The sequence below is a fragment of the Populus nigra genome, chromosome 12 (assembly GCF_951802175.1).
Source record: "Populus nigra chromosome 12, ddPopNigr1.1, whole genome shotgun sequence".
Classification (NCBI taxonomy): domain Eukaryota; kingdom Viridiplantae; phylum Streptophyta; class Magnoliopsida; order Malpighiales; family Salicaceae; genus Populus; species Populus nigra.
The window spans coordinates 6294875-6366963 of NC_084863.1; the positions used below are offsets into that span (position 1 = coordinate 6294875).

Consider the following 72089-nt stretch of genomic DNA (forward strand, 5'->3'; position numbering starts at 1 on the left):
GATAAAAGAGAGAATTTTTTTTTAAGAAAGGCAAGAGCAAAGTTATGGTATTATAATGGTGTCTTGTAGTTCCATCACTGTCAATGGTTTTGTTCTCTCTTTGACACTATAAAACATATAAATTCTACATATTCAATAAGATGATTTGTTATGTTTTTGTCTCAAATGACATCCATATCTCTACCTGAAAGAGGTCTTTCCAGTTTGACCTTGTTGTTTATTTGGAACACATTAAAAAAAAAATCATACATTCTTTAGTGCATAAAACTATTAGAATGCTTATGATCGTATGATATCTTCTAATAGACATTAAAAGTAGTTGATGATACGAGGATTACAAGTTAGAGGGAGCAAGGCTAATATCAACTTTCTTTTTCATGTTGATATCTTCCTTCTACATTATATTGGGCAAAATCTAATTAAAACAATACAATAGATTTGCACGTATAATATCTATTGTTATCTTGGTATTAATCATATATATGGGTAATTAATGTTACATTTGATAAGCAATTTTATAGTCTATTACATAATTTTAAAATCTTTTTAAAAGTCTTGACATTGTGTTTATTATATAATTTGAAAACAATTTATTCTTAGATTTGAATTGGACTAATGAATGTTGAATTATTATTATTATTATTATTGTTGTTGTTACTACTACTACTACTACATGATTCCTTAATGGAATGTCGAAATACTCCAGAATTGAAATTTATCCTTCCAACAAAATAAAATAATAACAAAATGTCAACTAAAACCAAATTGACAACCTTATCACTACTAATAATTTAATTATTTTATCCATCTTTTCATGAATAATTAACCTTTTGATTTATAAATACATCAACATTTTTAAAAATTACTTTTTACATCTTTAAAATTTCTTTTATTATAATTACTCCTATAATAATTAATGTTTTGTACCAAACATCATATAAGTGCAAAAATCAAACAGGAAAAATTTTCAACAAAATAGTTTATTATAAACTCATTTGCTGTAAAATTGTACCTTAATAGATTTCAATATTAAATGAGAGAACTCAATTGAATCAGGGAAAAACCTTTAGAGAAAGAGATTTTAGAGAGAAATTAGTGAGAGAAATAAGTTGTTGGAACTATAACATCATCATCCACTGTTAGATTTAACTTGTTTTTTTAGTATGTTGTGTGCCTAGTAATGATCCATAAACTAATCATTTGGATTTTTTTGATCTATTATCGTTTGATAGATATCCCATTGCATTTTTTCTGGAAAACTAAGTTCAAAACAGCTATAGCATCCAATTTGTTTCCCTTTCGTTCATCGTTAGATCTACTTTAAATTTTTTAAGGGGTTTCGCCTATATATCCTCTTTGTTCTGAATGGTGAAGATCAAATTTAAATATCCTAAAATATTAAGTACCTTTTAAACCGTTTTCTATAAGTTTGAGACATGGCCACCATTTATCTAAAAATCGGTCAATTGGTTTAGCAAACCCAAAAACTTGTTGACTGGTTACTGTCGCAAACAACTAACACCATCATAGCTACCATAAATACTTTTGACACTACCAACCTAAATAACACCAAACACCTCAGACATCCTTCAACCTCCTCAAAACATCGAAACTACCTATAAATCGAAACCACCTAAAAAAAGGATCAAACCCTCCTACCACCCACATTGCTACTACGACACTAAAGAACATTAACACCACCAACTTCACTCCTAACACCTCATAGGTTGATAGAGTGAATGTCAAACTCAACAACTCGAGCTAAGATAGCCTCTTTTCTAGACAAATGATCGACACTATCTTGGAAATGGAATAAATGTTTGGTGGGATTCTTCCTTGGTTATAGGATGCCTTACCATGCAACCAACTTTATTGCCTTCCAGGAATGGAAGAATTATGGCCATGAGAATGTCATGACGACACAACAAGATTTCTTGATTTTCCACTTCAAAATGTAGGATGATGCTCACTTAATTATTGAAAATGAGTTGTAGATGTTTAGGGAAAGACCATTATCCTCCAACCATAACACCCTCATTTTGTTTTCGACAAGAATAAAATCTCAAAAGTGACTACATAAGTTTGCCTCCAAGGGTCACCTTTTCCTTTTTGGAATGAAAAGAGTCCAAGAATGGTTGCTATCATGGTTGGAAAACTTGTGGCTTGTGATGAACAAACATATAACAACACCAAGCTTGATTATGCCCAAATCTGTATTGAACTAGATGTCTGGTTGCCTATAGTTCACAGTTTCCAGCTGGAATACAAGTTATCTTCGGATCCCATCATAGTTATGGTTAAGTATGAATGGAAGCCACAAGCCTATAACACTTTCAAAGTATTTAAACACTCTTACAAGGCTTCGGTTGAGGTACCAAACCTTTTTCGTTAAGGATATATTAAAGATCCAAAATGGAGGTGATACTTTGCATACATTTAGTTCCCAAGTTACTATTACTGAGGAGGTTACATCCCCTTTAAATGTAACTGCTATAATAAACTCATCTCCCTAGACAGTCAGCTTTATAGAAATTGATCGACCAGTTCAAACATCTCAAGAACTAGGCAATCAGTTGGATAAGACAAAAGCCTTAGGAGCTACTGTCTAGGAAACTAGTCAACCGATAAAATTTCTATAGAAATCATTTGATCGATTCAATACTGTTAAACTTTCTACCTAAACAACTAGAAAAGATGTTTTGGATGATGATGTTGGGTCAGATCAAGACTCAGATATGGACTATTCTGATCTTGAAAAGAACTAATTTGGTTTTCTTAAAATTGCTAAGTGTGTAGAGAGCAAAACTCTGAACTTGCTAAGAAATAGTGAGACTATAGATATCCTAGATATTGCTATAACTTTGGGCATGAATACAATGGCTAAAGATAAGCTTCAACTAGTACAGCCAAACCCACCTTCTACTACTGGTAAGAAGAAGAAGGTGAAAGGGTCTAAGAACCGTTGATTTTATTTCTTATTATCTCTCCATATCTTATATAATATATATATATATATATATATATATATATATATATATATATATTAAGTTATAAGAATATTTTAGGTATTAGTGGCTGGCAAAACATAAAATAGTAAAGGATTGGATTAATGAGTACAAACTTAATATTATGGGTCTCCTTGAGACTAAGATTACTTCTAACAGAATGAGAGGGGTGGAAACAACTATTAGTCCTTCATTATAACAATTTTTATTTACTATCTTATATACAATTAATTGTTGTATTCTTGTTGGTTGGGACCCGATGGTATATAATATTTATTTAATGTTATTAAATCTATGGGTTGACATAGATGGTTTCTAGGTATAGTTGCAGACACTTGGCATATTCTAGTGGATGGTAACCCTATGTACATGCTTTCCAAGAGACTAGGTTTCTAAAGCCTAAGCTGAAGTATTTACATCACCAACATACTAGCTATATCTCTAGCTAAGTGGTTGAGGTAAAGTCTAATTAGGTTGTAACATAGATACTTTTTTTATGGCTCTTCACACTCTAAAGAGTATTATAGGGCTGAGAGAGAGTTAGCTAGGGAGTTCTTACAGTTGCATAAGGATAATAAAGCTTTGATAAATAGAGATCTTGAATTCGGTGGATAAACTTGGGAGATAAAAACACCAAGTTCTTTCACCGATCACTACTACATAAACAGGTCAGCAATAAAATCCATTGGATGACTGATGAGACAGGGTCTCAAGATCAAAATCATTAAGGTCTGGGTTAATCGGCAACCCATTACATCCACAGGCTACTTTTTACACACATGGCCACTGCTTCAGAGGATGTTTCTCGATACTTATCTAGTAGGATTTCTCCTGACATTGTGCTTACTTTAGAGTTATACATTACATATGATGAGATCAAGAAAGCCTTATTCTTTATCCCGAATGATAAGGCTCCTGATCCAGATGGTTATACTTTTTTGTTCTTTAAGAGAAGTTAGGACATTATTAGTAGGGACTTCATTACTCATGTGAGGTACTTCCTTGATTCCTTTACTCTTTTTAGATGTGTTAATGCTACTAAGATTGCTTTGATTTCTAAGATTAAGACTCTCACCACTATAAATGACTTTAAATATATCTTATGTTGTAACGTGATTTACAAATGCATATCTAGAGTCATTATGAGTATATTAAAGGGGGTTTTCTAGATGTTATTTGTCCTAATCAGATTGCCTTTATTCCGAGTAGGCAAATATCAGATGCCATCTTGTTGAATCAGAAGCTTATGTATAATTATCACTTAGCTATTCTTATGCCTAGATGTGCTTTAAAAATAATCATTAGGAAAGCTTTTGATATGGGTAGTTAGGAGTTTATCCTAACAAGGCTAATAGCTATTGGAGCATCTAACATCATGGTTAGATGGATTGAGATATGCATGTCTACAACTAATTTCTCAGTTGCCATGAATGAGGAATGTCACGACTTCTTCCCATCTTTTAGGGGCTTTCAACAATATGACCCTTTATCCTTTTTCTTTTTTTTTTGCCATGAAAGGTTTAGAAGGTATACTTAGAGAAGCTTCATAGAACCCGAGATCAATACCACTAGCGGTGTCACTAGAATGCCATTACCGGTCATGATTATTAGGAAGGTTTAAGATGATATTGGTGGGTTTATAAACTTGTTACAAATCTAGATAAAAGCTATATTTTCTTTTCAAGAGTCGATGATGACTGTCAGGCCTCTTTACAGACTCTTTTGGGTTTCAAGATGGTTTCTTTGCTAGTCAAGTATCTAGGAGTGATGTTAATCTCTACTAGACTAACTCACAGTAATTGTATGCCTTTGGTGGATTGGAATCTCTCGAGGATTAAGTTGTGGACTTAAGCTTCTTTTACTTATGTTTGACGCCTTCAATTGATCAAATTAATTCTCTTTTCCATCCAATTATATTGGTGTTTCATGTTTATTCTTCCTTGCTCTGTTATCAGGAAGATTGAGAATATTATAGTTGTCTTTCTCTAAAAATGTTATTCTATCTCCTATTCAAGGGCTAAGGTAGCCTGGGTTTTAGTTTGTTATCCTCTTAAGGAGTGAGATTTAAGGATAAAGAGGATTGGGACTTGAAATAGAGCAGTTATTCTCAAACACGTCTAAAAATCACTTTCAAAGAGATCATCATTTTGGTCAGGATGGATTCATAGTGTCTTATTCTAGGGTAAATATTTCTGGCATGTCAAACCTCCTTCAATTTTCTCTTAGTCCTAGATGAAGATCCTACTCAATAGAGATTAGTTTAGAGAGAGATTTGTTCCATGCATTGGAGATGGAGCTACTATTTCCTTGTGGTTAACTATTGGTTATTGGATGGTCAATGATTCTATGACCTTTTGCTCTTCAGGATACTATCCTCGATTTAGCTTCTCTAGGATGCCAAAGTTGTAGACATCATTAAAGAAGACACTTGGTCCTTTCTCTTGGGTAATCAAGAGCTTCAATCTATCTAAGACTCTGTTAATTTCCATCCCAGGATTGCACTGTCAGATCACTATATCTGGAAGGGTCATCCATTAAGGAGATTTTCTATTGATTCACCATGGGAGGTACTTAGAGACATGAGACCCACAAATTCTATACATCACCTCCTCTTGTTTCTAGGTCATATCCCGAGACAATCTTTTATCATATGACTTGCTTCTATAGGTCGCCTACATATCATCGACAGACTCCATGCTTACTAGATCATCAGCTCCTTAGTATGTATCCTTTGTGGCTCACATGTTGAGACACACGACTGTAATATCTCACATTAGCGGATGAGGACTTGGAGGAGGGCCTTATATAAGCATGCTCATCTTGACTAGTATGATGCGTTTTAGGGCTATACGTAGCTGTCAAGAACAAATACACGATCATCTGTTTTTCAGTGTTCTTTCTCTACTTTGGTTTAAGGGGCTACCAGGAGTCAAACTCTTATAAGTTGACCTTTTATGACATGGAGAACTTTACTTCAGTGGAACTTACATGCACTATAAGCAAAAAGAGTTCTTGTATTTAATTGCTCGATTAGTCCTTTCAGTCATGGTTTACTTTATTTGGTATGAAAGGAATAATCAAGTTTTTTTACCAGGTCTATCGTCCTTATCATATTATTAGTAAGGTAACCTTTGATCTTGTTTGATCCAGGTTGGTTGAGCTAGAACCAAAATATCATATTCTAGCTACTCTCATATCCATATGGCGTCTTCTAGAGTCATGGGGTAGCTCTAAATTGATGTACTTGGAGTTCCACTTAGAATGTCTCATGTTTTTCTAAGAACCGGTCAATCGGTTTTAGAGATGTTGTCCTAACAGTCTTATTCAGTTTGATCTAGGTTCCAGGATGATATCCATCTTGGATATATCCCTTGTATTCTTAGTCATTTTTTCCCTTTAATACAATTCAACTAAAAAAAAAAGCTTTCAATATTGAACATATTAATACGGAAGAAAAGTTTAACATTATATGTAAAATAACAGGCAAATTATTGTTCACATTCAGGAGAGTACCGGCACATGAAAACAAGATCAACTAAACACGAAATCTGCGAACCTTTTACTTTAAATGATGACCAACACGATTAGATTTTGTTGACTTCAGCATACGATGCAAGATAATAATGAGACAAGCTTCGACTTCTTATATTAAAACAAAAACTTATTTCTCACGCATAGCATCTGCTTTTATCCGTTAGCATATTTTCCGTTCAAAATCAGATCAAAGCTTCTTCATCTCTTTCGTGTCAACTTCGTGCTGTTTTATTTTTTTCTTTGCAAGGACCAAGCGATGGGCCATTGCGTCACACTTTAGGTCATTTTCATCTACTTGTGTATCTCAAAAATTTGAGGTTAGGTTTATGAGCAACTAGTTGCTCATCACGGTAAGCTATCATGACTCCCAGCTCTACATACATATTCTTACGTCATATTTAGTGACTTTATTATAAGCAATTATAGAATATAATCACGATGGAGGTCTTTTTTTAAATAAAAAAAACAAGCTTGCTTGCATTTATGACAAGAGCAAATTAAAGGAGATTTTGCCTCATTGTATAGCTCTATATCGATCATAAAACGTTTTTCTTTTTCCTTTCAATAATCTGAAATAAATATTTGGGAGTAAATTTAATATATTTTATTTTGTTAGCTAATAAACAATGACAGCATAAAACAACTCCTGTCCAACGTGCATAGTACAAAAGAACGAATTGCCACGCTGTTACGAAGATTATTTCAAGTTTAAATATATACTTGAGTGATCTCTTATCACCAGCTTTCCAAGTGATTTCTTCTCCGATCAAAACACTAACTATACTGAAAAAAATCAAATAGACTTCCATAAATCATAGCCATCTCAGAACACCATTACCAAACCCAAATCCATCTTCCAAAAAAGCAAAAAAATGGTAGCTGATCAGAGCTCTAGTACCAGCACTGCCACACCTTCCCCCATCAAAACGGTGGTCGTTCTGGTCCAAGAAAACCGTTCATTTGACCACATGTTAGGGTGGCTAAAGACTATAAACCCAGAAATCAATGGAGCCACGGGTTCTGAATCCAACCCCATCTCCAGCTCCGACTCAAACTCAACTCTCGTATTCTTTGGTGACCAAGCTGCCTACGTTGACCCTGACCCTGGCCACTCGATCCAAGACATTTACGAACAAGTTTTCGGGGTTCCATGGACCGAAGCCTCACTCTCTGATGACAACAAACCGCCTCCAAAAATGAATGGTTTTGCACAGAATGCAGAGAGATTGCAGAAGGGCATGGCTCAGACTGTCATGAATGGTTTCAAACCGGACGCAGTTCCAGTCTACAAGGAGTTGGCTGAGAATTTTGCTATTTGTGACCGTTGGTTTGCTTCCGTTCCTGCATCAACACAACCCAACAGGCTTTATGTGCATTCTGCGACGTCTCATGGAGCTACCAGCAACAACAGACAGTTGCTGATTGAAGGTTACCCTCAAAAGACCATATTTGAGTCCCTGGATGAGTCTGGTTTTACCTTTGGGATTTATTATCAGTATCCCCCAGCTACTCTCTTTTACAGGTAACCCTCTAAATTATATAATCAAAGTTTCTTCATACGATAAGATTTTCTCTAATATGTTATCTCTTTCCTCTTCTTTTTCGTTGTTTGAGATATAAAATTATGTAGGTGGCTATATTTTAATTATTAGTGTTGTTGTTTATTTCACGATTTTGTTTTTTTTCAATGGTTTAGCCAGACATTCATAATGTTAACCTTTTCTCACTGGTTTTGGCTCGTCTGGTATTCATAAAGTTAGCCAATAATTATACTCGGCCGACAGCAGCACTAGTTTCGGCATATGCGAGTTAATTTCTTCAAACACTATCATAAACATGATGGCTTGTTGTGACACGTCAGATCAACAAGAGAAGTACCATTGGATGAAAACTTTTGTTTGTTTTTTTAATCTAAAAAATTAAATTTTTTTAATTTTTTTAAAATAATATTTTTGATATTTTTATATTTATTTGATTTGATGTGCTGATTATATATATATATATATATATATATATATATTATTTTAATTTATTTTTAAATAAAAATATTTTAAAAATAACTGTTGTGATATTTTTAAATATATTTTTTATATGGATCATCGCTTCAAACATTGATTGATGACTAAAAAAACATTTTCAACATTATTCTCGTATTAACAGCAAATTAGTCCCTAATTTAAAATCAGATATCAACTCAATCTTTAATTTAGTGTGTGTTTGGAATTATGGTAGTGGTGGAGGTTTAAAGTGTTTTTCGCTTACAAATGCATTAAAATAAAGTTTTTTTTTATTTTTAAAAAATTATTTTTTATATCGGCACATCAAAATGATCCAAAAATATTAAAATATATTCATTTTAAGTAAAAACAAATCAAAATTTAAAAGAATATAGTTTGCAAATCTACTAGAAATGTGTCGAATTCAAAATTTATTGAACTGTTCAAACTTAATTATAGAGTGTATGCATTGGAATTTAGATTCTAAAAAATAATGTGATGGATGGATGAAATTAAGGCCGATTTGTTTCATGAAAAATAATTTCTTGAAAACTATAAAAGTTGATAAATGAAAAATATTTTTTGGTCAAAGAAAATTTTAGTTTGGTTTTGAGGAAAACTTGGTCTTCAATCTTTTGTTTGCTACATTTTTTTTTATTTTTATAATTTGTTTTTTTAATTTCATCCTTTAGAATGTGATTTTTATATTAACTTTGGTCCTCATTCTTTTTATTTTTATTTTTTCTTATTCTTTTTTTAATTGAAATTTTTTATTTATCAAATCTAGCCTACATTCTTTTGATTGTTATTTATTATATTTAAAATAATTTATAAAATTAAATTTATTTTTTAATTTCATCATCATTTTACATATAAGATATCAGATTTGTCCTCATTCTTTTAATGAACTTAAAAAAATAAAATATTAATAAGTTATTTTTTATGAGATAGTCAAACATTGAAATGTGTTTTCCAATTTATTTTTCATGACATTACCAAACATCGAGAAATAATTTATTTTTCAAAAATTTATTTTATACAGGAACCATTCTTCTTAAAAAAAAAAAAACCAACATTCTAGCAAATAAACAAGGTTTAAAGCAAACTTCAATGCAGGATTTTCAACTTTAGGAACTGAATGTTAATAATATTTAAAATCTAGGAGGCTAATTAGTATTACACTTTTCTTTTTCTCGTTTGAGTTGGAATTAAGAAATTCTATTTATTAAATTAGTTATTTTCTATAACAATTAGTTGGAAACCAAACCCACAATGGAATCAACGTTTTAATATTGCCGCATTGAGAAGATGGCATACCAAACCCAATTTTCAAATAAAAATTAAAAATAAACCATTTTGCTTGGACTTTTAGCTATTTCTAATTATTTAATTTCTTGAATAGCTGTCCCATTAAAGGCACTAAGCCTCAATCGTCATTATTGATTCCCCCCAATAATTAGGTATGAATTCCTGATTATAATTAAATATAAAATGATAAACAATCGGGATTCTGTGCAGTACCATGTGAAAAAAAAAAAAGCAAATTTTTTAAAGCAGCTTTTGATGTGTTAAATAATATATTTTTATTTTAAAAAATTATATTTGATATTTACGTATTAAAATAATTTAAAAATATAAAAAAATAAAATAAAATAAAATGATTATTATTTTAATTTATTTTCTAGCAAAAACCACTTTAAAAATAATTTATACCGCAATTTTAAACACTCTTGTAGTATTGTTTTTGTTGTAAAGATGATTAGAAACACAAGATATTTAATCAAAAAAGTTTAAAAAAAAACCCACCCCACCTTGGAGCCAAACAGATACTAAAATAGCGTGTAACTGGTTGTTTTGTTTTAGTTAAGATTTTATACATCTACCATAATTAAATTTTTTTTTGACAAGTGAAAAATCTCATTGTTAACAGGAACCTTCGAAAGTTGAAATACCTGACAAAGTTTCACCAGTTTGATCTGCACTTTAAGAAGCACTGTGAAGAAGGGAAGCTACCAAACTATGTTGTCATCGAACAGAGATTTTTTGATCTTTTATCGATTCCTGCAAATGACGATCACCCATCTCATGATGTCTCAGAAGGTCAGAAATTCGTGAAAAAAGTATACGAGGCACTAAGAGCTAGTCCTCAATGGAATGAAATCTTATTTATAATCATATATGATGAACATGGTGGTTTCTATGATCACGTTCCAACTCCTGTAAATGGTGTCCCTAGCCCTGACGACATTGTTGGTCCTGCGCCATATAACTTCAAGTTTGATCGTCTTGGTGTTAGAGTTCCTGCATTTCTTATATCTCCCTGGATTGAGCCTGGAAGAGGTATGGTAATGACTTTTTTTTCAATTTATGCCTTTTCCAAGTTCAAATTGATTAAGTTTGTCTCCTACGTTTAATTTATTTACCAAGTAAATTACTTGATCTCTCTGTTAAACATGTTCTGATGTATATGTTGATTGGTGACTTGAAACTGCAGTGTTACATGCGCCTTCGGGACCATACCCTACATCGGAGTTTGAGCATTCTTCCATTGCAGCAACTGTTAAGAAGATCTTTAATCTGAAAGAGTTCCTAACCAAGCGCGATGCTTGGGCAGGCACTTTTGAGGGCATTTTGACTAGAACTAGTCCGAGAGTGGATTGTCCAGGTAAATCGAACATTATTTACATGATGTCTTTCTTTATTAAAACTTAAAAGGCTTAAGTTACATATGCATTTTGCAGTTACGTTGGTTGAACCTGTGAAATTGCGTGAGGGTGCTGCAAAAGAAGACGCAAAACTTAGTGAATTCCAAGAAGAACTGGTGGAAATGGCAGCTGTATTGAATGGAGATCTTAAGAAGGATATTTATCCTCAGCAACTTGTGGATGGCTTGAATGTATCGGATGGCGCAAAGTATGTCGAGAAAGCATTCAAGAGGTTTTGTGATGAATGTGACAAGGCAAAGAAAAATGGAGTGGATGACTCTGAGATCATATGCTTAGAAAAACCAGCAACAACACACAGAGCATCCAAATCCTTCGTTCAAAAGCTATTTTCTTGCTTGGTTTGTGATAATAATTGAACTTTTGTATACACATGCATGGCTTGCAAATGGATGTATTCAATAATCCCAGGTTGTTTGAAGTTTTCTTATTTACGTTCAATGTATGAAGCTGTGATTTTATTCAATGAGATTCTATTTGATGCTCTGAACTTGTTTACTTTGTAATTATTGTTCATTCAACTTTGATGTACCAAAGCAAGTGCTGGTCTGGTTCTTTGTAACTCTAAAAAAAAAAAAACAAAATCATGCATGAAAACTAGTATTTAGAAGCCTAAAGCAAAAACATTGAGACCAAAGACATTACCATGTTTTTTTTTTCTTTTAATGTCAATTTCTTACTGATTTGTGGATGAACATGTAGTCGCGAGCAAGCAAATCGATCGTAAAGGCTGCACTTTTGGTTTTTTTGATAAGCAAAATAAAGCAAGGGTTGTGAGTTTAACAAATCCAGCATACAAAAACAAAATTAATCAAGGCAATCTGAACTGCAGGAATCACAAGACAGCAGATTAAAACAAACAGATATATAGGCCTTTCCATTTCCATCTCCTGACAATTGCCATTTCCAGCACATATTGCATCACAGTAGCCATAAACAGTTCCCTAGAAGAAGCAAACTGTTGAGAGAAGCCATACCAGTTTCAAATCCAAGCCTGAAACTCAGTATTTCTTCTTCTTCTTCTTGACTTGGCAGTTACAATCATGAGTGCTACTCACACACCCCAATTTTCTCTTCATTTCTCTCCACATGCTAACTTTGCCCTTTTTTGATTTCTGATGGGTGCAACCATGTTCTATTTCTTTCCTCATTATGCAGCACTCTCTCTCGAGCTCCATCACTTTGATGCTCATTTTCTCCATTTCAACCCTCACCTCTTCCTCGTCAAAACCCATCTTCACTTCATTCTCCTCATCCTCCACCACCTCTCTTCTCAATTTATCATCAAAAACCTGCACCTCCTTTGTGATTGTGTCTCGCAACTGCAACTGCGCCACAAACAACACCTGCACCACAAACCTAACTGGCAACCTTTCGTTCTTCGCTGCATGTTCACAGGCTTCAGGTGACATTTTTTGGCAATCTAACACCCTACATACCTCCTCTCTTTCCAGCTCTGTCAAATATCTATGCTTGTCCAGGTAAATGTTGATGGCCCTGTATATTCCATCGGAATTTCTCTGAGTTCCTAATGATGCTGCCAATGACATCTCAGCTAAAGAAACAAACGTGTCTATCCTCAAATCTATGTCACTCGCAACCTCCATCAAAAATTCTTCAATGAGTTCTGCCACCGAGATTATACCAGAAACATCAGTGCTGCTGTAGTTGGCATAGAAATGTTTCAAAATCCTCCTCACACACTCAATATCATATTGGATTTCCTTGGAATAACCTTGAGACGGTATTAAGAGGTCTTTCACTTCTGCCTGGTCTAATTGCTTCCCGATCCTAATCTCAAATCCACTTCTACAATCATTGCTGCATTCCAGACAAATCGCAAGCCTGAGCATTTCAAACAACAACGTGCAAGGAAGAATTCCTTTTTCAGGAGGCAGAAGCCTTTCCACTGCTTCAATCACTCCCCTCTTGTAAATTGTCTCATTCTCTCCTGCATTGGCCCACTTCTTTACATATTGACAAAGAGATGCTGCCACATATTCTGGTGGGACTCCATGCTGATTCATTGCTTGTATGAGGGGATTATATAACTGGAGGGACAGTGTAGTCAAATCCTCTGATTTCCAATCAGGAGAAAAAAGTTTTCGTCTCGCATTTGGTTTAAAGACCTCCTCATCCTCACTATCCTCATTGCATGTTGAATTCTTCATTGGTTCTCCAAGAAGCCGGGGATCGGCCAATGCTTTGTAAATGAGTGATTCTAAACATGCATCAACCAAACCTGAATGCAGTACTTGTTGAATGATACTGCTCGAGGACCGAAGAGCCTTGATAGTTTCATTCCAGCTAGGAAGGACTTTATCTTCAAAAAAAGCAAGAGTCTTGTCCAGCAGATTATTGTCGCTGTGACTTTCAGTCATCTCCAAGTAGTAAGCAAGAGAAATCAGTGGTATTACATTCTCTGTGGACAAAATCAGTTCATACCCATGGCAGAATCTAGCAACAAGTTCAAAAGTTTCTGGATCAGCAGGAATATCTCGGAGAAGAAAAGCCAGCTTTTCTGGGGGGTTTTCTTTAAGCAGGGCAGCTATTTTGGCTGATCTTGCTGACAGAAGATCCTAAACAAGAGTAAATTATACCCGCAGATATATTAAAAAAGTTCCCAAAAAAAAATGATAATGGAAGAAGGATTTACATGGTTATCTAATCTACACTTCTGCTGAAGAAATTTTTATCATTAGAACCAAGCAGTTTTTTTTAATGTTATATCAGCTTACTTTGTCTACACTGAAAGGCATGCCATGTACATGGAGCTGAACTTCTGATGGGGATGGAGACTTGGACAACCTGAAATGCATAGAGGCAATGAAAACAGAATTTAGAAAATAATCACAAGATATAGAGGGGAAAATGCGAAAGAGAGAGAGAACTCAACGAAGGAAGGAGAAGATTACCAAGATGATACATCTCTACTGGCCATCTGGTGACACTCGTAATTAGAGTTGCTTTGCGTGACAAAGGCAAGAGTAGTTGTTGTTGGAAGTTCTGATCTTACAAATACCAGTATAGCTAGAGACCTTTCTGTAGGGTTTTTTTTTACTGGTTTTTGCTGTATCTAGTTTCATCAGAAAATTTCAAAAACCAAAAATCTCAACTTTCAGCTCTCAAAAAGATTATCGCCCTAAACAAGTGCAGTTCTGTTATTTGAATTTATCCGATTTGATTTGTTGAGAAAATCATGTAGAAAGTAGCTTGCCGTTATTTTTCTTACTTCTTTTTTATTGTTTTCTTAAATATGGCATAAATACAGGCTCTGATTTTTATTTTTTCTTTTTTGTAGTCACCCATTTGTTTTCTATTCATTTTCTTATCTAAAATGAAACCAATTTATTATTATTATTATTACTACTAGCATTAACGTTTATTTTATTTTCACCATGTACAAGTATATTTTTATTTTTAAAAAAAAAATCCATTTTATTCCATAATCCGATTGCATAGAACTCATGTGCAAGAACTGGGAGTTTTTAAGTATAAATCCATATTCCTTTAACTATTATTTCAGATATATCAGAAGGAACTGTTCCCTCCATTTTATTTGTTAAACTGCAAACGATGGAATTAATCGTCCAAGAAAATATTTAGGCCGAAGGAGAAAATCAGAAGTTGGCTACAACTCTGCAACTGCAAGACTAGCAGATGCAAATAATAAAAGGGCTAGCACTAATATATTGAAAAGAGAAAGGAAGAAAAAAAGAGAGAGAAAAGGAAAGCTCTGTTTTCCTTTCCATCTCACATGCTGCCATTCATGGTTTTCATGTGCACCGCAGAAGGCTTGCAGCATTTATGAACACACCTGCTCGTTCCGGAACTGAGATTGCAATTAAACAGGTACAATTCGTTACATTCCCGATAAATTTTCTATTTTTCTAATACCTTGGAACCTTCATAAGAGAACAACCGTACTGCATTTGCATAGCTCAGTTCTGCAAGTTCTTGTTTGGTGATGTCCAGGAAGGCTGCAACGTAACTTAAGACCTGAACAAGTAATGGAAACTTGCTAAATACATTTTACATTTAACAAATAATGGTCCCAAGCACACATTTTTTAACCTGGTCTCAGGCACATAAATGTAAGTTATGTTTGAATAAGAGAAGTTAAAAGTGTTGGAGACGAGAAAAAAAAAACCAATATATTGATTAAAGGAGGCCATTACTCTAACTCCTTAGTTTTTAGAGACAGTCTAAAGAGAATAGATGAAATTGAAAGGATATGAAATGCACCAAGGCCAAGGAAAAGGTGGTTTTGAGAGCCAAAATCTCAGAATTATGTGTGATCTGGCCCTTTCCGAGATTAGCACTTGCAAGAGACAGACCCTATTTACTTTATGCATTATCAGATAACGACTTCAAGGGAAAACAAGCAAATGACATACATTGTGTATATTTGCAGGATGATTAGGTGTTTCTCTTGGCAATGCCGATGCATCTTTTGAAGGATGGGAATCACCATCATGGAGACTGTCAGCATTTGAAGAAGAATTTTCTCCTTCAGGATGAAAAATACCTCCATCAACCAGAAACAGGGAACCAAACTTTCCATTTGGCAGGGCATCAGGTGCATCTGTTTCCAACAAAATCCTATCAGAAGATACCTGCAAAAGGTTGGAGTTAAAGACTTTGAATTTTTCTAATATGTAAAACACAAAATGCAATTGATTAACTAACCACTTTCAGCATTTTTGTTGCCTTCTCTTTTTTCATGGACATGAGAAAACCAGAAAACGAAAAGTAAGCACCAAGCTTGGCAAAATCAGGAACCATCTCAGCAGAACCAAGGAAAGAATGGAGAATGACACCAGCCGGGAAAGGTCCTGTACTCCTGAAGATCCAGCATGTAATTAAAAATTGCAATGCTACAATGGCATTAAGAAACAAATACTAATAGCTTCACATCATTACAAATTAGACACGGCATAAGCCATGAGCAAGAAGAAATAAAAGTTGAGACAATGCACGACAGGTTCAGAGAATCTTTATCCAAGTCAACAAACAAGTATGGCAATTGAGATGCATAACAGCTCCTTGAAGCAAAGGTGATGACATCAAAGAACTTTTCATTTGGATTAAACATGGAAAAAAAGCAATCCAACTTGTCCAAGCCAACCTACAATTTAATCATAGCACCTTACAGGCATCATGACCTCAATTTTTAAAACTGACATTCGTAAGATAGGTGTTCCTATTTGTATTCTGAATACTTTTATGATTCGAGATAATCACTCCACACTGCATAGATTACATCAAAAAGAAAGCTCCAGCCATATACCATCAATAATCTGGATAATACCTTTCAGTGGAACAGAAATAAAATATAGTACCGTACTTCATTATCTCAAGAAGATCACCAAAAGCATGAACACAATGGACAGATACTGGTCTATTCAACTCTTTTGCAAGTTCAAGCTGTCTCCGGAATACTTGAACCTGGAATAGAAACTTCGAATATTAAAAATGTAACATGAAACAACATTAATTGGTGCACAGATTTAGCAATGACATCATATATGAATATAGCAAGACAGAAATGAATATGTACACTAGTAATGGGGACAGATGTTCTTCCTCTATAATTTTCTTAGACTGGTACGAGATGCATAAACTATTCAAGGGACAAGTTGTCGAAGAAAAAAATTGGGGTTGCAAAGTAAGGTGACACAAAGCATATTTGAACAGGTATATATAGGTTTATTCAAATAGTAAAAGTAATACTTTTATCATACAATTTCAAGAAGCTCTCAAAAGCAATAGGTAGTCAAGAAAATTGCAACCTATGCAAACCCTAGGTAATAAGGAACAAGGTATATTTCACATTTAGTGAGCAAAAACGAGGGAAGAGTAGCCTCAATCCAAGGCCACCAGGAAAATAATAGATTGTAATGAAAACCAAAAAGTCAGGTGCTAGTGGTGTAAATGTCTTCAAGACAATACACACACATGTTTCTCCTAGTTACCAGGTACATAATTTCCAAATGGGAATTGAACTAATATGAGGCCTGAGGTGCCCATGCTCCGACATATCTCTTTCAATGCATAAAATTAAGGACGAACTTCTTTCAGGTCCAATGGCAGAGGTCAGGTAATGAACTACCATAAGAATCACTGAATGACACTAAGCCGTGAAGAAGAGAATAAATTACTTGAGTGTGTAATAATAATAAAAAGAAAAAAAAAACCCTCCGTGAGGAAAACCTGATCATTGAAATCAATCTTCTTTCCATGTGAACCCTTGTCCAAACCAATCTGAAAAAGTTCATTAGCATGCTGTGTTAATTAAAGGTTCTCTTGAGCATTATGCTTTTAGAAGATTCTACCAACAGCAAGGAAATGGGAATTTAACCTCTCCAACAGCAGCAGAGGGTGTGATCTGAAAGAGCTCTTTAAGTGTGTTGAACCAATTAGGAGTCCTCTCCTCAATAAACCTATAGATAGATTAAAGACCAAAAAAAAATAAAAAAAACATTACCATCGACACAAGCATCAAAGAAGAAAACAAAAACACTGCTCTTGAGGAAAAAACAACAAAAGAAAAGAAAAACAGATCCATGAATTACTGACCCCCGAAAACAAAAACACAAAACTCATGAATTTTGATAAAAAGAAAAAAAAGAAAGAAAGAGAGGACCTTTATATTTACCAGGGGTGGAGACCAAAGCATGGGATCACAGACGGATAGCTCTCACCCATCTCTTTAACCAAGTTCCAGTCTTTCTAAAAAGAAAATCAGAACTCACAATAATTTAAGACAAGAACAGTTAAATAATCATTATTAGATACCAAATTGTATATGTATTATATACCTCAGAAACCCCATTGACAGCAAAACGGACTACGCCAGTATCAAGGGCAGTGGCAATGAGTTGAGGTGTCTTGTTAAGGATTCTTGGGTCTTGCAGGTGACAGTGTGCATCAAATAGTTTCATGGTCATGGCTTGGCTTCTATCTTCACCTATCTATGAGAAGATTGATAGGGGATTTGAAATCACAAGTGGAGTTTGGAGAATGAATATAAGAAAAGGGTTGAACTAAAATAAATCATTATATTTTATCTCTTCATCCTTAAAACTTTTTTTTTATTTTTATTGTTTATTAATCTTTCAAGTCCTTTATTTATCTATATTTTTTTATTAAATTTATGCTTCAAGTTTTTAGTTCTACACAAGATCTCATCAATGTTACTTGTCATCTGCTCTCTAAACATAGCTCTTGATACAATATCATCCAACACTTTGGCTACCTCCGAATCGAAATGATAAACAATTAAACATCATTTCGTTTACTCTACTTCCTTTGCTCACAACGTTTAGACTTTTGAATATTTAGATTTATGATTCACCAAAAAAAACTGGATTTGTCATTGCATTAAATTACTGTTTATGCAGTAATTATTTTTTAAAGTTTTTTAATATATTAAAATAATATTTTTTATTTATTTTTAACTTTAACACGCAATGTCATTGTCCTCACAGAATGTCGTTGCCCTCGTCTAGATAACAATCTTTCTTTCTTCTTCTTCTTTTTAATGTGACGTGCTTCTAGTGCGTGCATGTAAGATAGCGTTCCAGTATTAAAAATATTTTTTTAATTGAAAAAATAAATCTAAAAATTTAAAAAAAAATCATTTTAAAAATACAAAAATATATTTTGTTTTTATACATACAACTAAATTTTAAAAAATTTATCATTCATATTTTATATAAAAATAAATAAATAAAATTATATTTTTATCATACTTTAAAAAAAAATCAGTTAATAGATATCATAACTAATTTATGATTATTCATTAGGATTTGATCAAAATTTTAAAAATACCATAAAAATTATTAATTTAATTAATATTTGGGGTATGAATTTTACAACATAATGCATACTTCCAATTTTAAATTAAATGAATTAATAAAGATAAATGTTAGGATTTAGTTGTAGACTTTAATATTTGAGAGTATAAAATTACACTATAAAATATACCCCCATGTATTAAACATTAAAAAATACAGAAATATATGTATTGTTAAACATTAAGCTTTAGAAGGTTAGAATTTAACCCGATAAGGTACAAACTACCTCACGAAAAGAGATCTGCCCTGAACTTTATATGAAATCAACAAATAGAAACATGCATTAAATTAATAATCAATCAACAATGCAGCTTATTATAGGTAGGGTTTACTGGGAGTGATGTGTTTTCCCCTTGCATAACTAGTTTTCTTACCCGAACTCTCATAGACCAATAGGGTTTTTAGTGACTATAATACTAGGTAGCGACTCATGAACCCTCTAATTTTAACTTTATGATTAAACTTAAGCACCCTCATTTCCAGTAGCCAGCTCCGTCATTCGATGTCATGCACTCCATGATACCATGTATGATTATTCATAATGAATTCAATTTTACCATTGTCCACCTTTTTCCAATAGAAAGCTTCAGGACAAGATATTGCCTTGGAGTAGATTCGAGGTTTATTTTCTAATAAGTAAGTTAGAAAATCAGGATCAATGCCTTTTTTTTCCTTCTAAACTCAACTTCATCATCCTCTGATTTAGGATGATTACTTGAGTGTTATTGTTCTTTTAAATGAATGATTTTCTTGTGCTTCTTTCCATGAAAAAATATCTTCAAATAATATAGCATCCATTGATTTCATAATAATATTAGGATGAATATCCTTAATATTTGACTTATGTACAAGAAACTAATATGCACTACTATTATATACATATCTGATAAATACAAAATTCACGTTTCTAGGTCATTGACCTATATAGGACCAAGTATTACTATTTTTGTATGATATCTCAACACTTTGAGGTATTTGTAAGAAGATCTTCTACCTTTTTATAATTTATATGATGTCTTTTCTATTTTTTTATGGGGTACTTTATCAAGTACATAATTAGCAGTTAGGATTGTCTCCCCCACAAGTTCTAAGGAGCTCTTAAACTTATCAAATGACATTTATCATTTCTTTTAATGTTCAACTTTTACATTTTGTAATGTCATTTTATGAAGGTGAATAAAGAGCAGTAGTTTGGTGAATAATACCATTTTGGAAACATGATTCACCAAACTATACTTCGTATTCTTCACCTTTATCACTTCTTATTACCTTTATCTTCTTATCAAATTGATTTTCAACGTTATTATTATAATGTTTAAATATTTTTTTAAAAAAACCTTATATTTGCTTTTAAGCAAATAGATATAACGATACCTTATATATTAATCTATAAAAAAAAGTAATATAATACTTTTTTTCACCTCTAATTTGCACAAACTCTAAATCATCGATATCCAAGTGAATTAGAACTGGAGGTTCAATGATTTTTTTTAATTTAATGGAAAGATGTTTGTGAATTTTGATTTTACACAAACCTTATATCTATATATTTTTTTATTGTTTTAGCCCATACTAATTGATCTGGGCGAATCTTTTAAACCTAAGTTAATATACCAAATTTGCAACCCGTGAAACTAAAAACTCGAGTTCAATTAAGAATTTTAATTGTCAACCAATTTAATGTGTAAATGATGAAATTGAAAAAAAAATCCCAAATTAAAAAAAAAAGCAAAAAAAAATAGAATGACCATCAAATATGAAAGGAGAAGAAATGATGAGGTGAAATTGAAAAAGAAAACAAATTCAAAAACTATCTGAAATAAAAAAAAATCAAAAGAATAATGACAATATTTGATAGATAAAAAAAATAAAGAATGATGCAATTAAAAACAAAATAAAATTTGAGAAATAAATTGAAATAAAACAAATAGAAATAAAAAAATAGAGACAAAATCAAATGAAAAAGAAATTGAATGGCTGATATGAAATGGTGGAGGGCCAGATGCATCAGAGGCCCATCAACTATATGCGCACAAGTAGGAATAGGATTCCAAGATGAATCAAATGAAACTATAGAATAGCATTTTTTACCACCAAAGATAGTCGTATGCGTCGCCTAAAAGTAACAGAACTGCTGATGCATGCAACACACGTATCAACAACTTTTTACGTTTCTTTTTGGAAATACTACTCTACCCTCAAGACCCAACATTATTACAAAAAAAAAACCATTTGGACATTACAAATTAGCCCCTCAAGTCAAGCTTTTGAAAATTTGAATCCAAGCGAAATGAAGTAATTATATTGTAGCAAAAAATATGAAATGCCCAAAAGGAACCTTGACCATAGTTATTAAACTCGGACCAGCTTGGCAAGTCGACTCGAGACCTAGTTGACCCGGTGGCTGGACCGGTTCGGGTAAGGTGAAAGACCAGCATGAGCAAAAACCAGGCAAAACCCAGTTGACCCGTGACCTGGTCGACTTGGCAAAACCCGGTAGAGACTTTTTTTTTCAAATGTGTTTTTTCTCCTAGCAAGAGACCCCCTTTTTTTATATTTTTTTAGTTGGTTATTAACCCTTTTCAAAGTTCATTATATAAATACTAAAAGAATGTTTTATTTTTTCAATATGGGATTTGAAACCCTTTAATTAGTATATATACTCTATGTTCACAAGAAAAAAAAGTTATGTTTTTTCAATATGAGATAAAAAAACTTTTTTGGTTTAAATACTTCAACTTAAAATGATAACATATTATCTTTTCAATGTGGATAAAATAACCTTTTTAAAATAATCTTTAAACTACATTAATTAATAATATCTTTTCAATGTGAGATTTGAAGCCCTTTAGTATATATACTCTATGTTCACAAGAAAAAAAGTAATGTTTTTTCAATGTGGGATAAAAAAACCTTTTTGGTTTAAATACTTCAACTTAAAAGCATAACATAATATCTTTTCAATGTGGGATAAAAAAACTTTTAAAATATTCTTTTAAATTTCATTATTTACAACATGTATAACCTATATTCATATGGATTTTTTTCTTAATTTTTCATATGAAATATTAAAACTTTAAATATATTTTTAAAAATTTTTCCAGGTTGATTTGGGTTGACCCGAGTTGACCCATGAAATCTAAGACCCGGCCCCTTGGCCGGGTCAACCCCCAAGCCGGGTTTGATAACTATGCTATTAATTATTAGCATACCTGCATTTAAATCAATTTTAGTTTTGTTAATAGTTAGTAAACAACTTGAATTCCTTCCAGTGCCTATGATAATACCTTTATTTGGTCTTCCAAAAAAATAGTGCTTCAAAAGTGAAGACCATATCCCATAAGATTTTCCTCAATATATCAAAATAAGAGTTGTGAGATTTAAAGGTATAGATTAAGTATACTTACAAGGTTTTCTTTTGTGTTTTAGTGTTAACAACTTATCACTTGTGTGAAAGACATGTAAAAACAAAACTTTGTACGCATATTTTTTTTATTTACAAATTTTTCTATCTTTTAAAAATTAGAGCATGTCACATATACCAATGACTTTCCTAAAAAATTCAAATCTTAGACCATCTACAAGTTTTATAAGAAAGTTAGCCAATTGATGTTTGGGGTTTACATGTTCTAATAACACAATCTTTAATTCAACTAAGTCTTTAATGAAGTAATGTCTTATATTTGCATGCTTAGTTCTTGAATATTGCATAAGATTCTTAGAGATACTAATTGCACTAGAATTATCATAATAAATATCCATAGTATCTTGAGAGAAACCATAATCATTTATCATCTTTTTCATCTAAAAAAGTTGTGTGCAACAACTGCTTGCAACAATATACTCGACTGTCATTTACATAAAAATACTCTCTAATAGTGCTTTTTTTGTTGTCAATATTATCTGCTAAGTCAACATTTAAATAGCCAACTAGACTCAAGTTTAAATCTTTTAAATATCATACACCATATTCAATTATAGCACTAAGGTATTTTAATATTCTTTTAACTATTGTAAGTTATGATTCTTTAGGACTAGACTAAAATCTAGCATAAACACCTACACTAAAAGCAATGTGAGGTCTACCAGTAGAAATGTAAAATAGACTCCTTATCATACTTCTATAAAATGTAGAATCAACATACTTACCTATATAATCTAAGTCGACTTTGATAGATGTGCTCATAAGTGTATGAGTATCACTTTTTTCCTTATATGCCAAACTTCTTAACCATATCTCTAGCATACTTAGATTAAAAAATAAAAATTGCATTTTCACTCTACCTAATTTATATGTCAATAAAGAAGTTTAATTCACCAATCATACTCATTTCAAATTTTAATTTCATTTTTTTAGCAAACTTATAAGAAAGTGAATAACGAGTAGCTCCAAACAAAACTTCATCAATGAGTAGAGATGTCTATGAGTTTCTTAAAAAAAAAACAATTATGTTAGCATGTTCTTTTTTGAAACTTTTTTCTAACAGATATTTTGTTAACCATTTGTACCATGCTTACAGTGCTTATTTTAGACCATAGAGAGTATTTTTTAAATTGTACACATGATCACGAAACAAATGATTAGTGAAACTTTTGGATTGTCTTACATATCTCTTTTTATAAATTTTCATTTAGGATTGCACTCTTCACATCCATCTGATATAATTTCAAATCCAAGTAACATGCAATTGCAAGCAGTATGCGAATAGATTCCAAATGAGCTACTGATGCAAATGTTTCATCAAAATCAATCCATTTAACTTGAGTGTATCCTTGAGCCACTAATCTTGCTTTGTTTCCGATAATTACTCCATGCTCATCTGATTTGTTCTTGAAGATCCATTTGGTTCCAATTATATTGTGACTATCAGGATGGGGAACCAGTTCCCATACATCATTACTTATGAACTGATTTAATTACTCATACATGATATTAATCTGACTTTCATCTTATGTGGAATCTTTAACCTTTTTAGGCTCAATATATGAAAAATAACACACACACACATACACACAAATTGATTGACAACTTTTTTTCTTAACCTCATACCCTTATCCAATTTTCCAATAATGTTATTCTTAGAATGATTATATTTTTATTCTTGATGAAGGTTCTTTCTCTCATGACTGTTTAGAAATATATGAAAAACTCTCCTCTTAGTTTTTTCATTATGTTTTGATGAGGTGTCTTCAGTTATCTCAATGATTTAATTGAGATTTTTCTTGACATATTCCTTGAGATCATCATCAATAACCATATTGATTGATTTCATGACAGTTTGAGTTTGTATGTTGTAAACTATGTAGGCTTTGCTGTGAGATGAGTATTTAAGAAATAATTCTTTATCACTTTTGTTATCAAACTGATACAAGTTTTCTCAATATCTTAAGATATAACAAGAACTTTCAAACATTCTAAAACATTTGATTATGGAATTTTTGTTGTTTTATAATTCATAAGGAGTGAGTTTTGTTCTAGGTCTAAACATAACATGGTTCAAAATGTGTATATTAGTGTTGATAACTTCCACCTAGAAGTATAATGCAACTTTCTTATTATTCAACATAGTTCAAGACATTTCTTGTATAACTCTATTGTTTCTCCTAACTATACCATTCTATTGAGGAGTAATAAGAGCAGATAATTTATGGTATATATATTTTGTTCATCATAAAAAAAGATGAAAAGTTGTTATTTTCAAATTCTTTGTCATGGTCACTGCGAATTCTAGAGATGATAATATTTTTTTCTTTTTGTATTTTTATAAACAGTTTCCTCGTAAGATCAAATGATTCAGACTTTTCTCTTTACAGAATAGCTTAAGTATATATTGAGTTGGACCCACTAGATCCATATACAATAATTCAAGAGGTCTTGAGGTTTGAATGTCAGCAGTCTTCTTGTGTTAAACTTTAGTTTGTTTTCTTTCTCGACATGCTTTGCATGCCATTTTCTTGATTGTTCGCAGATTTGATAAACCACTTATTGCTTTCCTTTTAAAGATCTTTGACAAGTCTTTAAAGTTGATTTAACCAAAGCGTTGATGCCAAAGATCAGTATCATTTAGTATTAACTTATGACAACCTAAGGTGATCAAGGTTGAAACTCTATAACAATTATCTAAGGTTCTAATACGTTTCATGATCTATTTGTCAGTAAGATTGTAGATGTTGCATTCATCTTTAGAAAACAATACATTATGATTCTCATAATAAAATTGACTTATACTTAGGAGGTTAGCTTTAAGACCATTTATAAACAAAACATTATGAAAAGTAAGTAAACAAAGAATATCAATACTTCATTTACATTCTATAGTAGTTGTGCTTCCATCTTTATAGGTCATTGATCCTTTGCTCAAAGATTCAAATTTTTTCAACTAACTTTTATTTTGTAACATATGTCTAGAATAATCACTATCTAAGTACCATAAATTGTTATTCATTATTTTCATTATTATACGTGCTACTAGATATATTGCCTTTTTCTCAACTACCCACTGATTTTTCATTTTTACTTTCTTAGAATTTTCAAACTTTTGAAATTTCTCAAAACCTACTAACTTACCAAGTTTCCTTTCTATAGTACATAATTGATTTAATATTAAGTCAATTTTATATTCTAGATATCGACTCTTATTAACAAATCTATTTTTCTAGATTAAAATGATTCATTTTTGCATATCCTATAATTCAACATTATTGACAAGTAGAAATAAACTTACCTTTTTGGAATTTGTTTGACTAGTCTTTATACATGACAATCTTTTCTAGTTTACCTTTTATAAAGGTATTTTCTTTGGAAAAGGAGGTTACTAATGTATTGTTGATCAAATTTGCATGCATCATGTATCCTAAACTTGTACAATTAGTGCTGAACTTTAGATTTTTCAACAGTCCTTCAAGTTTTTATGTCACTGACTGTTTCTTTATCTTCTTACACATTGTCAGCTCTTTTTCAAGTTCTTTAAGCTTGGTGAGAAATCTAGATGTCTTTACTTCTGATAACTTTAGAGCCTCAGTCAGATTATTCTTTTTGTTCTCCACAGTTGGTAGCTTGTTAAACAACTTCTTATTAAATTTCTTGACTTTTACGACTTCTTCACATAACTCATCATAAGTTTAATCCATGACCGACAATAACATAAGTAATATCTAAATCACTAGAATAACTAATAGTTTGGTTTATGTCAAAACTACTAGATCTGCTAACAGTTTGATATTTGTCAAAATCACTTAATGTATTGATAGTTTGGTACATGTCAGTACATCCATCAACAAGACAAAAAATAACAACAAAAGTAAATTTATTATTAGAAGATGAATTAAAATCTTAAGAATTAGATTTATAGCTTAATGTAACATTAAGGGCTTTTCCTTTATTTCTTTTGAAATTATGACATTCATTTCTTTAGTGACTATATCTTAAGCATTTAAAACACTTAACTCTTTTCTTAGATTTAGTTTTACCTCTACTTCCATTTTTAACCTATTTTTTTAGCAAAAATTTTTTCTTTTTTTTTTTATCTTTACCATTGTTCTTTTTCTTAAACATGAATTTTCTAAATTTTCTAGCTACAAGAGCAATATCTTCACTATTAAGATAATTATTAGAAGAATAATCATGTTTTTTCTTAATTTAAGTGCAATGAAGTTACCTTTCTTTTGAAAAGGCATTGTAGATTTATAAGTTTTGTAAGGAACCTATAAATTATTCAACATATAAATGTACAAATCCTAGCTTTCTTTTATGATTGTTACCTTTGGTCGAAATCTTTCAGGTATGGATCCTAGAATCTTTTTTACAATTCACATATCCTTTAATTTTTCTTTTAGGTTGAACTTGGAATTTACAATATCATTAAGTTTTGCATAAAACTCATTAAAAAGATTTATCTTTCAGCATTCTTATCTTTTCAAGTCTTAAGGTTAGTATTTGGAATTTTTCTTTGTCTTGGTTCCCTCGTAAATAACTTCAAGAATATTCTAAGCTTCCTTAGTTATCTCACACATGAAGATTATTTTAAATTTATCAGGAGACACTACCATGAATATAACACTTAGGCCTTTATTATTCCAATTATAATAAGTGCATTTGTCATTGGTCTAGTCGCTGAAAAGAGTTTCAGGCTTGGTTTATCCATGCTCAACTGAGTGTCAAACTTTCTTGTCTAGTGATTTGAGGAAATCTTTTATCCTCACCTTTTAGTAGGCATACTTTTCATTGCTAAATTGCGATGGTGATGTTAGTGTTAACATGTTCAATATGGAAAATAGATCCCACTCTAGAATGAGTGAACTTGCTCCAATACCACTTGACAGTCCCATTTCTATTCCTTGTATGTTAAGACGCAATTTGCTAATACTTTACAAACACTAATCACTAACCAAATAAATATAACTACAAAAAACTTAAATAATCAAGTTATTTGGTTACAAAAAGAAAACCTTTTGAAGAACTTTTCAAAAGATAAAAAATCCTTCAAGGCAACCAAAACCGAGTAGACAACTTTCATTAGTTTAAAATATTTCAAGAATAGTATTTTCAACTACAAGTCTTTTGTATCTATACTACCTTACTTGTTAAGACAAACTCTCAATTTTATCTTCTACCATAATAGCTTGTCAGAACACCTAGCAATCTTCAAACTATTGTCATCCTAACTAAAATATTATGTTGCTAACAGTTAACATAGAAACTCTCCCCATGAGTTTGCAGGCTCTTTAACTCTTCAACGAACAATTCTTCTTGAGAATTTTCTTTACACTCCATTTATATGTCAAAAATATATGCTGTGAAACTCTATGTAACTCCTTAGTTGGTTGGACACTCTTTCTCCATTGCAAGTATTGCTCTTTTTAATGCTTCTGATCGTCATTTCTTATGTACATATCCTTGTGATAAGAATAAGAATATTTGATAAACATTATTTTCAAGCTTCCTAGTCTGTTATGTTCTTAACAGACTGCTAACATGTTTCACAAAAACACTTCTCTAATCTGGATAAAATAACAATCTAAATAAATTCATCTCCATCAACGTAAATAATCCTTCACTAATCAAATCTAATTATTTTGACATTTACAATTTTTAGCATTGATTAAATCCAACTAAAATTCCTTATCTTACTTATAACTAACAATGTTGCCAAGTCTTAAACACTCAACTACATATCTTATTTATAATTAATCTTTAGACTTTTGAGATTTTTTATGAAATTTTGTCGAAATAACTTTAATTTTAAGTTATTGCTACTCTAGAATTAAAAAAAACATCACATATGGTTAATAGAATAATTTTAAATTTGACTTTTAATTCTCTATTAACTTAGCTAGCATCAATATACACTTGCAAAATAATGTTAGACGTCTAACATCATTATAAGAAAATATTGAAAATATAAAATAAAATAAAATAAAAAGAAAATAATATATTTGAAAATTATATATGAAATTATCATCATTGACCATTTCCTTATAAGTTAATTTTTGTTTTCATTTTAGTAGTATTATTGTTTTTCTTAATATTAAAAATACCATATTTATACTATTATTGGCATAAGATATTATTTATATTATTAGCATAAGTTAGCACTTAAAATTCATCTTTTTTTTTTTTAAAAAAAACAATTTCTCTAAACTCTTACACTTGATTTTTTAAAATTGTTATGCAATTTAACTGTAAGAACAAAACTGTAAAATAAAATTAATTTAGTCACTTAATAATATTATGAAGTGACAATAGCTATTGAAAAAGAAAAAGGGAATATCAACATCCAAATAATATTCTAATTTTATGGGCACAACCAAAATGAATGAACGATGCCCTTACAAAAAAAAGGAAAAGAAAAGATTTTTTTATAAAGATACCAAATAAATTCTTAGATATAGGTATAATGACCTATTTGTTTTTTTAGTAAGTATCCTCCATTTTTTTTGGAGATTTAATTCAAACATTAAGTGATATATTTTTTATGTTGTAAAAAAAAAGGAATTTTCAATTTCAATATAAATAATTTACTCGAGATGGATTTTATTTTTAATAGTATTTGAAAACATGATTAAAACATATATTTTAAAATTAATTATTTTTATATTTTCAGATTATTTTAATGTAAAAATAATTTTTAAAATAAAAAATATTATTTTAATATATTTTTAAATAATTTTTTTAAATTACAATCACTATCATTCTTCAGAACACCTGTCTTCATGACGAGAATCCTTGGGATATCTTACACTTGAAACAAATTTTATAAAGCTTGGTTCCTTTCGAAGATGATCTCCTTCACATGAAAGCTGGAAATTAATAAATAAATAAATAAATAAATAAATATTGACGTTGCTCTTCCCCACCTTCACATGTTCCTGGTGGAGGATGGACCATTTGTCTCGTGCCCTCTCCTCCCAATGTCTGGACTCTAATTGGAAAGTGGCATTCTCGAAATTCCTTTAATGCCACGAAAAAATGCTAATGGCCACAAAATAAATAAATGGGAGGAAAAGAAAAAGAAAAGGATAGAACTGTAAGAGAACACGTTAACCTCAAATCCACCCCACAGTCCCACACACCCACGCCTACCGGACGACTGAAATCAAGAGGTCAGCCAATCACAGCACTACTTGTTAGATCTCCTCTGCCCCACTCCTTTCCTCATAGCAACCTCTCTTTTCTCTCATTCAAAAAAAAAAAAAAACTTTTTTTTTCTTTTTATAATTTTAAAAAATAAAAACATTGTTTTTCAAAGTTGTTTAAGATGTTTTTTTTCTAAACATATATTAAAATTATATTTTAAAAATTATTTTTAAATACATCAAAATAATAATAAAAATTTAATTTTTTTAAATTTAAAAAACACGATTTTAAACAAGTTCCAAACAAACTTATAACCATAAATAATAAAATATATAAAAAATTTAATTTTTTTAAATTTAAAAATATAATTTTAAATATGTTCAAAACGAGTTTATAATCACGTATTTTTGCTTACAATAAATTAAGTTGGTTTGAAAAAAAAAAAATTTAATTTTTTAGTTTTATAAATTTAAACTAGAAACTAATATTTATTAAATCTTTTTTTTTTTTAAGGATGTGAGAAGTGCATTTTTAAATTAATTGATCTGAAAACAGTTGTATTGTTAAAGAAACAAAAATCCACATTTCCTCTCTAGAAAATATCGCCAATATCAATAAATAAAAACACCTCAAAGAATTATTAAGAAAGAAATATCATAGTCTTGTGTGTGATGTTCAAAGCTAGACATGCAATGTTGTTATAGAAACTAGAGAGAGGGAAGGAAAAAAACAGAGAGGGAGTCGGGGGAGGTGGGCTGGTTTCCAGACTGAAAAAGAAATGGAAACAAGCAGCTTTTTATTGAAGCAGCTTCCATGTGGGAATTGCTTGAGCCTACCTCGGCTTCCTCGTTATGTAGCCATTTCTTCTCCACAATTCCTTGCTCATAAATCCCATTTCCATTCTGTTTCAACTTTCCAACAATCACTTACCATTTGGAACAGCAGCAGTAATGGTTCTACGAAGCCCAAAACCCCAACAAAAAAGAGAAGATCGCTCAATAGACGCAAAAGCAGCAGCAGCACATTTATTGATATCACCAAACCATATACAACAGGCTCTTGTGGTATCAGCACTAGCAATATCCATGCTCCTGCGCCTGCTTCTGCTAAGCAAGTTGTGGTGGAAAAGCAAGAAAAGAAAATGAGTGTGCGCACGCTTAAGGAGAATGGAGACCCACTGGGGCGTAAAGATCTTGGAAAGAGTGTCGTGAAATGGATTTCTCAGGCAATGAGAGCAATGGCTAGAGAGTTTGCTTCAGCCGAGGCGCAAGGGGAGTTTACGGAATTGAGACAGAGAATGGGGCCTGGCTTGACATTTGTTATACAAGCACAGCCTTACCTTAATGCTGTTCCTATGCCTCTCGGTCTCGAAGCTATTTGCTTGAAGGCCTGCACTCATTATCCCACGCTATTTGATCATTTCCAGAGAGAGTTGAGGGAGGTTCTTCAAGACTTGAAGCGTAAAGGGTTGGTTCAAGATTGGCAAAAGACTGAGTCTTGGAATTTGCTCAAGGAGCTTGCCAATTCAGGTTTTCTTTCTTTACCTTTGTCTATTTGTTGGCTTAGAATCTCGGAGGAATTGACTGTTAATCTAGGTCATAGAGTTTTTTAGGTTTGTTTGTGCTATTAAATTCCATATGTAAAGTGATTGGTTACAGGGTTGATAAAATCTTGCTTATTGCACCACCATGATCTTTCCATTTCAATTGTAAACTTGAAGAATAACTAGTTGTTTAATGCTGTATACAAACTGAAAGCAATTCAAATTGTGCATAGTTGCTTATTGCACCTGTGGTTTTCTAATGAACATGTATGAGAGTTTGGACTGAGATAGTGCATTTGCAGCTCAGCATAGAGCAATTGCGAGGAAGGCTACTCAATCAAAGCCTCTCCAAGGGGTTTTAGGGATGAACTTGGAGAAGGTTAAGGCTATACAGGGCAGAATTAATGAGTACACAAATCAAATGTCAGAATTGCTTCGTATAGAGAGGGATGCTGAATTGGAGTTTACGCAAGAAGAACTGAATGCCGTTCCTACACTTGATGAAAGTTCTGATTCATCTAAACCCATTGAATTCTTGGTTAGCCATGGCCAGGGTCAGCAAGAGCTCTGTGACACCATCTGCAACCTGTATGCTGTTAGCACATCTACAGGTTACTTAGTAATTATCTTTATCAAGAGTGATTGTCATTCTTTGATCTCTGCAACTCATACTTGCTGACTAAAACAATATATTCCAATTAAATAATATTGGAATTGTGCTGTTTATACAGGATTAGGAGGAATGCACTTGGTACTGTTTCGAGTTGAAGGAAATCATCGATTGCCTCCGACAAACCTTTCGCCAGGAGAAATGGTTTGTGTGAGAATATGTGATAGGAGGGGTGCCGGTGCAACTTCTTGCTTACAGGGATTTGTGAACAACCTTGGGGAAGATGGCTGCAGCATTAGTGTGGCTTTAGAATCTCGTCATGGTGATCCTACCTTCTCTAAGCTCTCCGGCAAGAGTGTGCGCATTGATCGTATTCATGGATTGGCTGATGCTGTCACATATGAGGTATTTGTTACATGCATCATATATAGTTATCCTTTGCATGCATGCTTTCTGAGGTAAACATCACTCTCATAGACCAACACAACCTGTTGCATTCTGAAGTTGAAGTGTATACGCCTACTCCTGATTATGAGCTATCTTGCTCTGCAACTTTAAATTAGGCTGTTCAGAACTTTCTAGGGAAGTGTTGATAACGTCAAGGTTTTAAGGGAAATTACTCCAATCCAATTCTACATTGAGTATCTTAAGGGAAATTACTCCAATCCAATTCCACATTGAGTATCTTAACACACAATGCTAAAGTCATTTTTTTTACCATTAGGATTCTTAAGCTCCCTGTTATGCTAAACTTCTGTTTTGGTGTCACTTTTTCTATGTAATTTGTGTCTCACTCACATAGGGAACTCATAGATGTTCTGAAGCTTTGGTTCTGAGCCTCTCTGGATTGTAAGAGCTGGATCATTTAGCAATGTTCAGCAAATGGATTGGTTTCTTTGATATTTTATTCTTTTTGGTCTGTTTCTGATCCCTCTTGTACCTTTGACTGTTCTTCAAATTGCCAACTCCATTACCAGCTGAAAGTACTGTTTTTTTAAAGACCATTGTGCTATATTTGCTGAAACATTGAAGAATTTAAAGAAGCTCTTCCATAGAAAACTTGAAAAACTATATCCATTTAGCATCTCAAACTGTGGTGCTGTGAATAGCAATAGCAGGACTACTATGATTTTCCTTTCACTTAATTCTACCTGTGGCAAGCACCACACCAAATATGAGTTGAACACCATTTAAGTAATATCATGATAGAGAGAAAACTTCTCACGTTTTGCTACTGGTATAAGCAAAATGGGTGAAGTTATAAGCAAAACGTGAGAAGTTAGTAAAATTTAATGGGGGAGTCAATTTAAAAATACGTTTTAAAGCAAACGGAGCACAGCAAACAATTCATGTATTCATGCTTCTTCTTTTTTTCATTATCTTCTTTTTGTTTTCAATTTAGTCAGTTACTTTATAATGTGTTGAACGTCCCATAAATCATAGGAGAATGACTTCATGGTGCATCAATGGAATAGAAATGTTGCCTCAGGGCTTCAATTTACCAAGGGAAAAACTCAACCACAAATTTCTTCGTCAATTTAGTTCTCTGCAGAGATCATATATCACAACCATGAGCACTCCATTACATGAGGTGTAGATTGTCATTACGATTAGGTGCCTTCTCTTGGTGCCATTTGTTATAGGCATCAATCTGCCACCTGCTTTAATACTTTCCAGCAAAAATTTTGTTTTAGTTCTGCATGCTGACTACCATTTGAACATAGTTGGGTGATTCATCTCTACTGCATGTTAAAATATGGTGGAAAATCTCTGTTCCATCTTCCATGCTTCTCAGATTCTCTTTTCAGTTGTATCAGCAGTTTACATTCATCTATATTTAATAGATTGTACTGTTCTTATTTTGAAGCGCAATTGTGAGGCCCTGATGCTGCTTCAGAAGAAGGGTCTGCACAAGAAAAATCCTTCAATTGCTGTTGTGGCTACATTATTTGGTGATAAGGAAGATGTTGCTTGGTTGGAGGAGAATGATTTGGCAAGTTGGGATGAAGCAGACTTTGATGAACATTTGGGGAAACCTTTTGATGATTCCCAGCGAAGAGCAATTACCCTGGGGTTGAACAAGAAACGACCATTTTTGATAATCCAGGGGCCTCCTGGTACTGGGAAGTCAGGCTTGCTTAAGGAACTTATTGCACTTGCTGTTGGGAAAGGTGAAAGGGTGCTGGTGACAGCACCTACGAATGCAGCTGTTGACAATATGGTTGAGAAGCTATCAAATATTGGGTTGAACATTGTGCGGGTTGGTAATCCAGCACGTATTTCTTCAGCAGTTGCATCAAAGTCTCTGGGTGATATAGTGAATTCTAAGCTTGCAGCATTCCGAACAGAGTTTGAAAGAAAGAAGTCTGATTTAAGAAAAGACCTGAGTCATTGTCTAAAGGATGATTCTTTAGCTGCTGGTATACGCCAGCTTTTGAAACAGCTTGGAAAGACACTGAAGAAAAAGGAGAAAGAGACTGTGAGGGAGGTGCTCTCGAGTGCACAGGTAGTGCTTGCCACTAACACTGGAGCAGCGGATCCATTGATTCGAAGGCTGGATGCTTTTGACCTTGTTGTTATGGATGAAGCAGGGCAGGCAATTGAACCTTCTTGCTGGATTCCTATATTGCAGGGCAAACGTTGTATTCTTGCTGGGGATCAATGCCAACTTGCACCAGTGATCCTATCCAGAAAAGCCTTGGAGGGCGGCCTTGGAGTCTCTCTCTTGGAAAGAGCTTCCACTTTGCATGAAGGGGTCCTTGCAACCAAGTTAACAACACAATATCGTATGAATGATGCAATTGCCAGTTGGGCCTCAAAGGAGATGTACAGTGGATCACTGAAGTCGTCTTCAACTGTCGCTTCACATCTTCTTGTAGATTCTCCATTTGTTAAGGTAAAAAATCTTTTATACTTCTTCCACACTTTCTTCTCTATTTTCCCTTGGGTTCTTGAAGGTTGTAGGCCATCCTCCCACTTACAGTTGCTTTTGTAGTTAGTTACACTATGAAGATCTCCATGGCATATGGTTAAGTTTCCACACCATCTTTCTTGATTAATTGTAGAGGAGATAGTAACAAGTCAAACTGGAAAATAAAGAAAAATACTTAAAGCTGAATAGATTTGTAGAACCAATCATTCTCTCCCTCTCTATATTCCCTTTTTTTTTTGCACTTCGTTAGAAGCACTACTTTTTTTCATGATGTGTGACATGAATTATTTTCTAGAAGCATTTACACTAACAAATGTCTACTATATGGACAACATAGCAAGTTCATCGACTTCTTGAAGGCTTATTAATCTTGAATATCACCATATGGAAAATCAATGTTTTTGTGATCACAATGTGATTTTTTGGAAGTTTTTGGAGCTGATAAGTTGCAATTGTCCTTGCAATATTTGTACTTTAGAGAGGTGAGGCATTTCCTTGACTGTTGTATGTGTTGTTGCAGCCCACTTGGATCACACAATGCCCATTGCTGTTGCTTGATACAAGAATGCCATATGGAAGTTTGTCAGGGGGCTGTGAGGAGCATTTAGACCCAGCTGGAACAGGCTCATTTTATAATGAAGGCGAAGCAGATATTGTTGTGCAGCATGTGTCCTCTTTAATTTTTTCAGGTAAAATGCTCATTACTCGTACATATAAATTAACTGCTAATGTGTTTCCGCATTCCCATTGTTATCAGAAATTTGTTCAATGATGAGCTAAAGTCACAGATAGAACTTAAATTCGTTTTTGTAATTTCCCAAACATTGCACGTACTATACAAAATGTATTTTAGAGCACTGTTTAGTCTTCTGCATCACATGGTAATGTTGTAGAAACACTACTTTGATTTGTAAATTCACTGCTCCTCCCTCTTTTAACATCTGTATTGTTTAATAGTTTTTATAGTCTCATATGTGCTAAATGAAGGAATGGCTCTAGACTATCATTCCTAGTTTCACAGAACCTACCTTTGTGGCACCATGAATTCCTTAGCTAAATTAATTCGCTTGTGCAGGTGTTAGACCAACAGCTATTGCGGTGCAATCACCATATGTTGCTCAGGTACAACTCTTGAGGGAGAGGCTAGATGAACTTCCAGAGGCGGATGGTGTAGAGATTGCAACTATTGATAGCTTTCAAGGCCGAGAGGCTGATGCAGTAATTATATCAATGGTATAGTTCCTTTTATACTAACGACTAATACACCTCTAATCCTTCCTCTGCTTAAAATTAAAATTAGGAACGCTGCAGAATATTTTTACAGATTTTTCTTTCTTTATGATTTTAGTTTTTTACCGGCCTTATCATGATGGTCGGATTGGCATGCACATGGATTTAACAGTCATGTATTATTTTTTACTTTGTAATGTATAGAAACCAACCCAGTAGTTCATCACCCGAACCACTATAGGACGCCACATGTGAGAGACTAGTAATATCTGGAGTGACATGATGAGTGGCTCCAGTATTTGGGTGCTAGTGAGGAGAATCAGAACAAAAAAAAAAGAGTACCAAAATCTATCAAGACTATCGAGAATGATTATTACCTCTATTGTTGGTCCAAAAAGTAAACAATCCCAACTGCCATATAGTTGACACCATGGACGGTGATGCGAAGTAGATTGATTCTGATGTTGTCAAGATTCAAAATTATGAGTGGAATTATGGGTTGGACCACAACCATGCTATCTATGACCTTGTCCAAGACAGTCAAACCCTCCATGGTCATTGGAGAAGTTATTACTAGAGTAATGACTATAGCTTGGTTGGGGAACAATGGAGCAAGCAAGGTGAGTGAATGGTTGGAGGGTCTTGGTATCACTGTCTTGTTGAATAGAGAGGTTCTAAAAATTGTTGTTTGCTGACAAATTCATGACTTAGAAATTAAGAGTGCGGTTTAGTCAAAGATACCGATTCTTTCCAAATCATAAGAGTTGTTACAAGGTCTTTAAACTTTGTAGAAGGTCCTTTTAGTAAGTAAAGATTGAAATCTAATGGGTCAAAAGGCTTACCAACATCTATGAGTTCATCATTATGTCTTTCCACGTTGTAAGAAGGTGATGATGCCTTTAATCAGGTTTCTAACATAGCTCAATCAGGGTTGAGTGCATAGACATAATGCGTGTTGTGAAGGGAGAGGCTAGTGTCGATGCTAGAGCTGTCCAAACAGCATTGGATATAGTATAATCAATGATTAGAGACAATAACTCAGCGAATAGGGAGGCAATTAGTGTGCTAATGAGTAGTTGGTCATGTTGCACCCACATGGTACAAGTGTTGTCGGTGATAATGGTTTCAGCAGGACAGGATTGGCTACCTTTTAGGAATTAAAATAAGCCCTGACCTATAAAAAGAGCTAAACATGTGCTTTCCAAAAAAAATATAGTTTTTGTTTGCAAGTTTTAGAGAGAGATAGTAGTGCACATGTTAAAGGTTGCAGCTGTTGTGTGTTGTTGGTCTAGAGCCGACAATATTAGAGTTGCAAGAGGTGGCACCATCAAGGTAGAGTATGTCAGGGGTTGTGATGTAGAAGAGGTTTGTAAAGGAGATTGATTAATTGAAGTAGCCATAAGTGCAGTTATGCAGTAGGCTCTGATACCATAATACAACAGAGGAGAGAATTAGTTTTAGAGAAAGGGAAGAAATTTGTCATGAACTATAATCTAGTGTTGTTGCTTCGTATTCTATTTCAATGTGTATATAGGGATGACTTTCTATGGTAGATCCGGATATAATAAGAACTGTCCTTGCATTTAGGGATGACTTTCTATGTTAAAAAGCATGATTTATTAGATTATTCCATGTAGGGATGACATATCTTATCATTGACATAAGGTGGTGCAATTTTCTCTTGAATGTCACTATGAGCATACGATCAAAACTGAATATATCCAGGGGCCTTTTACTGCTCAGTTCTCTCCTCTCTATATGGCTACTTGCACAGATCATGACTTGGTATCATATGAGATATATTGTATTGCATTGTAGAATAGAAACTCATTGGAGGGTGAGATGACCCTTCAAGTCCCAGCTACTTTAAGCTGGCCTGGCAACTGTGTAGGCCATTTTTTTCTGAACCGAGTAGGTCTGAATAACCCTGCATTTCACATTCAAATACTTGTCAGAAGAAAAATAGATCATTTCCACCTGTTGACCTCTAATAATCAATGGCAGTAAGTAATTGTCTCTCTATACCATCGTTGCAAATCATTTTCTCATATTTCAAATAGCAAACTATATTTAACCTTTCCCTGTTTATTAGGTCCGCTCAAACACCTTAGGAGCTGTTGGATTCCTGGGGGATAGCAAGCGAACGAATGTTGCCATTACAAGGGCGCGCAAACACGTAGCAGTTGTCTGTGATAGCTCAACAATATGTCATAACACCTTCCTAGCCAGGCTATTGCGTCACATCCGCTATTTTGGCAGGGTCAAGCATGCCGAGCCCGGTAGTTTTGGGGGATCTGGATTTGACATGAACCCAATGTTGCCATCGATTAGCTAACGTTGGGAAAGGAGGTTGACTATAACTTATCTACGTTTTCCCAAATGGTGAAAGGGATGGGAGGACAGTGATAATGGAGATGCCTGCTTTCTTTCCAGCATCTGCTTTTGCATCCATTGAAACTGTACAGCAAGCTTTTGATTTTCTCAATACAAGATATTGATTATACTTGCATCATCAATCATTTGTTTGATCTGTATATAGATTAACAATATATAAAATGTCCATAATTTGTATACAATGTGAACTGCGTAAAATATCAAAGCAAAATTCACGCAAAGTGGGATTGGACGCTTTGAATGGTGTTTCATTGTGTTTAGTAATATTTTTTATTATCTTTCATTTGTTTAACGTTTATTGGCATTTGAATATGCAAATCTTCAGGGTTCAGGTGCTGAATTCTGCTTATTGGGGTGGTTTCGTTTCTATGATTTACATCCAGTTTAATTGAACGGTAAAATATCTTCATATTTATTTATAGTTATTCTTGATATTTTACTCTTATATAAAAACTTTGTACAAGCATTTTCAACTCTCCTTCGTCTTCTTTTCTTTTTGTTTAGTTCTTGATGCAAATAAATGGGTGATCCATGCTTTGTCCCGAGGGTTGGGTTAAATTTATCGTAATGTAAAAAAAAAAAAATGCATAGATGATGATAATATTTTTATAATCTTGGTTAATTTAATAATATGATTAAAAAAAACCAATGACTAATTAAAAAAATATTTACAAATATTATAAAAAGATACCTTTTAAATATTTTTAATAAGTTTCAATGATCTTATTTGATAATAAAAAAAATTAAATGATAATAAGATAACCTTAAAAAGAGACAAAAAATTTAAACCTAAATTACCAGCATATCAAATATTGAAAGATGAACTGAAAAAAAAAATTAATTAAAAAAAAACACAACAACCTAACTCGAGTCAGTATGCTATACCCGTAGCTGATTGTGAGATTAAGATAACTTCGTTCATAAAAATTAATTAAAACAATGAAGTTTAACTCTCAAGCAAATTAATTAATGAGAGGAGAAATTAGAAAAAAATACAATTAAAAGAACATAAAAAAAAACCCCAAGTCAAGTCAGGTTCACTCGACTAACCCCACAACCCAAGATATGAGATCGGAATAATACCATAAAAAAATATCACAAAGCTCAAGGCTTAATAACATAATATCAAATGATGAAATTAAAAAATAAATTTAAAAATACCTAAAAAAAGATCAAAGTTAAATCAGTTTAACCTTCGAAACCCGGGTTATGAGACCGAGATTACCCCCTAAAAGTAAAACATGAAAAAATCATGAAGAAAAATTCCTAATCATCCAAAATTAAAAAATAAAACAAAGAGGAATCTAAAGAATGTGGATCGAATTGGATACAAAAATTAAATGAAACAAAATGTTGATGGACAAAGTTAAAAAATAAAATAAATCAAGAAAAATATTAAAAAAGCCAAACAAAAGAATGTTGACCAAATTTGATATAACAATTAAAAGAAACAGAAAATTAAGGGAAGAAATTAAAAAAAAAAGGATAAAAAGTAAAAAATAGCAATCAACATAATTAGACCAAATCAGATACTAAAATTAAATAAAATAAAATACAAGGGATGAAATTGAAAAAAAATTAACTTTAAAAAGCATTAAATGCAAAACAAATAACAATAAAAAAATAAGAATAAAAATTGATATAAATATAAACTAACAAGAGACATTTAATTTGTGAAAGGGCTAGTATGAAATCCAAGATGAGAAGAGAGGGAAGGTTGAAGAAAGGAAAACAAATCCACAAGAGCTTAATCGTTATTCCATTGCGAACATGTGCTTGACCATTAGGTAGAGGACGACGTGATGTTTTCAATGTCGTCGTGGAAGATGACATTGACCACTAGAATATTTCACACGCGTTGCATAAAAAGCACGAGTGTTTCCCACTCGCTAGCACAAGTGTTGCACATACTAGCTACTTTTAGTTTTTTTAAAAAAAAAACATTATATTTATATTTCTTAAAGAACTAAATTGTCTCTTATTCACATTAATTATAAAAAAAATGCTATAATGAAAACACATAAAAAAAACCACTTAACATAAATTTAAAATTTTTTTGCTTTTAAAGGCAATGTAGGCAATGTAGGCAATGTAGTTCTAAAATACCCCTAGACCTCAGTTTTTATTTTTTTTAATTGTATTTAAGTCATTTCATTGTGTATATAAAATGTTGAAAAACTTATTTGTCCATGATAAATATAAGAATGACAAAAAAAAATCCTATGAAAAAGACTAAATTGCCGTAGTGTTTGAATGATGCCTCTTAGTTTTTTTTTTTTTAAAAATAGTTAATGTATTCGCGTTACACTATGAGTAGGATTTAAAGCTAATTTTAAATTTAAAAGAAGAAGATACTAGTATTATGGATGTGATTATTTATATTATAAAATTTATTAAATGATGAATGAAAATATAATATTTGAGTTTAATATGATGAATCAAAAAATATATTACTGATAAATAAAAAACAAATTATGAATGATAATTAAACACCATAGTGAAAAGTTAATTTTTCTAGTAAGAAGTAGAAGATAAATATAAATGCAAGTATTTAACCTTTGATTATCCAATTTATTTTATCCATTTTTTTATTTATCTTGAAGATTTATTAATGTTTCTAAGTACATATGATTTTTTTATATATATATATGCATAATGTAAATACAACTATAATTGGAAAGAGATAAGCCTGCATCAAGACATAATTTACTGATACTAATGTATTGTAGACAGTATTGTTTTTACAATATCAGCAAGCGATTTTTTTTTTAGTTTAACGTGGATGTCCGGATCAGCTTGTGCTTACCTTGACTAATCCCACGGGTCTTGAAGTTAATGACCATGTAAGTCTCTAGTGGCCATCATATGAGCAACCACAGGACTCGAACCTGAGACCACAGAAAAAACAAATCTTTTAGTCTCAAACTCTTATCACTGGACCACCACCTAGACGGTTACAAGTAATTATTAATTTCATTAGTCATTGTTGTTTTACTTTTTTGTTGTTATTATTGTTGATTTTTTTATATTATTAAATTAATCAAAATTATTAAATCTAATCAAATAAATAACCTGAATTTTAAATTTTTCTTGATCCTTTAAAAATACTATATCATTTGAAAATCCTTTTTGTATATTTGAAAAAAACATTTAATCTAACATGTGGCATAGAACAAGTTATTTATTTAGCCTAGAAAATTTTGAAAAGACAAACCAAGTGGATTAAAAAAATAAATGGGTCGTATGATAAATGGATCATAACCCAAAAGTAAATCTAACATGTTAAATTTATAGGCCTGACAAATTAGTTTGAATTCAATTTCAATGGGGATCGCATGAAAGTTGAATTAAGTGATCATAAATTAGAGTGTGCTTAAACAACTTGCATACTCACTCTGTTAGAAATTGTGATTCAAATCTCTTTATATAGAATTTTTCTAGATATTATATATGTTTTTGTGGTTTAATTATGTTGGTGGTTTAAATTGGAAACTTGAAGTGTATTATGGGGTGTGAGGCTATATTGAAATAAAAGCAATAATTTTTATTTTTCATCCTCCTTAATTACTAGGACTTTCATGTTTATATTAATTTATTTTGTTAACAAGATTAAACACTTTAATATTTTAATATGATTGTAGCAACATTTATCCTAAATATAATTATTCTGAAAAAAAAAAATTAAATTCAAGGCACTTCATTGCCATAATGATCATCAAACCGTTATGATATGAAGCATGACTTTAATTCTTAGTTCATTTGAATGTACACAAATTTTATAATAAATGTATGACACAAGAAAATTTATTTATAACAAAGACTATTTTTCTTCACCTGGCATAAAGACAAAAGGAATAAAAACATGCTTTTTAGTAATCTTTGTATAAGAAGTTAATATGAGAAGAATAATCAAATGGGATTTTTTTTTTCTTGAAAAATAGCTTAGAAAATTGATTTTCCTTGTCTCTGAAAAACATGATAGAACGTTTTCTTTTATAAAATTAAAAATAATTTTCAAACTCATCTTTGTACTAAAATTTTATGAAAATTGACATGTGATTGATAACGGGTGAAATGCGAATCTCATAAATAATACATTAATTATGAGTACCTTATGAAAAAAAATAATAACCACCCATATTTATATTTATATGAGAATTTTGTGTGAAAAGTTGTTTGTATAGTGTGTGTGTCTATATATATATATATATATATATATATATATATATATATATATTATTAAAAAAAACCCCATTTAGAGATCACTAGATTCTGAACCTACGCTTTGGGTTAGATCTTTCTTTAACATTTTTAAAAAGTGTAAAGACTCTAGGAAATAAAAAATTTGATGTGTATTAGATGAAGCAATTTTAAAATATTAAGTCATCAATGTTATACTTAAGAGAAAAAGAAATTTTTTGTTGCTAGAAAGTCATCATTGTTCTGCTGTGCACATAAGCTCATTACAAGAAAAAATTCACTGAGATGATTGTAACATCATTGCGAAAAGTTTTCTGACCACAACGAAAAAGATTGTACGAGTCATCTAAACAACAACCACAAAATAAAATTAAATAAAATATTATAAAGTAAATATATCATGCTTATATTTAACCAATTAACTTACTTTAATTAAAAATAATTTTTTTAAAAAAAAAATTTAACAAAAAACGGTAAATAAAAAGACACGAGATAACCTGAGTTATTTTTAAAATTAGTGAAAAATTCTACAAAAAGCTAAAAAAAAAAACATAGCCCAATTTGAAATTAAATCAAATGCTAAAAGATGAAACTTAAAAATCAAGAGCTTAAAGAAAAAATAAACCTAGACGAGTCTTCTAAACCTGAGTTAAATTTCCGAATTAGCAAAATTTTAAATCCTAAAGCAAACCAAATAAAATATCATGAGGTGAGCATGTCATGCTTATATTTAAGAAATTAATTTAATTTAACTATAAACAATTTTTCTTTAAATAAAAAGCTAAATTTAACAACAACAAAAAAGACAAATAAAAGGACCCAAGATAACCCAGGTTATTTTTAAAATTAATGAAAAATCTTATAGAAAACACTGAAGGATGAGACTAAAAAAACATGAGTTTAAAAAAAGTAAAAAAAATACAAATAAACCCAGATAAGTTTTTTAAACTTGAGTTAATCTTCCAAATTCATAACCCATTAAATCCAAAAGCAAACCGAACAAAATATAATGATGTAATTATATCATACTTATATTTAAGAAATTAATTTAATTCACTCAAGGAACAAAATTAAAAAAGAGAGAGTTAAATTTAATAAAGAACAACAAATAAAAAGACCTAAAATAACCCAATTTAATTTTAAAATTAATGAAAAATCCTTAAGAAAGAAAATAAAAAAATTAATGGGGCTCAATCTCTAATTAAATCAAATATTGAATGATAAAAATAAAAAAATATGAGCTTAAAAAAATTAAAATGATCCTAGGTGAATCTTCAAAATCGGGGTTAATTTTCCAAATTTATAACCTATTAAATTTTAAATTCAGACTCAATTAAAAATCTCAATTCAATGTTGAATGATGAAATTAAAAAAAAATCAATTCAAAAACTTGTTCAAAGCAAAAAAAAAGTAGCAATAGAAAATGAAGAAGTAAAAGGCCAAATAAAATCAATTTTATTTTAAAAAAATAAAATAAATAACAATAAAAAATATAGATACCAAATATAACAGATTAAAAAAAAATTAAAGAAGGATTAAATTGAAAATAAATCTCAATTCTCTAAAATAATTCAAATAAAAATAATATGAATTTAAAGAAGTAGGATCAAATATTTTTATAAAAAAGTAAAAGGCCACTGTGAAACTTTGGAAGATGAGATGTGAAAATCGAGGATGAGAAAGAGAAAAAAAAGCCAACTAGAGAAAATTTCACCATAATTGTCGTATAGAAGGGAGGTCTCGCTGTGACGAATCAAAAAACATTAAGGAAGATCATTTTTTAGTCATTGCAAGCAATTGCATATGCCGCCCAAACAAGCTTGGTGACTTGCACGTTTGCGTGTTGAACTCACGTGCTAGCCACTTTTTATAATTTTTTTATATTTATTAAAATACTAAATTTTTTTTAAAACCACATAATAGTCAAAAAAAAAAAAAAAACTCAAACAAAAGTATGAATAAGTCTCTGGAGGCAAGGTAAAGTGGTTTTGATTTTAAGAATAATAAAGTCATTTTACAATGTTGTTAAAAGTGAAATCTCAAAAAAAAATCATAGATCTAAGAAAAACTCATAGACCCAAGTTAAATATTTTTTTTCTTTTAAAAGCAATTAAGTAATTATAGTGTGAAAAAAAATTAAAAAAACCTAACTACTACCAATCAATATTATAAAGCCCGATAGATATTGTGAAAAGACAATAATAACCGCTAGCACAAAGCCATTGAATTTTCTTTAGGAAAGTAAAAATATTATTTTATTGTTCTAATTCACATTAAATCACTCCTTATGTATGATACTTTTCCTATATAATTATAGGTTTTTCTTTCAATGTATCAATTACATAACTTGAATCCTGTGTACATAATTTTCTAAATCTGATCTATATTCGTTATATTCAGACTATTAAATATATCTTTAATTATTAACATAAATTATTAACAAAATAAAATGAAGAGAGATGGACTCACATGGCAGTCAAATGATTGTCTCCCAAGAACCTCTAAATCGCAGATTTGGGGGAAAAAATAGGAAGAGAAAAACTTGTAACTATCTTAGTTTATTTAATTTAGAATATTTTAATTTTAATCGGGGCTGAATATCTTAGTCAAGATTATGTGCTATAATATAGCTAGTATTCTTAACCCCAGCAAGCTTTGACATATCAAATGGGTTTGTGTTAATAATTAAGGTCATTTGGATTGAATTGTCAAAATGTAATACTTATAGGATTGAATTTGTAAAATTATTTATGAATGGTTCAATTTGTTGATTTAATACAAACACAAGGTCCCATTCCGAAGAAATCTTACTCCATCCAACTCCATTTTTTCTTCGAGTCAACTCAGAGTTGACCATACATGCACACCCAGTTTAAAATATATGGAAAAAGAGAGACAAAAGAGATTGGTCCAATAAAAGTGAAGAACCTTGGAAATGAGATCCATTGTAAGCGTTGAAAAGCGTTGCTCTTCCACAAGTGCTAGCAATGCTGCGCCCATTGTGGCAAAATCTGTTTCTGCCTCAAGAATACCAAAATTTGTCTCTTATTGCTCCCCTTAAATCCTCATTAACCCAACTCTCTCTTTATTTCTCAGCATACGTTACACTCTAACTCTCTTTCTCGACACTTTCCACATCTCCTTTCCATTTTTTTGCACAGCTTGCCTTGGATGAACTTCGCTACCCAGATGAACAAATCTCTTCATCATTGCCTTGGTTTTCCTCACACATACCATCAGATATAACCACTGCATTGCAGTGTTAGAAGAACACAAAAAATTTCATCTTTTATTAGCTGCACCATCCATGGCCTGGAACCACAGTATTCTGCTCTTGTTTCTTTTACTTGTCATATCTCCTTTAAGCGATGGAGCTATAGATAGAGTCCATAACCTGAGGATCCACAAGGTAAACATCCATTCACCTGTGGCGTTTGGATTCCTCCCCAAGGGCTTGCCTGTTCCACCTTCGGCTCCATCAAAGAGACACAATGATCACAGGGAGGGTGAAGGTCCGGTCAGTTCAGCCAAAGATGGTGGTGATCGTGAAGTTCATCCATGATATACTAAATAACGTGGTAATTACCACACAGACATGGCCACCAAGTGGAGATTGTTAGTTCTTTACTTCAATTTTATCAGTGCCCTGGTTGATTAACATATCTGCGTTTTACACTTGGCATGAAAATGCATGGGTTTGTGTAGGAAAATAATGATGGGTTTTGTGGTTTTAATATGAATTTAGTTAGTTTTAATTGAATTATTGCAGTTGGTGTTATTATTATATTCAAGACATATCTGAATGACCTGGTTGGTACTTTTGCATACGAGGTCCCATGAATAATGCTTTGCTATCTCTGTCACTCAAAACAAAACGATCACAACAACTACAAGCTCAAAAATGTAATGTGTTGCATCAGCTAGTAGGAGTCTTCTTTGGGCCAATACTTAGGAATCTTCGGGCCGAGTTTGCAGAGATCAATAATAGGTGTTTTCCCTTTCACTTGATGTTGACGAGATATGTATTAAAGAGTCGAGTCCCTTTGAACTCATTCATGAAACTCTGTAAAAAGATTTATATACATAACGGACATATATTATATATTTATCTTTATATATAAGCATTTTAATTTCTCATTTTTATCCGATGTGAGATTTTTTTTCATTTACGTTTGGCTTCCCTAAATGTAGTAAAATTATAATTTTAAAATTTTTCAAGAGTTCCGAAGACCTCATTAGAGTCATTTTGTTGTATAACAAAAATATCCATGAATGGTTCGCTTCATTGCTTACTTGTAAAAAAAACATGTTTGTGTTTGATGTTAAGATGGAAGGCTATAACTTACTTCCATTTTCTCCACCAATCTCTAAGTCCAATAATAGAAAAGACATTAGACTTGTCGAATATAAAAGAAAACTTGTTGTAACTTGCATTGATGCGAAAAATGATTTCACAGAATTATGGGCCATAGAGAATTATAATAGAAAAAATAAAAAAAAAGCATTCCATAAACATAAAGGTTTTAATAAGAAAGAACCTAATGTAAGTCCTTTTGTTTTCTACAATGTTGATATTATGCTAATGAGAGAATATTTTTCTAAATTGATGTTTTTCAACTTCAAAACCAGAAGTATTAATATGATATAATTAGAAAAGAGTTTACTTCATGCATGTTTCCCATTTTGATCCACCCTAACTCTCAAGGAATAAGCACAATTGGACATAACATTGGAAATTATCATGCCTTAAAAAACAAGCTCTTTTATTGGATTGTATTAGTTCCAACACCAACGATAGGGTGTAAATGAGTCGACTTGGAAAGCCCCAAGTGTTTGAGCTGGGATACATGATGTGAAGATGTTGTAACATTGCTTTGCCATTTGAATGTTATGAATAAGTTCTTTGAAACCCATATTTTCTGCACTTTGTTTTTCACATGTTTTAGAAACTTCATTATATTTTCAATAAAATATCCTTTTCATATGTCATATTATTGCATTGAAATCCTGAGATGTTTTTTTTGAAAATATATTGGCATCTTATTTGAATCTATGTCGGATAAATAAAATGACAAAATTACTAAAATTTAGTTAGACTCCGAAATAAATCATGCAAATTCTTGGAGACAATCCCACCCTTTTGAAACTAAAAAAGAGTCATTTTCCACCCTTAATGAATATAAAGAGACCAAGCTCCCTATATATGAACCTTATAAAGAGAAATCTTGCTTAAAACAAAGTTATCTCCAAAACAAAATCAATGATTCAGTGACATAAATAGTGATAAATAGTGTGCATTTAGGTTATTATGACCCCACCAATCCCGTCGTATCTTTTTTAAGGCTAACCAATAGGTTTTCCTAAAATCAGGCTAATATTTATAGGCATAGACAAGTTTGGATTTGAGATTAAGAAAGACTATCTTTGGCAATCTTATCACAATTCAAAAAATTACCCATTGTTATCGACGTTTGAGCCATGATTTTTTTCTTGAATGATAACCTTTAACGAGAATCAACTCCACATTGGGTGCAATTTTTAGAATTCTCTAAAAGGAATATAAATATCTAAAAATATGTAAATGAAAGATTGCGATCTAAAAACATGTTGACAATTTCTTTTGCATTTGATGATGCATAGAAAACTTTGAAGTTATAGATTCATATCAAGTAGTTCTTTATTAAATCTGAACAAATCACATTAGATGAGGTCAATGCTTATCATTCCAAATAGTTTGCATTTAAAATGAAAAAAAATACTTTTTTCCCCCTTTATAATGATAAACAAAATATTATCCCTTGCTAGTTCTTATTTGAGCTTGAAAAGTTTGAAAATCACCCCTTGTTAGAGGGGAAACAAATCACTAGAGATGAATAAATCTTTAAAAACCTCTAAAGCAGTTGCAGTTCAGAAAAGCATGCAAGGAGGCATTCTGAAAAATAAAAAGTTACGGCAAAGCCAAAACCAAACAAAATGCATCATCAAGATAAATTCTCAAAAAAGAACATTCATGCAGCAAGATTGACAAGTTCAAAAGTATCCTGAAGTGATCCTGGGTCATCTAAACCCTTTTAAACACCCTTCAAGCTTAAAAATCCTTTCTTTTCATATCCTAGAACCATAGCCAATGTTATGTTCCTTTAGAAGTCCTCTCTAATAATAATAATAATAATAATAATAATAATAATAAAATAGATTGCTATGAAGGATAAACAATGATCTCAAATAATGTAGAGAATTCTTTGAAAGTAGATCATGATTTTTTAAGATTCTATTCATTATGATCATGCTACTAAAATGAGTGGCAGACCCTCAAATGCCTTTTTCAAAAAATTTAGCACATATAAAAATGTTCTAAAGCAAGTTACCGACCTTAAATGCCCTCTTATTAAGGTCAGTACATCTTCAGAGACACCATAAAATGTTTTCTAAAATAACCACCCTTTACTTCTTCATAAGGTATATTTTGAATATCAATTATTTATGTACCTGATTGAAAGATAAATATTGAATAACAAATCATGAAAAATGGAGAATTAAGATCATGATGACATCAGCCATTAAACAGTTAAAATCCAGACCGTAAGCTTGAAAGATCTCTGTAACAAATAAGTGATATTACGACACATAAACACCATTTGAGCCTTATGATTATCAATTATTCTATAGTTATGAGTCATGACCTACATTACTTGCCTAAAACATTCCTATTTGATAAAAAAAATTATTTGATTACGTTGAAAAGTGTCAGCCACTATTATTTTTATATGGAAGAAAGATTGTGGCTTGAATGTGTACCACAAGTCATTTTCATATTATTGAATCATTCAATCTTTACTAATAAATAGACAAGCTTAATGCAATATAAGCAAGATATTTTCCTTGTTGAAAGCAAAAAAAAAAAATACCTTTTGAATCGTTTCTTTCCAAATTCATCATGCACTAAAAAAAACTCACTTGATCTAGATTATTTTTTTTTCTTAAGCCAAACTAACATTTGGCCCATATACCAAAGTGCATCCTATTTTTGAAAGATATGCTTTGGTTTCTCAACCAAAAAAATTTAATCTTCATAAAATTACTTTCAAATTTACATCTTGATGATTTCTTTTCAATAATTAGATTTGAAAGAATACCATTCTTAAAATTTATGATTTGTGCCCAAGACAAGAAAAATGATTTATAAAAAATAGTCATCAACTAAATTTGCAAAATTCTTAGCGAAGATGATATTAATGCATAAGAACCTCATAGAGCCCACTAGGAAAACAAGTGGTTAAATTTAGCTTCAGGGCATTTTGGTTAATAATTACATCGATATGACTACCTAAAAATCTGAACGATGATAATGGATATGAGTCACTTCAGTTAGGGGGTAAGTTTTTTATGGCCAAATCAGTTGTGGGCAATTCTAAGAAGAATATGCATAGCAAAATCAATTAGTGGTGATGTGGCTCGAAACATTCAATGACAATGGATGATTTGGTGAACTCCCATAGTAGTTGAGAGTAACATCACACTTGAGGAACATGGTTCAACCAGGGGGCATCTTCGTTGTTGGAAGGTAGCTTTCTCTTTCAAATGATGATCATGATACCTGGCAAAAATGGTGTTACATGAGTACCTTTTTTATCATCGCTGGAAGAGTTCACAAAACCATATCAGCTAGGGGTGATTTTAAATAGTCTTTGGCAGTATATGACTTGATAAACTCTTTCATAAAGTGAGAATATAAAGCATCAATTCTCTATTAAAGCAAATAATGAGTGCACAATGATGTATAAATACCACATTTGGGGGGCACCATTTGATAAGAGGGCAATATCTGTAGCATAATATCTAAGTTACATTTTTAAATTGGCAGATAGACATATTAATTATACATATAAAATTTAAGTGGGTTAAAGAGTCAAGTGACCAAGAAGAATCATCTCAAAAATTATAAACCTTATCCATCAAGCAAAAGAAAGATTTCAAATAAAAAAAATAGAGCTTATATTTTAAACCAAGGATTTATGTATGTTATCTAACTCCAAATCTCTATATGAATATTTTTGCAAAAATCTTAAAGATACCTTGAGATAAATGACAATCCAACTTCAAGAGCATAGATACCTAGAGATAATGATTCAGTCCTTTCAAGACTAAGAGGAAGCATTAATTTCAACCTTATAATTAAGAAGAAAAGGTTAACCCTGCCATCAAGAAGTTTCTAACTCAACCATACATTTAAGACATTTCATGTCAGATCTTACTACTAAGTAAGTGATTTGGTCATCTCTTTAACCAAGAGGCAGGTCATCTCTTTAACTAATTATATTTGTATTTTTCACCATCTTAAATATGTCACCCATTACAATGAAACCATCTTAGATATATTACTCATTACAATTATATCATCTTGGGTAGGTTATTCGTTATAATAAAACAAAAAAGAGTAATTTAAATAACAAAGGATGATTTTTTTTAAAAAAAAAGTTTAATGGACTAGAATGAATAAAAAAAACAAGCAAGTTATGCTCATAAAGCTAAAATAACAAAAGCATGCTTAAATTTTATAAGATAAATAGCAAAAATATTCATTTTTAAAAAAGTTAAATAAGGAAAAGAGACCTTTAAATAAATAAGAGGAAGTTTTTTTTCAAGTCCAAGGAAAAAAATACATTAAATACCAAAAAAAAAAAACACTAAAAGGCCAAACGTCTAAGCCTTTATAACCAAAATGAAAAAAGAAAATTACTTCGTGAATTCATAGTGAAATGTGAGAGTGACTACAATACATTTAGCACAATAAAACCACCTGATAGCTTACTGTTTTGTTAATTTTAGATATATTAATACAAATATACTTTCAACTGCATATTATATTAAACTTTTTTTTTTTCAACGGCCATGAGCCCACCTTCATTGCCAAACACAAATTTAATCCTAGAGATGGTATATGTCGTCTCAAAAACCATAATAATTTTGTAATTGTGAGTGATGAGGCAGTATAAACAGCAAATCCCCTGATGCCATGTGTTCTTGATTTGTGAAGCTTGCCAAATCCTGGTGAATTTTAACATTCTAGCTCACGGATGTAGCTGAGGCGGTGTCTTTTCCTACAATGCACGGAAACTATGTTGACCAGGATGTTTGAATAAAACCGAAGTCCAAAATAGTCAAAGGAAGGTTCATCTCCAACGTGGCTTCGTAGAAATTTGCAGTGAGGATGTATTTTGCTGGCCCAGGAAGTAAACGAGCGATGAATTGTGGAAGGCAACAGGTTAAAAAGAAACAAAATATTGGGAATGAAATCTTCGAGGGAGTGGGGGAGGGAGGGCATTAAAGAGTTACGTTTGGAGGAAGGCAGACTTATTAGGGTTTCATCTGCGGCACGCTTTCTGAAAGGGATAGTTCTCTGCAGCTTGTGTAAAGTAAGAGATAGGCTTCCCCCTGGAGAGAGTTTTAGGGGGACAAGGCAAACATCACTTCACCTTTCTTGTGGTGGGCTCAATAATTAAGCGTTCTCTTTTTACTATTTATGTTTGTTTGTATGCGTGTAGAGCATGCCCTCAGTTTTCCCTTTACACAATCTTATCCGTCTTGTTTACTCGAATTTTTACAGTTATGATTTAAAATATTTTTTTATTTAAAAATATATTAAAATAATACTTTTTATATATTTAAAATTAACAAATTAAAATATTTGAAAACATAAAAAAATTAATTTAAAATAAAAAAAATAAAAATATTAAAAAAACATCGTTTCCACTATATTTTCCAAACATCCTATTCAAGATGTTAGCATTGTTACATACTTCAATTTCTTTGAGAATGATGTTCTTTAGTGATGGCAACTCGATAGGGGTAGTTTTCAAAGAAAAAGGAAATGGAATACTACAGCCTCAGCTAGGTAATGGTTAAGCAGGGTGTTTAGGAGTATAATTTTTTGAAAAAATAGTAATAAATATTTTTTAAAATATTTTTTATTTAAATATATATTAATATCAGTACATCAAAATAATCTAAAAATATAAAAAACATTAATTTGAATAAAATAAAAAATATTTAATTTTTTCAAAAAATATTTTTAAAACAAAAGAAATCTAAACTGTGATTGTTAGATGGAAGCATCCGTACAGGTCACGAGCCTATCCATTCGAAGGATTAGTAATTTCACCACCCGCATACACTCTTGGAAATAGATTAATTACTGACTTTAAGCATTATCCCTTCAGTTTATTAAGGAGCAGGAATTTGTCACGGTAGCAAATTTGGTTCAAGCTGGTAGACTATTAGGGCATTAAATTTAGTCAATTTCAAACCCCCTCCCCACCAAACCCTTTCGAAGACTTCAACCAACATTAAAAAATAATAATAATAAATAAATAAAAATAAAAAGTTATCCATCTTTTTCTTGCATCTTTATCGACTGTTGAGTATCCACTAAAGTCCTTTATCGGTTGACAATTTGATTTGATAATCTTCAACACGCATGCTTAAGCCCTGGACTAAATTAAACATTTGGATCTGGATTAATTGTAAGATTGTTAATGGAGGCCAATCATTGATACACAGACATCATCACTAGCGATCCCACAGATATCACACGCAGTGTATGAGTATATTTGGGATTGTACTGATAATTATTGTTTAAAATGTTTTTTACTTAAAAATATTTTTAAATAATATTTTTTTTTATTTTTTCAAAATTATTTTTAAAATTAGTATCAAAACGATTTGAAAACATTAAAAAAAATAATTTTTAACAAAAAAAAATTTGAATTTTAAGGAAATGCAATTTTAACTGCGTTCCCAAACACATCCTAACGCACATATGTCAGGCTTGCAGAAACCATGGTTGCCATTAATTGGAAAAACAAATTACTACATAACAAGAGCTGTGGAAGAGCAATACCATACGAATGATTTAGTATGGCTGTAACCCACAACGTACAGTCCTTTCTTTAAAGCCCTAAAGATTAAAAATTCTAAAGGATCAATTTTTGAGGTACAGGATTAACAGCGAGGGATCAAGAGCAAATTTAATAATGAGAAAAGTAGGCTCACAGCTTACTGGTTCCTTTATGAATGGCAACAAGAAAACTGAACAGAGGAAGTTTCGACTTTTATTGTCATTTTCAAAAATGTTCCATCACTTCTGGGCAGCTGCTTCAGTTGGGGTTCGGGTAGTCATCTGATCAACTGCGTGTACCGTGCTCTGAAGCTCCTCCCAGATGGCTTTGTATACCATCCTCTGCCTATTCACGGCTGACTGCCCCTCGAAGGCTTCAGAGATAACATCTATGCTGCAAACACATGGCACACAAATTCAATTAACATAGCTAAGCGAAAAAATCATGGCTGGTTATGAGCGTGTACTGATTCGGCTGAACACAGAATGATCTGAAGAGTGTCAGATACATATAAAAAGACATTAATTTAATGGCCAAGTGAGATGATTTGTTCCGAGAAGGTTCATTATTGTCATAAACAATGTTTCAATTCATTAGAAAGGGCTGTGCTCAGGGGAGTCAATAAAAAATGAAGGCTATGGGGCCCTTTCAAAGATTACTAAAATCAAACCGTATCTCATCCATAAAGCCTAATTAACCTCCTTCCATATATTTATGCCCTGCAACCACCCGCTGCTTGAAATAGCAGACTAGTAGAGCAAGGCTTTATCAGATAATATATAGTATTTTTTAAGCAAGACCAGCAACTTTCATTCATTAGATGAAATAGCAAGGGATTTATAACCCTAATCTATTAGACATGCAACTCTTGGTATCAGATATACATGCCATCACTTAATACATGATAAATGATCAAGTTGAGTTTCTTAGCCAAACAATTCTCTAAAGCTTTCACATCATGTTGTGAAGGACACACAGACAGATATATGAGCAGGTAGATCTTTGGCGATAATGCCTATATCCACCGAGGATAATGAGATCAAAACTCCATAATGAAAGTTAACTATGAAAACAACCTTTTTTATTTACTCATCTGAAAATTTAAATACAACCAACAATATAAAATACCAAAAAATTTACGTAAAGTAAAAAACCTATTATTATGGCCTGAAATCAGGGCCCATGGTAGTACTAATCAAGCACAATAGCACAAATTACTAACAACATAAGATCAGTTTCATTTTGGTATGTGTTTTCGTGAGGAATGACTAGCTAAATAACATGTGTATAAACAGAAGGCCTTTTAAGGTTTTTCAACAAGGGCAATGGTCAGATGAATATTTCTCTAAAATATTATTTAAAATAAAAAAATCAATATTGATTAAAGAAGCCAGGGGGGTTTCATTAATTTGTTAGGAAAAAAAAGTTTCACCATACTCCAAACAGCTTAAAAATTAAATAATCAACTGAACCGGAAAATTCCAATTGACAGAAGATTGCTCAGTATGCCAATAATTTAAGGAAAACATCCTAGAAACCTTCAAATGGGTGAGAGAGGAAGGATTATTGTTCTTTAAACACTCTCTTGTTTCGTCCCTCCACAAGATCCAGGAGAATTCCTTAGTCATGGATCAACAGTGTCTACTCTGCTTGAACATAAGCTGCACTCTCAAGTTCACCTCTACCTTTACAAAATGTGCCATTTCTCGAGAAAAGCCCATGGCGTCGTACACAACTCATGTAAACATCTAGCCAACTCTCAAAGTAATAGTCAAAAGCTGAAAGATTCATCCAATTTGCAAACTATCAATTGCAGGAATCATGTTCTAAAATACATCTAATTGAAGAAAAAAAAGGGGAAATGTACTCATTCATATTGCAACCCAAGGAAAAATCTTCATTCCTTCTTTGTATCATTACTTTGACATGTTCCAGTAATTAGATTTAACAACGGATTTTGCCATTTTTAATGAGTTATTCATTGAGGCTTATCATCACCCCCTGCACTCTGATTTTGAGGCCTGTAAGCATATCAATCTTTTTACCAGAACTTGGGCTTTTGGGATATATCTCTTGGTATCTTTCTTCCTGTTCTCTCCAACCAGATTTCCTAATTGCAGGACACGTCAAATATCGTTTTCTCTCCGCATAATTTTATATGCATTTTCCCATTTCTCACTTATCTCTGCTTACACAAGTTGCAAAGAGCCATTCCAAAACCATCACTCCCTCCTATACTAACCACTAATGATATTCATAAACTCAATGAAGTCAACTTTTATTTATTTATTTTCATTTTGAAGATCTCTTGGCAAATTCAGATGTTCTTTGAACGGTAACAAAGGGGATTGACAAGGGAGAAAACTAAATATCATTTAATTGCTCACAATAATCTTTTTTCATGGGGGAAAAAAATCCAACGCGAGACACATAGATAACAGTATCTTGATGTCAACTGAGTAGCGTTCCAATGATTTCATAAAAAGGGAGCATACATAAACAATAATTTTTGTAACAAGGCTTGGCATTCTCTAAATACAATGCACGCAACTTCAACATTCTAATGCTACTCTAACAGATCAAAGCGAAAGTAGCCAGAAGCTCCATTAACTGATTCATCAAACAATGACATATCGACCATAGAATTTAAAACATCATAGAATTCATTTAAAGCAGTGAGAAATAGATAACGCATACCAGACATGTCGACCATCACCGTAAGCATCTTTTACAGAGACTGATTCCGCTGTTAGTTCTTCCTTAATCTGTTGCACAAACAAATAATTTTTGTTAATGTCAATTTGATAATTCATCCATAAAATGCATGAATTTACCTTGTTCTCCATGGACTGCATAAGAGGAGAGTCAATGGAGCCAGCATCATTAACATCACGGGAAGCTTCAGTACTGAATCTGCGATTACCGACAGAACCAAACCCTAATTTAACGAAGCCATGGGTTTCAAAGTGGAGTTTGGTTCTGTTAGCGCAAGAGAAGAGCAAGTTTGGTTGAGTCTTGTTTAAAATTACCGAGTGTGGTTTTGGGAGGTGGAGAAGAGATGAAGGGAGAGCTTGGCGAAGGAGAGAGTAGGGGCGCCACGACATGAAGATGGTGTGGCTCTTTGCCATTTTCAGGGGAAATTTTATGCAGTTTATCTATTTAGTTACTTAACCCATTTTGAAGAGAGGTAGACACAGCCACGCAGGAGGGTTTTCACCCGTAAAGGGGCGAAGGGGCTTTTTCTTTGCAAGCCCGGTCCGTTCATTCACAAATCGTAGACGCTCCATCTTACGGGGAGCTGTCTATTATTATAATATTGAGCTCTACTTGATTTTTTTTTTTTAGAATGTGAATATTAAAAAGTAATTTTTTTTTATATCTAGTAATGTAATAGAAAATAAATTTTAAAAAATATTTTAGTGTTTAATTATATTATGAAAAATAATTTATTAAAGTTTTGATTTTTTTCAAGTTTATTAAAAAAATAAGGACCAAATCTTATAGATAAAAAAATTAGAAGGTGTAATTTAGAAAAAATCTAATTTTATAAATTATTTTAAATAAAATAAATAACAATTAAAGTAATAAAATATAAACATGAAATGAAATAACATGAATATAAACTTAATTTTAAAAAAATATTATCATTATTAATAAAAATAATAATAATTATTTTCAGTATTATTATTAATATGATAATGTTAATATTTTACCTTTGTTAAATCCTCAAATTATAAAAAAAACACAAATATCATATCATTTAGTTTTTTATGCTCTGGTTATTTCACCTTTTAGAATGGATATATTCAAATATATTTTGATTTGTTTAACACCCAGTTGCATTATAATATTGACTACAAACTCGAATTGCAAACATTTAAAGTTCTTAAGTATTATTTTCAAATTGCTCACACCATGCAACTAGTTAAGATAAAAGTTCAATAAATTAGATATTATAGATACAAAACTATATTATATTTTAAAAATACAAAGTTATTACTCAGATTTAACTTTTTTCTTTGACGAATAGCTAAGGGCATGCAAAAATCATCAGTTTCATTCTTATACTACTTAAGTTAGCCACTAATTACATTTTGAGTGTTACAATTAGGGACCAATCTAGTAATTTTGCTAAGCAAATCTTGTGTAATCTTCCACGGTTAGTCATATTTATCTTTATCAAGAAATCAAAGAAGTTATACAAAGGTTTTGCCAAGCTTTAAAAAAAAAAAGAACGCATAAAATAAATTACTGGATTAAGAAAACAACTTGCTACATGTAATAGATTATGAAGTTGCTTATCCCATCTAGTATTAATAACCTTTATTGAGATATTCTATTTTTCAACCTTGTCTTGATGACTTCTATTGCTTTATCCATTAGCTCATACAAATAACTTATTGCTAGTTTTTCTTCACTATTTGTTAACTGAAGAACTCGCACCAAAAGCTCCCTAATTTTGACTATATGTTCACATCAACACCAAAAGTCTATATCTTGTAAAATTACGCTGATTTTTTCCTCTTCAACTTTACTTTTACCATGACTTGACTCTACCCATTTTATGCTCGTAAATATTTGTCGAAACTCTTTCTTAAACTTAAGTAAACATTGCTTCTTGTAGGATTTGAGTTTTTATTTTATTTTTTCTTTTTGATATCATAAACACACTTCTAAATACGATCCATATGAGTGACCACTTCCAAGAGCCAAATCATAAGGAAAAGCCCGCTAACTCTAGGATTTGAATTAATTGATTATGCAAATTGATTTTCAAAGTTAATTTATTGGAGAAAATGATAAGATATTGTTTTTTAAAGTTAATTTATTGAGGAAAATGACAAAGATTGAGGATAAAGAAGAAAAGGAATTGGATTTGTTGTTGTTATTCTAATGCTATATTTTATAACCATTTTCCAATTATCTCACGAGCATTCTCGACATTTTAAAAAAATCTCCAATTTTAAAGCAAACATGGTAGCATTTAACAAATGTGGTATAATTATAGTTGCACATTTTTGATTTGACAAACTAGCATGTAATTGATCATTGGCTAATCAACTAACCAATCATTTATTTTTTGATCAGTTATGCTACCTATTATCAATTTCTTCTTTGCAATAAGGAGAAACTACAACTAAGAAACATGAGTAGAAACATATAGCAAAATTATAAAATTAAATAAAATATGGGTGTTTCAAGATTTTAAAACATAAAAAAGGTAAATATATCCTAAACAACACAAAGTGAGAAGAAAAATATGTAAAGAGGAAAAGGAATTGTAAGTGATGCAACTATATTATTCGATAGTTTTACCCACATTTACCTAGTATTTTGCCTATGTTTTTTATATAAAATTTCTTGATATTCTTTGTTTTATGTTTTGATAGCACTTTTGGATGTAAGATTAAAAAAGAAGTAGATTAAAAAGAAGTAGGTCAAAATGAAGTGATTTTAGTGACATTAGAAAGTTAAAATCCTTACCTTTTTATACATATATGGCAAGAAAAATAAAAAGAGAAAGAGCATGGAAATTGCAGTCTTTAAAGATAAATCTTGCATTCTGCTAGTGTTGACTTTTGACCATCACGACTTGAATATCTTGAGCTCGAGAAGTCCATTAGATGCAAACTCAATTTTGTTGGATTCCTGACTCGAAGACTTGTTAGCCTACCAAATTTCAGCAGAAAAGGAGCTCATATGAAAGAGATATGATTTTTCTAAGATAACACATGAATTATGTCAATAGATAGGTTTTGTACAAGTCCAAAATACTTCCCAAAGCTTCCAAACCAACATCTAAGTCTTTATTTCAGCAATTTAGCTCCTCTAAGTTCAAATTCAAAGCGTGAAGATTTTATACAAGGCTATTTGTTTTTAGAAAAATAGTTCTTGCATTACTTAAATGTAATTTATCTACTTAGAAAAAGAACTATTTTGTAGGAAAGAGGGATTAGGGTTTCCTATAAAATAAAAGAGAGAGAGAGAGAGAAAGAAGAGGGGGCGGCTAGAAAAAGAAGAAAAACACACCCTTTCCTTCAAAAAAAAATAAAATCATGCATTCTTCTTTCCTTTTGGTTAGTTTTTCAATAGACATGAAACGCTAAACTTTTTTTCTTGGTTGCAAAGACACACAAACCTTCGGATTTCAAGAATTGTGAAATTTATTTTACTTTTTCTTTTCAATTTATATGATGAATATATTTGTTTTCCTATACTTATTTTCTATGATTGTTTATTTTAATTGCTACAACAGACTTTAAGTTATTATTGTAAACAATCTATTACTAAGTTTGCTATCAAAACCGGATTTGTGATTTATAAACTTGTGAAGCAACTGAGTTTAATAATCGTAGCGGATCTATATTATTAATTTTAGAGAAAACAATCAATCAAATCAAACATGTAGTGCAGACAGTTATGTGTCTAGATTAATCAACTTATCTAGTTCTTAAGGCTGCCATTCAATTAAATTACTAGTGCGGACACTGTGGTTGTTTGATGGTTAGGATTAGTTATACTACGAATCGGTTAACTCACTAATGTTAAGAAAAGATAAATATTCAGAATATAAATTGATGTATTGTTTCAATGATCGGTTTTGATTTCTGTAGGTGGATGTTTACTTGAAACCAAAGTTTTTTCTCTTAATAATTTTTTGATTTATTTAATTTAGCTTGATTGTTTTATTCTGCTACAGTCTAGATAACCTAGAAGCCTCCTCCCAAAAAAAAAATTGCATATCATCTAGCATAAAAAATCTAAATTAAACCTTCCTCATGATATCGACCTTTTGCTTGCTCTATACTATCTTGTTCATTTAAGTTAAGATAATTGATTTGTGTGATCGCGACAATGCAACAATAAGCGAGAAAGATAAATAAAGTTGTAAATAAATTTATAAATAAAAATAATGATTGGAAAAAATATAAGTTGAAGAAATTAAAGAAATAAATTGTATAAATAAGGCTAACCATCTTTCTCAGTAGTTATATGACCTTATCTGTATCGATATAGTGTCTGAATTTTTATTTAAACATGTAATTATAATACCATATACATAACCTATATAAAATAAAGAGCTATATTGAATTTTAATACAAATTAAACTTTTAATTTACTGATAATTATGTAAATTTCTAACTAAGTGAAATGACTTGCCAGTTTTATCTAACAATGATTTCTATTTTAAATAGTATTGAATCTCTTAGTTATTGATGTGAAGTTAAAATGTTATATAATCAATTACTTTCTTTGATTTATCATAACTTTTGACTAATTAATTTTTAGTTTTTTAGTTGATTAAGATTTTTTATATTTAATTGATTTTATTATTTATGATCGATTTCAACCTATATATTTTTATTTAAATATGTTCTTACTTGGTTTATATATAAATATGTATTTTTGATGTAAACACATTATTGTATCATTCATTTATTTCTCATTATTTTTTATTTAAATTTGTGTTTGACTTGTTTTTTTCCATGGACCTCGTCAGGGTTAATTAATTATAGGTTTTTAATATTACCTATCCATCTATCAATTAAAACATTAATTTGGGGAGGTATGTTAATGTTGGTTATGGTACAATCCAATAGTTACAAATATACAAGATTCCTTCTCTTGAAGGACAGATTCATTAGCCTTGTGTTTACACAACACACTCATACATAGTTTCATACATAGCTTTAGGTTTGTTTAAAAATATAGTTAAGATTATTTTTTAAAGTGTTCTTTTTACTAAAATACATTAAAATAATATTTTTTTTATTTTTTAAAAATAATTTTTTAGATTAACGTATCAAAACAATCCAAAATGTATAAAAAAATTAATTTTTAGTAAATTTTTTTTTTTAAAAAACACAAGTACCATCACATTTCCAAACACTCATTTACTTAATCATGATTACGGAAAATTATTTATTAATAGACATAAAAGGTAAATGTCGTCCTAATATTAAAAATGAAATTCAAATGAAAACATGGATAAAGGATACGTGGTACACATTATTCATCCTCTCAAGCTTTTTTGTTTGTTTTTACCAGCCCTTTAGCATGCCTTCAAGCTCCTTGAAAAGTCTTTCCATGGCAGGAGCTGGCAAGCAAAATTGTACTACGACCCCATCTTCTCCTTTCTTATTTGTAAACGGAATATAAAAGCTTGCAAGTTCAGGGATGGCTTTTGCAGTCCCGCCATAGATAGCATTTCCCCATCCGAAATCTACCTTTTCAAATCCCGCACGTCTCAAGTCCGACACTATGTAGGTCCCTGGCACAGTAAAAAGAGGCCTTCCCTTGCTCACCATCAAAGATGCTGTAGATCGCATGTATTCCTCAGTCATGCCCGCCTTAGCCTTCTTTACCAGCTCCAAAGCATATCCAATTGGCCTTTTCGAAAGTTCCCCTGCAGTTGCTACTGCTGCTAGAAGACCAAAACCATTACCATAGTAACCTCTTGGTAATAACGGAGGGTTGAATTTTTCACGAGCATTGACGAGGCAAATTACGCGCATTTCTTCATTAGGATCTGGTTGGAGGGCAATGGCACGACATATCCAAAGGCATGCCGTTAATATTTCGAAACTAGAACAATAGCCGAGGTGAGGTGGGACCAATTTTCGAAGAGCAGTTATATCTGAAGGGCTAAAGAAAAATGAACGATGAACCAGATGATTATGTGTAAGAATTGAGCTCTTGGAGCCAGCTACCTCCTCGTACGCTCGGTGTCTGCACGTAACTCGAGGTGGGTCAGTTGCATTAAGGACATGTCTTTCCCACACTGGAGGAACAGAGGGGGCATTGGCTCCGCGGGCCATTTCACCCACCGCTGCCATGAATTGCACTAATCCTGGGCCATCACTCATGGTATGGTTGAGGCGGAGGGCAAAGAGAAAACCACCACACTTGAGCCGTGACACCTGCCAATTTGCATAATAAATTAGACAGCATATATACCTAGATGATTGTTAGATGACTTGATGAGTGGATTTATTAGCGAATGCCTATTTGACTAGTGGATTGTAATTTTTAGATCATCAACACAACGTAGGAACATAATATTAAACCTAATATATATAACATATATGATGTGACTTTTTCCTCCTCGACTTGCACTAACAAGAAAGATTACGATTTAACCATCTAGGTGGTGACCCAGTGGTAAGAGTTTGGGACCAAGAAGTTTACTCTCTCTGTGATCTCAGGTTCGAGCCCTATGGTTGTTCATATGATGGCCACTGGAGGCTTACATGGTCATTAACTTCAGGGCCCGTGGGATTAGTCAAGGTGCGCGCAAGCTGACCCGGACACCCACGTTAAACTAAAAAAAAAAAGAAGAAAGATTACGATTTGAAATTAAAATTTTGAGATCATTTTTTTAATAAAATTTTGAAAGTAATTTTATAGTAACTATAACAACTACGAGAAAAAATATCGGAACATACAATTAATCATGGTAGGTTTCACCAATATCATAGCTTATAATTTTGCTATCCGTCTACTCTTATGATGGCTTGATAGACTTCGTAGTGTTTGATACGCAGAAGGATTTCTTGCTCCCTTAATAATTTTTGCTGCCTAATAGGTGACACAGAAAAAGTCTTGGACCAGCGTAGTGGACAAAAATACAGAAACTTTACCTGAATAAGTAACAGAGGGCAGTGTAGCACCCCGCTAGAGCCAGGAACATCAAAGAGGAGCTCCTCCAAGCAAGGAAATGGAGGTTGAAGTGGATCACCAAACTGCTCAAGTGTAACATCAGCGTCAGCCTCTATAAACAAGATACCCTCGCCAGTGCATTCCACCATGAGCTTGCGGTTATTCCCTTCCCTCAGCCTGCCGGCAAATGGATAGTAAAACACTAATGTTTTAGCAATTGCCTCTCTGATGACCTTGACGGGGTCTTTCCCTTGCAGTGAGGGATTGTGGCGATAAAATTGTATGAATGGAATGTGGTATCGAAGGCCTTCTTGGTCATCAATGTCAGATAACAGTTTGAACTCATGTGGGGTGGGCTTCGCTGGTTTGATCAGCTCGGGTTCACGTCTGTGAACTTTGAAAACTAGAGAAGAGGGTGATGAAGCCATTGTGGTATAGAATGATTTTTGTGAAAAATGATGCCAGCTATAGAAAAGGCTAAGAGTATATCAGACAAATAAAGATTGGGTTTGAGGTAGCATGGAGAAGACAAAAGATTATCCAATTGTGCGATGCTCACTACAATTTAAAATTAAGGTTATCGTTATTAGATTTGTGGTTTAAATTGAAATTACGTGGCATGTTTTAACTTGCCATGTGCATGAAGTTAGTATGAACCTTGTTACATTGATAAATATATTATTTGGTAGAATATGTTGAGATTTTTATTTAGCAATTTCAAGTTAGCTCTTCAAGGAACTGTGTAAAACAAGAATGCCATTAACTATTTTGCTAGTCTTTCCAGATCTCACAAGAATAGTTGCTCACGCTTCACTGTGGATACGAATTCGAATCCCAAGTGAAACTCGATTTGTCTACCCAAAACTTTTAAAGGTGCATTTTTTTTTTGTATTTATGAGGGAAAAATGTTGAATACCAATATGTAACAATACTTCAAACCCATTAAATAGGCACAATCTGGTTAGGTTAAATGTCACTTTTGTAATCATAGTATGATAAAACTTAATGTGAAGCTTGGTTAATTTGAGTAGGTAGGTAGTTAGTAGTTAGTATCACATCATTTTTAGTTATGGTAGAATTAGGAAAAAGTCCATCGGTTATAAATATAAAATGGAGTCCTTTTTCTTCAAGTATAGATTTGTCAACCTTGTGTTTATGACGATGTTCATTTTTGTGGTAGAAAGTGTAGTCACTACACCATTAAACAATTTTATCAACGAATTCATTCTGTCGGTGTGAGGCATGCAAATCATCGGTAAAAATGTTACCGACGACCTCACCGACGGAATATGTCCGTCGGAATACTAATCGTCGGTAATTTTTCATTCCATCGCCAATTCTGTTGGTAATTAAAAAAAACCAAACACAGATGCTATTACAAACGGCGAAGCGCACCAAAAAAAAATTCCCGCGAGAATTTTACCGATGGAATAATTCCGTCTGCATTTTCAACGGTAATTACCGATGGAATATCCGTCGGTAATTGTGGCATGGGTGGTAAATATTTCAAAACTCTCTGTCAAATACCGACAGAATCTATCCATTGGTAATAATAGTGGTAAATACCGACAGAATATATTAGTTGGTGATTGTGGCATGGGTGGTAATTTTTTTGCAACTCTCGGTAAAATACCGACGGCCTAGTTCCGTCTAGAAAGCCGTCGATATTTATTTAAAATATTTTTAAAAATTATTTATTAACAGTAAAAAAAATTAATAACCAAATAAATTTGTATTAAACATTAAAAATGTAAAAATAATGTTAAGTAATATTCATCCAAATATTCATTACAAATTTAATGTTTTTTTTAAATTAAACTAAAATAGCGGCGGAGCTGGAGGAGGAGGAGACTGGTTGTTCCCAGAACCATACGGTCAAAAAGGAGCTGCACATGTATCATCACTCATCTTTGATCTAATCTCCATTACCATTTGACGGATCTGATAATAATCCGTTGAGAGGCGTTTATATTGTTGTTTCAAGGCCATGAACTCCTCTGACTAGGTGCTCGATACTGATGGAGAGCTCCCAATGGTTGAGACACTACGGGTCGACCGCAAGTTTTCGATCGTAGTGTTGGAGAGCCTGTAGACCCGATTTTGATAGGGTCTATCAGATGATCCGACCTCCATTCACAAATCCGGATTTGGCCGTAGTGTTGGAGAGCCCATAGACTCGATTTTTATCGGGTCCATCAAACAATCCGACCTCCATCCACAAATCCGAATGGGTCGAATGATCGTCCTCATATATCTCTCTCAACCGACTATTATAGGTCTCTTGATTTTTTTTTAAAAATCATCATATTCAATTCAAGAAAATAATAACTTACAAAATAAAATGATTGAATGAACATACCATAAAGTGCTTAGCACGGTTGTCCACGTACTACTACACCCCCTTTTGACGGTCTTGACTCCACACATGCGTCTCTACAAATAGTTCTATTGGACTCGGCTCACATCCAATAGACATAGCCTGTTAGGAAAAAAAAGGTTGCAATTTAAATATATTTATAAGCAACAACAAATTAATTAACAATATATTTCATTTAAATTAATCTTACCATCCCCTTCGCATGTGTGCTGAACGGGACGGAGTTGCCAGTGTGCATGGTCATCGATCCATGAATTTGTCGGTTTCGGTTGCTGGCGCCAGACTGTGAGCATCATGAGAACCGCTCAGACGTCATGTGCTCAATATATGCCACCCATATATCTCTCAAGATGAATGGCGGTTTGAATTCCCGCCAAACCGCCACCTCATTCCATCATTCAAGACCGTTGTCCCTCGCATATCTTTTCGCTTTTTTTTTTGGTGTCATACTAAAAATCACGCAACGTACTTCCATAATAACTAATTAGAATTTAGAACATAAAATTATAAATCAAAAAATAAATATTATTTTCGATGTTACCTAGTTACCACATGATTCTCCCATACTTTCTTGACAACATTGTTATTCGCGCTATCTCACTCAAATTTATTCTGTGTATATAAATAATTCATTTAAAATAAAAATAGTATAAGATATGAAATTACAAAAATTATTTATTAAAAATAAACTGGAAATTAAAAGTTAACACCTACCCGAAATCGCTGAAACTAGGCATCGATATTAGGTCTCCACTTAGGATGTTTGGAGACCTGACTCCATTGAAACAATAAAATCTCCATCGACGATTTAAACGCCGATGTTATTGTCCTGACAGCCTCAATATTTGTGAACCTGAAATTAAATAAAATTAATAAAATATTAATTAGTTGTCCATAAATTATGTTATAAGTATATAAAAAAACTAAAACCTAAACAAACTTACATTGAGAGGTCATCTTTCCATTGTGCCTGGTAATTGCGGGTGAATTGACCCCGCTGTGAAGGCACACCGCCTTTGCACTGTGAAACCGCACTAGAAGAGGTAGCATCACAATTTGGCGCAGATGCCTCGCCGTGATCAGCACCTAGGGAGATGTCCTCCTCACTGCTAGAAGAACTAGCTGCAACCGTCTACTGATGACGTGCCGTAGATTTCATTCGACGCATCTACACAAATGTATACAAATAATTACATAATTAACTTTGATTATTTAAAAAAATTTCAGCAGCAACTCCTCTATACTGGAAACTACCCACAGTTTTCAAACCTACAATCTTTACAATAACCACAATCCAATTGACTCCAGCAACATCATATATACAACCTAACATCTATAGAAATTCAATCATTTAAAAAATTCGACAACACCTCCCATATATTAGAGACTACCCACAATTTTCATACCTACAACTATTGATAATTACACAAATATTGCAAAATCAACTCTATACAACCTAACATCTATAGAAATTCAACATCTATATATTTTCAACTAACATCAATACAAATTCATAAATAACAATTAAAATTAATCAAAATAATAAAAAACATAACAAACAATAATATCCTAAAATTAAGATAAACTAATTAAATTTAATTCTATGTTTCAATTAACATTCTAAACATAAATTCAACAATAACAATTATGACAATACAAACAATAATATCCTAAAATTAAGATAAACTAATTAAATTTAATTTTATATTTCAATTAATATTCTAAACATAAATTCAACAATAACAATTATGACAATACAAACAATAATATCCTAAAATTAAGATAGACTAATTAAATTTAATTCTATATTTCAATTAACATTGTAAACATAAATTCAACAATAACATTCTTTATTATGGCAATACAAACAATAATATCATAAAATTAAAGAACACTACACAACACATCCTAAACACACAACAAACAATACACAAAACTAAAGACCACTATATAAATTCAAAATAAGTTTAGGAATAAAAAATGTTCACCTTAATAGTATGTTAATTTTAAAATTTTATCTACAAGCAATACACAAAACAAAGAATACCAAAAAAATAATCATAATTAAAATAAAAAAATTAAAAAAATAGAAAGATAAAGAAAGAAGAATACATACCTTTTAATATGTTAAAAACAACCAACAAAACAATAAAACCTTTTGCAAAAACTTAATACAAACGGAGAGGAGAAAAATAGAAATGAAGAGCCGAGAAAAAAAGAACCAAGAAGGGGGGGAGGGTTTTATATTACAATATTTCCGACGGAACATTGAATAATATTTTTTTAGGCGGTGGCATTAAATTCTGTCAGTAATTAGTTGATATTCGCATAAAACAATTCGAAAAGCCCGCCAGATTTTTCAATCCGTCGGTAACTGCGTGTGTCAGAGCACGGGCACATAGGATTTGCCGAGTTCGTCGGCAAATCCATTGGTAACTGTGCCGACTGACCAGTTCGTCTGACAGGCGTGCACCAACCGTCGGGAATCCGTCGGTAATTCCATCAGTGATTATGGCAAAATGCCGTGATTTTTTTTCAACTCTCGGTATAATACCGACAGGTTCCATGCCATCAGTATAGTCGTCGGTAAAACTATCAATATTTTTATAGCTTCTGTTTGTATTTCTGTCTATCCTCCTGCACAAAATCTTGAATTGCAAACTTACAACACACACAATGTAATAACAAGAGCTGACAATTAAAGAAGAATAAATATTTCATGCTCCAAAATATCATCCTTAATATTACATTATAAAAATAAGGCTTTACAACATATTTAGTCAAAATTTTCATCTTCGTCCTCAATTGAATTGTCATCATCATTTTCATCGCACTCTTCAATGTGGTTATCATCTTCTTCATCAACATTCTTTAATCCACTAGAGTTTAAAACAACATTCAACTCCTTTATATCAACATCAATAAGACTATCATCGAAAACACGAAAATTCAAATTTTCTTCTAAGTCAATTGAATGAGCAACTCAGTATGGTTCAACCAACTCACTAGCTTGAAAGACTTCATCTATGACACTTGTGTCTTCGTTCTCATCATGAACAACATTGACACGACCTTTGGGTTTTGTTTTTAAAATGGATAACCAATCAACTCTTGATCGGTCCTTTCTAAAAGAAGAGGTGTATGTGTAATAAACTTGTTGACATTGCTTTATGAAAACAAAGACATCGTTTACATTGTGGTGTCTAGCTTTTGAGTTAATTTCAACGGGACCATAATGAGGATCTACTCTAATTCCTCTGTCAGTTGTGTCATACCAATAGCATTTGAATAAAAACACTATATTCTACTTGCTATGATATTGCAGTTCGATGACCTCTTCCAATCTACCGTAGTGGTCAACTTCAAGCTCATTAGAAGTCGATCCCTTAATACAAACACCGCTGTTATATGTCTTTCTTTTATTCCCATATTCTTCAGTATGAAAGACATATCCATTGACAAAATACTCGTTATAGCACTTGACTTTTCTTTCAGGGCCCAGGCTTAGTAAAGACAGGGAAATAGCAGCACTACCTCCCATTTGATAAACCTTATATATCAAATACAATAATAATTAATAAACGTATATTATGTAATATTGACATACAGTTAATTATATTGCAAGAGATAATGAGTTTGTGATAGGATTTACATGTGTTCTAAACCACGTGACAAATTGTTCGTCTTGTAATTGAAAGATCTAGGATTCAGTTAGCTGTGAGTTATTGGACAGTAAGTATCGTCGATGTTACCTGCAAGGTTGTTCCAAATTATATGAGTTTATGGTATCACAATATATAAATAGTACACTCTTTACAAAGTTCAAGTCGATCATCTACTTACTTAATAAAAGGTCTCAACTCATCACAGTTAAATAAGACATAATTGTGTGCTTGTCTGAACTCTATTTCAGACAAATATCTTCCCCTCACGACATTTTTAGGTGTGGGTCGTCCTAGATTAAAAATTATTAACAAGTTCCCATTTGAAGGCACTTCACTACCATCATCATGCCGTGGAACACGGTTGATCCTCATTCTTAAATGAGGTTCGAAATAGTATAAGATAAATGTTGAGATCTCCTCAACAATATAGGCCTCACACATTAACGCCTCAACATGTGCCTTATTCTTAACCCTTTTCTTAAGATTGAACAAGTACCTGTATATATATATATAATTAATAAAACATTATCAATTAAAAAATGAAAAAACATTTAATTATGAATTACATAGTAACAATAATATCTAACCTCTCGAATGGATACATCCATTTGTACTGGACCGGTCCTTCAACTTTTACCTCAAATAATAAATGTATGGGTAGATGCTCCATTGAGTCAAAAAAATGATGGAGGGAATATCATCTCAAGTTTGCATATTGTCTCGACGATATTCATTTCAAGCCTTTCAATGTGATCAACATTCAACTTGCTAGAGCATATATCTTTGAAGAAATGACTAATCTCCGTTAGTGCATCCCATATTTCCTTTGGCAACAAATCACAAAAAGCTAATGGGATGAGTGTTTGCATAAACACATGGCAGCCATGACTCTTCATTCCATATAATCTGCATTCCTTCGTATTAACTAGCCTTAATATGTTCGAGGCATGTCCATCGAGAAAACGCAGACTCTTAAGTCATTTGTACACTAGCAGTTGTGTGTTTTTTTGTAACACGAAGCTTGCTCTTGGTTTTGCGACCCGTGACCCATCACATATCAACTCCATATTTTTATGGTTACAGAATAATGCTACATCTAATCTAGCCTTGATGTTGTCCTTTGTCTTCCCCTTCACATCCATGACAATGTTGAAAATGTTCTCAAACATATTCTTTTCAATGTGCATGACATCAAGGTTATAGCGGAGAAGATTGGTCTTCCCATAAGGAAGCTCCCAAAAGATACTTCGCTTCACCCAATTATGGGTCAAACCAAAACCAAGAAACTTCTGCTTACCTGATTGGAGACCAAACACAATGTCATTGTACTCTGACACAACATTATGTAATTCTTCACCAGAAAGACACGGGGGTGTAACACCCTTTTCGACTCTGCCAACAAAGAAATCCTTTCTGTTCTTTCTGTACCTGTGATTCGGTGGCAAAAAACGATGGTGACAGTAAAAAAAAAGCTTTACCCCCGTTTGTTAGTGTGAATGCATTGTTGTTCTCCATATAGTATGGACATGTTAGTTTTCCATACGTGCTCCAACCAGAAACCATTCCATAAGCTGGGAAATCATTGATAGTCCACATCAAAGCCGCTCTCATAACAAAATTGTGTTCCCTCGAGATGTCATAAGTTAAAGCTCTAGAGGACCACAACTGCGCCAACTCATCAATCAACAGTCGAAGACAAACATATATATTCTGTCCCGGACTGCTCGGACCTAGTATAACCATAGATTAAAATATGAAATCTGGCCTCATACACATCCCTAGTGGCAAGTTATAAACTGTCAGTATAACCGACCAACAAGAATAAGGAGTAGCAAATGACTTGAGTGAGTTGAATCCGTCTGTACACAACCCAAGACACACGTTTGTTGATTCAACTAAAAAGTGAGGATGCATATTGTTAAAGTATTTATAGGCTTCGCCATCAGAAGGATGCACCATCACTCCATCAACCGCATGATGTGATTGGTGCCATGTCATGTGCTCAGCAGTCCTTGGTGATATGAATAACTTCTGCAGTCTAGGTGTGATTGGGAAGTATCTAAGTTTTTTATATGCCACGATTCTTTCCTCTACCAGTTCTAGGTTTGTAACGGGAATGCCCACATGTCATGCACTCGGTCTGCTCAACATTTTTAAGGTAGTGTAACATGTAGAAGTTAGGGCACATGTCAATTTTCTGGTATCCTAAATCGAAGGGTTTCATCATAGACTTGGCAGCATAGAAGTTCTCTTTCAGCCTGTTCCCTTCAGGTAAAATGCTTCTCGCCCATTCGATAATCTTATCATAATTGGCCTCACTCAACCCATGATCTGACTTGATGGTGAACACTTGTGCTACGATCGATAATTTACTGGGTTCGTGTAGCCATCTCATAATGATTCGTCAGAATCTTTCAACAGATCAAAAAACCTTGCTGCATCTACATTAGGTTCTTCTTCTACGATTAGGCATTCACTGACATTACCTTCACTCATTCTCATTGCATTCATAACCATGTTCTTGTAAGGATTACTGTTGTCATTTCCAACTTCATACATGTTGCTAGCACTAAAAGTTGACCCAGCCACCCTTTCTACCATGCTCTCATTAGGAATAAATAGTTCCCCGTGTGCATACCAACAAAGGTAATCCTCAATGAACCCTTTGGTTAGAAGATGCATCGTTACAACATCTTGATGCACAAACTTTTTATTTTTACACTTCCTACATGGACACCTAATACTGCCATCAGTAAAATTTCTCGGGATAAATGTTGTAAAATTAATAAAACCCTGAATCCCGTTACAATAATCCATCCTCCACAATCCTTGGGGTGAGTCCCGATACATCCATGAACGATTATCCATGACTTCTATCGAACCTCT

At 32.2% G+C, this 72089-nt stretch overlaps 6 protein-coding genes across 6 annotated transcripts; 2 read left to right on the top strand and 4 right to left on the bottom strand.

The window, feature by feature from the left end:
* Window positions 1-7224: 7224 nt before the first annotated feature.
* On the top strand, window positions 7225-11749 carry LOC133669859 (non-specific phospholipase C4-like). The gene is made up of 4 exons (XM_062090187.1): window positions 7225-8061; window positions 10467-10876; window positions 11031-11201; window positions 11278-11749. The coding sequence occupies exons 1-4, from the start codon at window positions 7412-7414 to the stop codon at window positions 11616-11618; spliced, it is 1572 nt and encodes a 523-aa protein (XP_061946171.1). The 5' UTR covers window positions 7225-7411; the 3' UTR covers window positions 11619-11749.
* Window positions 11750-12109: 360 nt separating this feature from the next.
* Window positions 12110-14744, bottom strand: LOC133669858 (BTB/POZ domain-containing protein At5g17580-like). Its single transcript, XM_062090186.1, has 3 exons — window positions 14175-14744; window positions 13998-14067; window positions 12110-13838 (listed from the first exon to the last, which is right to left on the bottom strand). Exons 1-3 carry the CDS (start codon window positions 14198-14200, stop codon window positions 12261-12263), a joined length of 1674 nt encoding a protein of 557 aa, XP_061946170.1. The 5' UTR covers window positions 14201-14744; the 3' UTR covers window positions 12110-12260.
* Window positions 14745-14971: 227 nt separating this feature from the next.
* On the bottom strand, window positions 14972-18505 carry LOC133669860 (uncharacterized). The gene is made up of 8 exons (XM_062090188.1): window positions 18081-18505; window positions 17918-17991; window positions 17621-17702; window positions 17473-17523; window positions 16607-16707; window positions 15949-16102; window positions 15657-15875; window positions 14972-15258 (listed from the first exon to the last, which is right to left on the bottom strand). The coding sequence occupies exons 1-8, from the start codon at window positions 18207-18209 to the stop codon at window positions 15142-15144; spliced, it is 927 nt and encodes a 308-aa protein (XP_061946172.1). The 5' UTR covers window positions 18210-18505; the 3' UTR covers window positions 14972-15141.
* An 11797-nt stretch (window positions 18506-30302) lies between these two features.
* On the top strand, window positions 30303-38686 carry LOC133669603 (uncharacterized). The gene is made up of 7 exons (XM_062089803.1): window positions 30303-31223; window positions 31540-31848; window positions 31969-32252; window positions 33715-34743; window positions 35300-35468; window positions 35855-36012; window positions 38102-38686. Exons 1-7 carry the CDS (start codon window positions 30473-30475, stop codon window positions 38342-38344), a joined length of 2943 nt encoding a protein of 980 aa, XP_061945787.1. The 5' UTR covers window positions 30303-30472; the 3' UTR covers window positions 38345-38686.
* Window positions 38687-53431: 14745 nt separating this feature from the next.
* LOC133668916 (protein BOLA4, chloroplastic/mitochondrial) lies at window positions 53432-56701 on the bottom strand. The gene is made up of 3 exons (XM_062088922.1): window positions 56336-56701; window positions 56199-56266; window positions 53432-53894 (listed from the first exon to the last, which is right to left on the bottom strand). Exons 1-3 carry the CDS (start codon window positions 56627-56629, stop codon window positions 53741-53743), a joined length of 516 nt encoding a protein of 171 aa, XP_061944906.1. The 5' UTR covers window positions 56630-56701; the 3' UTR covers window positions 53432-53740.
* Window positions 56702-61395: 4694 nt separating this feature from the next.
* On the bottom strand, window positions 61396-63680 carry LOC133669466 (benzyl alcohol O-benzoyltransferase-like). Its single transcript, XM_062089623.1, has 2 exons — window positions 63143-63680; window positions 61396-62422 (listed from the first exon to the last, which is right to left on the bottom strand). The coding sequence occupies exons 1-2, from the start codon at window positions 63587-63589 to the stop codon at window positions 61544-61546; spliced, it is 1326 nt and encodes a 441-aa protein (XP_061945607.1). The 5' UTR covers window positions 63590-63680; the 3' UTR covers window positions 61396-61543.
* Between the last annotated feature and the right edge of the window lie 8409 nt (window positions 63681-72089).

Bases quoted from the DNA above. Each gene is read 5' to 3' on its own strand.
- LOC133669859 (XM_062090187.1), top strand. From the start codon at position 7,412: ATGGTAGCTGATCAGAGCTCTAGTACCAGCACTGCCACACCTTCCCCC. The intron at 8,062-10,466 runs GTAACCCTCTAA...CATTGTTAACAG, and splicing joins CCAGCTACTCTCTTTTACAG to GAACCTTCGAAAGTTGAAAT. The intron at 10,877-11,030 runs GTATGGTAATGA...TTGAAACTGCAG, and splicing joins CTGGATTGAGCCTGGAAGAG to TGTTACATGCGCCTTCGGGA.
- LOC133668916 (XM_062088922.1), bottom strand. From the start codon at position 56,629: ATGGCAAAGAGCCACACCATCTTCATGTCGTGGCGCCCCTACTCTCTC. The intron at 56,267-56,335 runs GTAAATTCATGC...TTTGTGCAACAG, and splicing joins TGCAGTCCATGGAGAACAAG to ATTAAGGAAGAACTAACAGC. The intron at 53,895-56,198 runs GTATGCGTTATC...ATGTGTTTGCAG, and splicing joins GGTGATGGTCGACATGTCTG to CATAGATGTTATCTCTGAAG.
- LOC133669603 (XM_062089803.1), top strand. From the start codon at position 30,473: ATGGAAACAAGCAGCTTTTTATTGAAGCAGCTTCCATGTGGGAATTGC. The intron at 31,849-31,968 runs GTTACTTAGTAA...CTGTTTATACAG, and splicing joins TGCTGTTAGCACATCTACAG to GATTAGGAGGAATGCACTTG. The intron at 35,469-35,854 runs GTAAAATGCTCA...TCGCTTGTGCAG, and splicing joins GTCCTCTTTAATTTTTTCAG to GTGTTAGACCAACAGCTATT.
- LOC133669858 (XM_062090186.1), bottom strand. From the start codon at position 14,200: ATGGCCAGTAGAGATGTATCATCTTG. The intron at 14,068-14,174 runs GTAATCTTCTCC...TATGCATTTCAG, and splicing joins AGTAGAGATGTATCATCTTG to GTTGTCCAAGTCTCCATCCC. The intron at 13,839-13,997 runs GTAAGCTGATAT...ACTCTTGTTTAG, and splicing joins TGCCTTTCAGTGTAGACAAA to GATCTTCTGTCAGCAAGATC.
- LOC133669860 (XM_062090188.1), bottom strand. From the start codon at position 18,209: ATGACCATGAAACTATTTGATGCACACTGTCACCTGCAAGACCCAAGA. The intron at 17,992-18,080 runs GTATATAATACA...TTTTCTTTTTAG, and splicing joins CTGTCAATGGGGTTTCTGAG to AAAGACTGGAACTTGGTTAA. The intron at 16,103-16,606 runs GTACGGTACTAT...CTGGATCTTCAG, and splicing joins GATCTTCTTGAGATAATGAA to GAGTACAGGACCTTTCCCGG.
- LOC133669466 (XM_062089623.1), bottom strand. From the start codon at position 63,589: ATGGCTTCATCACCCTCTTCTCTAGTTTTCAAAGTTCACAGACGTGAA. The intron at 62,423-63,142 runs GTAAAGTTTCTG...GCAAATTGGCAG, and splicing joins GCCCTCTGTTACTTATTCAG to GTGTCACGGCTCAAGTGTGG.